At 38.3% G+C, this 58454-nt stretch overlaps 1 protein-coding gene across 1 annotated transcript; it reads left to right on the top strand.

Moving 5' to 3' along the window:
• Window positions 1-2710: 2710 nt before the first annotated feature.
• SPOPL (speckle type BTB/POZ protein like) lies at window positions 2711-39448 on the top strand. Its single transcript, XM_062579029.1, has 11 exons — window positions 2711-2982; window positions 17705-17839; window positions 18023-18144; window positions 18406-18557; window positions 23175-23302; window positions 27970-28147; window positions 28241-28296; window positions 30016-30138; window positions 32681-32823; window positions 32911-32964; window positions 35181-39448. The coding sequence occupies exons 2-11, from the start codon at window positions 17762-17764 to the stop codon at window positions 35323-35325; spliced, it is 1179 nt and encodes a 392-aa protein (XP_062435013.1). The 5' UTR covers window positions 2711-2982; window positions 17705-17761; the 3' UTR covers window positions 35326-39448.
• Window positions 39449-58454: the final 19006 nt, after the last annotated feature.

The following is a 58454-nucleotide window of genomic DNA, read 5'->3' as shown; positions in this document are numbered from 1 at the left end:
GTGTGTGTGTGTGTGTGTGATGCTGCCTTTCACCAAAAAGATCTCAAACAGGTTTATTATGAATCTGTAATTGTGATACACATTTTTGCCTTTGAAATGCAGTTCCTTGTTGGGTGGAGAATGATTTCCACTTATAACTTCATCTTGCAAATCACTTAAATGCATGTCTTTATATGCAACTACTCCCCTTAAGTCTGCTCATATGCCTAATACTGAAAAGAATTTATTCTGAATGCTCTGAGAGTTAACATCATTACTACAGAAGCTGCATTCAGATAGCATACATCACACCATATAAGGTAAAGTGAGGAAAACTGGTCAATACCCTAAAACACATCCTCTCTTTCAAATAGTAGCATAGATAATCTGATGGTTAACATAGGGCAAACAGGATTTTTATTTCTAAAAGTTTATCTAAGGGTGAAAGTCCCCAACAGTCTGAAACTTGATCACCCACGATTATGCCCGGTCTGCCTGCCCAGACTGGAGCACTTTAAATCTCCTTTTATAAGTGTATGTTAATATTCTTTCCTATTTCTAGGAGCATATCTTCAATAAAATTATTCTATAAAGAAACCACTAAGAATTATTAGGCATGGCAATTTAAAAAGTCCATCCTCAAGAGGGGATCCAACTTGACTGTAACAGAGGAGGATGAGGACTTCACAGCAAAGGGTGGTACCAGCGCTGTACAGTGGAAGCTCTGCTTTTTCCCAGTGGAAGCTGTGAGGAAAAAGTCTGGAGCACTAGTTTTCATCTTTTTGGCTTTAATCTCATGTCAGAAAGTAAAGTAACACAGCTACTTTCTATGAAAAGCTTTGAAAAATATAAATAGGAGTAGAAAAAAATATGTTTCTACCAGAAAGTAGTATATTTTGTACATGCATATTCCTGTGGCCTGCTGCCTGGCTTGAGAAAGTGTGATCTAGGGCACTGACCCTGGATTCAGGAAACTTTGGTTGTCTTGTTTCTGGCAGAATCTTTGTTCTGTAACTGCAGTTAATCATTTCACCCTGTCTTTGTTTTTCTCTACCATTTTCTGTCTTGTCTAATTTGATTATTAACTCACAGCAGTGTTTGTCTCTTATGTGTTGTAAAATGTCTAGCATTGAAGGCCACTTATCTCAATTGACCTGCTAAGTGCTACTATAATGCAAATACTACCGATGTATCTTGACTTGACAGTATTTCACCTTTATGGGACACAAGAGGCTGGTATTATATGGTGCACTTTAATTTAGCTCTGAGAGGAGAAACAAACTCAGGACATGAAAATAGAAATCTGAAGGTGAATAGCAAAGGATAGGACTGGGCAGGAAAATAAACACAACTTCTATTAAAACCAACTGGATACTGCAGTGGAAAGTGCTAGCTGTTTTACCCGACAACTATTTATATGCCCTTCAGGCTGCATTTGCCCATATCTCAAGAATATTATATATCTGAGAGGGAGTTAAAACTTTTTAGTTGAAGAGATGCACACATTGCTGGCAACCAAAAACCTCTGAGCAATAACCTTACCTTTTGCTAACAAGTATTTAGGAGTTCTTCACAAACTGCTATTATTGACCTGGCCTTGCTGTCATTCTCTAGAATGGGATATAAAGGAGATGGCAGTTAGTTACTAAATGCTAAGTTTAACTTATGCCACTGCTTTTACTGTGTGCTAAATTGATCAATCTGAACCTTAAGATTCCTACTACACATTCTTCAGTTACAACTAGGAATGCACTCCTGATTTCTATTGGGGGAGATTTAGTTTTGTCTTGTGAGAGTGGAAAATTTTACTTCCTATTGGTAGTAACTTCTCCAGGCATTGAACTCTTCAGCTCACAGTATCAAGAATCCTGACAGCCTGTGTTCTACCAATGTCTCACAGAACTGACAAAGCTATGCTGTGTTTTCCTCTAAGTGGTGGGTTATATGAAAAGTAACAGCCAAATTCTCCTTCAAGTAAGCCTTAGCGGTGGCTCTAAAGCTTTCTTCCTACAACCACTGGCATGAAAAAAACCCAAACAGAAAATGCTGGGCCATCCAAAAGCTAAGTAGACAGGTTCCTGAAATAGTTCTGAGTGAACCAAGAAGCAGCATAGACCTGCCAGTGCAGTTTTTTCCCGGCAGGATGAATTATCCAAAGAAACATGCATCACTAATGGGGTCACACTGATTTTGGGACCTTTGCTAACTTACGTATCTTTACATAGCACAATGCTTTGTGTATTCGGGACACTAGCGCTCGTTCTCACGGGAGGTAACTAAGGCGTCAAGAGTCTTAATTCTCTCCACAGCTGGTATTTTCCTTAAAGCCCTGGGCCTCAGAAAAAATACACGTTGTTGAAGTTTTATATACAACCCTCTGTGAGTAAGTCTGCAGTACTGCAAACTCGTATTGCTCCAAATGGCGGTGGGGAGAAAGGGGTCGACGGTCCACAGCCAGGCCAGACCAGCGCTCTGGCTGCCGCCTCACCCCCTCAGTAGCCCTCGGGCCCCGCGACGACGCTCTGACTGCGGGGCCCCCGCGCAGACACACACACACACGCCCGCCACCCTCCCCGCCCCCACCAACGGCCGCCGCGCGCCCCGCCCCGCCCCACCAACGGCCGCCGCGCGCCCCGCCCCGCCCCGCCCCGCCCCGCCCCCGCCAACGGCCGCCGCGCGCCGCGGGGAGGGCGGGGCCGCGCGCCAGGGCCCGGATGGAAGCGGCGCTGCGCGGCGGCGCGTGAGCCCTGCGTGCCCGGAAGTGCGGCGGCAGGAGCGGCGGGGAGCGGGTCGGTACGGGAGCCGGCAGGTGCCGTGCTGCGGGGGAGGGGCGGCAGGGGCTCTCGGCGCGGGCGGCGATGCGGCTCCGCCACGGCCCGGCCTCGCCGCTTCCGCTTGCCGCTGGGCACCGGTGACCGCCGCGCCGCGCCTCGCCTCGCCTCGCCTCCCTTCCGCCCCGGCGCTATGAGCCCCGCCGCGCCGCCCAGCCAGCGCCGCGCTCCGGTACGTACCGCCCGCAGCGCCGAGGCCGCGGGCCGCGCGCGGCGGCCGGGGAGGGCCGCGCGGGGAGCGGGGAGGCCTTTGTGCGCGCCCTGCCGCGGCGGCCCGGCCTGCCCCGCGCCGCCCTCCGCGGGGCGCCCGCTGCGCCGGCCTGCGCGGCCGCCGGGGCGGGGCGGGCGGGGGGGGCTGCTGGGCCGCGCCCGGCGCTGCGGGCGGGGAAGGACGGGCCGCTGTTACCGGCTCCCGCGAGGCCCCGGCGGCCGCGGTCCTCGGCCGAGCTGCTGCCCTCGCGCTGGCAGAGCCGGCGCCGTGTGGCCGGGTGTGTTTCCCTGCGTGTAGTCTGCACCTTGAGCAGCTCGTAGCGAGCGCGCCAGCGCAGGCCCCGGCGGGCGCGCTTGGCGCTGTAAGGCTGGGACAGACGCTAACGCGCGCTCTAGAAACATTTATTTTGCTTTATGCCCTTGTTCTGGTTCTCCGCTGTGATGTGGTAACTTCCACTAACAAGTTAACCTAACGAAAAGCTGGTTTTGGCTTCCTTTTGGGGGGTTGTGGAAGACTGGTGAAACTGTATGAATAATATTTACAAGATCGTGCTTGATTCATCTGTACAGTACTCACCATTTTATACGTGGTGAGGAAGTGAAGTTGACTAACACTGGTTTTCACCTGATGATGTCATTTACTGAACTTCCCTGTGGTCTAGTCAAATTTGCATCATCTTAAGACCGTTTAAGACTAATCATAGCTGAGAAGGAACAGATAGAAGCAAAAATGAAACCAAAAAAATATGCACCATTTTTGACTTAATGGTTCTTTGACTGCAACGTACTAAAGAATATGTGTTTACTTAAACATGCAGCTTTGTTCAAATAGTATTTTAAAAATTCTTAACATCATTTTAAAAAGGCCATCTTCACAAAGTAAACAAGATTGTTTCTAGCCTTCTGTCATGAAGCACAATATGTGAGAATCAAATCATTCCTTATTCTTCTTGCCAGTTAACTGCTGTTAACTTAGCAGTCACAGTCAAAACTAGAAGTGTTTTACCTTATTTACAGAAGTAAATAGTTCCTTAGGGATGTGTAACTAGGACAAAGACAGATATTTGTGAGAGATTTCCAGTGTGCTTCTGCTGCATAGTATTTTTTCCCCTCTGTGTAAGTGGATATTTGCTTGAGAAAGGGAAAAGCATTTTTAAACAATACGCCTTTTGTATAGAGAGTCACAAACATGGCAGCATTTGGTACAACACCAGAAGCTGCTTCTAACTCTCTTTGGAAACCTGAGATTGGTAATATCCAGAAATATCCTTGGTGTTATATTGCCTTTAAACAGCTTTCTGCCAGACTTCAGTAGTTTGCATTTTTTTTCCCCCATCTTAAACACTATTAGATTTTAACTGTCAGTACACAGTGATTGGAGTTTTTGGGCACTTGGTTGAAGTCACATCTTAAAAACTGCTTCTCCCTGTCTCTCTCTTGCTCACTTCCTCTGTGGGTGTTTTCTTTTTTTTTAACACACTTTCTCTGCTAATTTTCGTGCCTTTACAGGCATCCAAAAATGAGTATGTAGGAGAGAGAATGACAGCAGTTGTTACTAACAGCACAAATTAAAGTGGAAAAGAAATAGCTGAGGGCAGGGCAGTAATAGATACTGTAGTTAAAACATTTTTGCATAGATCTCATTGGTTTCCTTTTCTACTGATTTTTTTTTCTTGTTTTTCCTGTCTGCATATGTGTTTTTTTCCAGTTTCACACACTGTCTCCTCATGTCTCTAATTTACAACCATTCACTTTTTTCCTCTTTACATCTTATGCTGCTTTAGGAAGCATTATAGTTAAAAGTTCGTCTTGTTGCACTTGTTTCTGAAATCTGGGATGCCCTTATAAGTGGGCTTCCGTGTATCTTGAGTTACAAAATTACACCCCTCATACTGTTTTTCTTCCTCTACCAGTGAGAAGGAGGTTTTTTTGTTTCATAGCATTCTGTGACAGGCTTATGTGTTCGTTATAGGCATTTTTCTTTCTTTTTGTCCACAAGTCTGCAGCATGTTGCCCATCTTTTCTGTTTGTTTGACAAAATGTCCTTAAGAATAAGGAAATCTAAATCAGGTCGTTAGGCTAACTAAAAGCAAAAACCTTACACTTGTAATAATAAAATCCTCTGATCTTCGAAATGTGGTGCCCTAAATCAAAACGTGAATGCTGTGGAAAGTGTCAGTGTCCCATCATAAGTGTCCTAGACGCTGCATCTGTAGGATAAAAGAGAAGGCCCTTGCCTCAGTGGCTGTGTGCTGACCTAATGCAGTGAGCTCTTAGCTAGCCCTCTCCAGCAGGGTTTCCTGTCTTGACTCGTCGTTCCCTTTTTCCCCCCTGCAAAATACCTGCATATGCATCTGCATACTCACAGCAGATTTCTTTATTGCTTTTTTTGAGAAAATTACAAGTTTATCTCCTTATGGCACCTTGTTTGTATTTCTGCTTGTCCCATCCATTTTGAAAGGACTAGTATTAGAACTGTCACTCCAAATGAGAGCAGGAAATCACTGCTTTAGTTTGTACTTAGGAGAGAATTGTTGTAACTATGTAAGGACTAGAGATGTTTTCCCTAATGGAAATTTAGATTCTGTTGTAGTTCTTACTGAGAGAAGATGGACACTTGCCATAGTTCAGTGGGTTTCTTAAGTAATGTATATACTACGTTACTGGAGTTTGTATTACATTGCATAAATGTTTGATTTTTTTGAGTAATGTTCTAGCTGTTCCTGACTTGTGTGGTGTCTGATCCCTCGGGGCTGAACATTGGCAGGAATATATTCACTATTGGAATAACCTTCAATAACAAAGCCTCAGCTTTCATCATCCCATTTTACCTGCGTTTGATACCTGATTTGATGTGTTTTTTGGTAACCTAGTTTAAAAATATTTTTTGTCAGCTATAAAGGTGTTCTAAATGTTCTTTATACATGGGTTTGCAAAGTGACTCCTTTTACCTATCAGTGTTCTTTTGATCAGTGTTTGCATATAACATTTAGGAAATGTTGTGGGAAGTGAGATACTCCTACTGATTCAGAAACTCATTGGCATGGAGCAATATCACACCTACAAATTCACTGAATTAGATTACTTTTTGATGACTGCCACAGAGGAGAAGAAAAAGATATGGAACATCACACAGATGTTACCACGCTTCACAGTTTGAGAAATTTACCTTTGTTTTAGTGAATAAAACTAGTTTATTTTCCATGGTATTTATTCAGAGGTTAAAGGCAGGCTAAGTGGTTTTAAGTGAGCTTCATGTAAAGTTGAATGGTGGGTGAGTAGGAGGGGATTTCTGTGAGTTGATAGGGAGTTTTGTTTTGGTTTTTTTTTTGTTTGTTTGTTTGTTTTGTTTTTTTACTTATTGTTCTCTTTCTTGATTTCATTGCTAAATATAGAGAATGAAGAGGATGGATTTTGTGAACGCTTTCAAGATGGCACTTTACATTCTTTTTGCAAATGTTTAGTACAAATATATTTTAGATCTCTGCACACTTGGCTGATCAGCATTAGTTAAAGCTCCAGTTTGATTTATATTTCTGCTGTATGATTGCTTTAGAATAGACAGTTGTTTAGCCTTTAATTAGTGGTACTATATCAGTTGAATGCTGAACAGTCAGTGTCAGTCCCATCCACTTTCATTCACGTGACATTTGATCTTTGCATTTTTTTTGCAACTTAACTTCCTAAGTAGGTTCAAGGTGAATTATCGTTTGACATGTAATTTAACTTCTTTATAGGAAGAAAATGTAATTGTATTCCAGGGAGAATGCAACAGAGTACTTCCTGGCATAGGCAGCATTCTTAGGGTAAATGTCTCCAGCAGCTGGGAAACTTGCAAAGTTCATTGGTGGGGAACCCCTTGTTGTTTTACCTGCCTCTCTTGTGCCATGGAGACGATCACTGATGAAACTTGGGGGCCATGCTTTTTCTTTTCCTTCTTCCTGACTGTTTCTTTAATGTTTAGCCCTTCTGTAAGCAATACCTGAGTAACAGAAAGACATTCTTTGGTAGCAGCTTTTTAAATGATAAAACAGATGAATTCTTTGGTGACTGAGTTTATTTGCAGAATCTCTTGTTATAGAAACTCTTAAGGATAAAATCAGTAGAACTGTTTTGTGATGAATTTAGTGAACAAATGTGTACTACAATTTCCTTCTATATTTTGCTCCATTTTAGAAGTTGTAGTAATATTTACCTCCTTTTTATGAGCGTAATATGTGCTGGTCACATTGACATTTAAATATCAAGTTGAATAACTACTCTTGTAACAGAGGCCAAGATACAACTGTTTCAACTAATAATGTCATATCTGCGATACATATGAAGTTAATTGCAGTATTTATTTGCATACAATTAGACTTGTACCTATCTTTCAGGTATTTTTTCATGCATTTGGAAAGTTCTACATATTCTTTGTATGAACTTTCTTAAAAAGACTTAATCATAATACTGTAGTTCTGGAAATGTTATTCTAGAAACCAAATTGTCTGAAATATGTAGGTAGCTGCTTTTGGTAATTGTTGGTTAATGTAATATACTACTGAATTGACTACATAAGTTGATGCAACCTTGTTAAGTCTGCCACTGTATTTGTCATATGATTCCAAAGGAATAGAATGGATGGAATTTAGTTTTGATTCTTTTTTAATCTCCCTGCAAAGCTATTGAAGTAGATTGTTGCGTATGTGCAAACAAACTTCTAAAGTTTAAAAACGATAGTGGAAGGATGATTGCATTGTGATGTATATCATACAGTTTATAAGAAACTCAAAATATGCAGTTGTATTTTAGAAAAGTGTCAAAGATATACTGCGAACATAGTTGACCTGAGGAAAAAAGAACAAATTTTGTGATAAACAAACAAAAAAACAAATTTTGAGGATTTGGGGTTATACTACTAAATTTCATGACAAGCTTGTGCTTCTCTTGATTCCTGTATTGCTTATGGTGAAAGGTGCTGCATTCTCAAATTCTTCTCTAAAGTGCACTACTTTCTTAAAAACAAAACAAAACAAAAAAAAAATAGGCATGATACAAATAGGTGTAGGGTGAAAGCTACATAGGCAATAGTATGCTCAAATTTTTGAGAGTGGCAAACTTTGTCTCTGGAGTTAGATGCTATAATTGGTTATATTAATAAGTTTATCAGGCAGGATAGACTTTTATTCTGTAGTCCTTAATTCTGGGTATTGTTTTACAGGCCACGGTAACATTTCTAATTTAACAAAAGTCATGTTTAGAAATTTGACATATGTTCCCAACAGTTGTGAGATTCCATTCACTGAGTGGTAAAAGAAAAAGATGTATCAAAGTTGCTTCATGTGTATTTTCTCTAGTTTGCTGATAAATTACAATATCTAAGCCTTCACAGAGATTTTTGGACTCCTATGCAAAGGAACTGGTTCATCGCTTAGTTTTAGCTCTCTTAATTTCCTAATATTAAATTACATTATTCTTTTTCTTTTTTCTTTTTTTTTTTTCCTTCTTGTAAACAATTTCCTGTAACTGCACTGCAGGCATTATACTGCTCAACGTGTAATGAGACTGCCTCCTTGGGGTGGTTCAGTGTGGTTATGTCTGATGTGGACATTGCTTTTTGCAAGCATAATCCATTGAACTGCTACAGTGGGTGGAGCATCTGAGGCAGACTTGGAGCTGCTTCCAGTCTGCTTTGCTGGACATCACTGAAGATGAAACCAAATCTGTTTACTTGCCATAGCCAGTGGAAGGCTTTGTAGGGCCACCTGTTCCAGAGCAAGAAGAAACCAAGGAGGAATATTTGGCTAATTCACACTTAGAAGTTCTTGACTCTTGTTTGTGTGATCTTCAGTCTGTGCAGCGTGCTTTCTGGAAATGTAACTTTGGATAGTAAGACAGCTGGCTGCAGTACTAGCTTGCAATGTTGTGTTTTATGGAAGATGTTACCAGCAAGAGCCTCTCAAAGGCTGCTGAAGAAGCTTACAAAAAATGTGCAAGTTTGGCCTGATACAACTTACTCTTTTATCAGCCCTGTTGTTCTTGCCAAACTGGAAGTCTGCATAGCCATGCCCAGGTTAGCCAGGCTGCCACTGATCGGCGTGTGGTTCCATCGGAAATGAAAGCCATAGTTTTTTTTTTTTTTTTTTTTTTTTTTTTTTAACAATTAAACAAACTAATTTTTAACAAATAAGCTTGGCAAGGGGAAGAACGTGAATCCTTCTATCGGTCACTTCAGTCCATTGTTTTAAAAGGTTATAGCTTCTGTGTTCACTTTCTTTGTCTGTCTATAAAGAGAAAAGAGATACTTTGAAAATTTCTTCTGTCTTGAGCAAATATGACTTTGGGCTATAGGGAGGAAATGTATCAGGAACCTGCAAAGGATTGAATTATTTTTCTAGCAGAAGATAGGTCCTAAACAGGTTATTTTGGGATTGTTGTTAAATCCAAAAGTATAAACAAATCAGGTAATATCTGGATATTCTTAAAATAGCAGAATAGGAAGGAGACTTTACATTGTCTTTGAAATTCAGAAACTGGTCTCTATAGAGTAAGAATTTCTAGGATTTTTTTCCCCTTTCTTAACCCTTTGTATATTTGGACCTATTTAGTCACAGTCTGAGACTGAGGTGCCAAGTTCTGCATATCTTAATGGTTTTAACCAGGTATTTCTATTGTCATCTTTCAGAACTTCCTGCTTAGTATTCATGTATAGCATTCATCTATAGCAAGTAAACATGCAGCTCTACCTTTTGACCTACCTGTCTTTCCCATGATGTCTAATCAGCTTGTCAGCAATAGAATTTAATATCTAGTCTTTTAATTTAGTTTCAAGAGTGTTTGGTTGTGATGGCATCAAGTATAGTTTGATTCCCTGACACAACTGACTTTTGTCATTTGAAAGCTTTGTGTTGGTTTCTTTCTTTAGTTTCCTAGCATATAAATATAAGTTGTTTTATTTTGCACAGTGTAATATTCTTTGTGATCTCTTTGGTAAGAGGCATGAAATAGGTCTTAGATAAAGTGTACCTCTTACAGAACCTTTCATGAAAATGCAGCTGTGTGCAAAAACTTGTCTACTGTTTGCTGTGATAGGTAACAAAGAAAAAAAATAATGATAAACCACCCCTTGTCTGATGAGTATAAGCTTTTGGCTGCTGAAACTAGTTGTTACCATTTAAGTGTGAGTTTTCCAGGTAATAACAATTACTTGGAAAAGCTAGTTGGCAAAGGTTAGTGAGAAAAATATTATGCTATTGTTGTGCTCCGTAACTTGTCTGTAGAAAACCAAAACACCTGTTCAGAGTCCCATGCTTTTCACAAATCCTATGAACCAAAATAAAGACCCGCTCTAAAACACAGCTTACTGTAAACCTGCTGAAGATGGGCATTTATTGGAAATTTTTTTTAACTCAACCTTCTGTGAGTTGAGTATTTCTTTTATGTGCAAAAGAGAAAGTCAAGGTTAGCATTTCAGATTTGGTGAACTCTTGGTTGTGTGTAACTTTAAGTACCCGAAGAATATTTTTCTTCATTTAAGTTTCACATGCCAGTGGTTTGTTTGAGCAAGAGTGATGGAGTGAGGCTAAGGAGAGCGAAAGATCATTTTGGCTGTATACCAGGAAAAAAAAAATCCACCAGCAATAGATTATTAGAATAGAAAAGCTTCCCAAGAGGAATAGTGGCAGAAATACCTATCTTTTGGGCCCCATAAAACTAGACTGGGCAATGAAATCGAAATATGTTATAAGAAATAATCTTGAATTACATCTCCGGGGAAACGGATGAGATGACTCCTGCAGGGACTGGCTTAGATTATCGAATAAGGAGCTCTCTCTGTTTCCTATGCTACCGAACAATAATGCAAGGCTATTGCTGAGCGGGGGGTTATTAATAAGCTTGGCTATTGTACACTAGACAGTTAGTGCTCTGCTAGGCACTGGATTTTCCTTCGGCTGAGATAAGTCTTTGAAAAATAAAGTGGAATTTTAAGATGGGGAAAGAAAATTCAGAGGAAGGCCTAAAAATTACAAGTATTCAGTTTTACAGTTTTTACAACTAGTGTATGATTATCCAGTCCTAGTCTGCAATAAGGTAAACTGTACTTGGCTAATTTTGAGCTGCTAGCTGCAGCATTAGCAGTTACAGCTACAACACCATCTTCCCTGGAAGTTATGCATTTTGTAATTGCTCGGTTTTGTCTTGCTGGAGTTCTGTTAGAATTACCTTGAGGATGCTCATGTGAACTGTGGTGTGTTAGTTGCAGCTATTTTAAGATACTTCTGACTCCAGCCGTCTGTCCTGTCTCTTTGCTGGGGTTTAGTGCTGCTGGAGCAGGGATGGCGGGGGCATGTATGTGCAGCTCCACAGCTGTCACGGTCCAGTCCAGCATACTAGTTTTCTCACTGGAGAACTGTTGGGAAGGTTATGAATTGGCTTGCAGTGCGGATGGTGGTGTGTGTTTTGTGTCTGCTTATGATTGCTGTTGCTACTGTGACTCAGCTGATAATACGGCTGTTACAGTGCTTCTCTGTACACATGTATAGATGGTGTTTACATATTTATACACAGTGTCTGTACATATACGTTATATATACATGTGCTGTGCTATGTTATAGTAGCTCTATGGCTAGAGAAAAGGACACAACTGTCTTTGCTTTTAACCCTGCCATACCTGTCTATTGGGCCAAACCCTTTTGTCTTTATAAGCTGGTGTTACTTAGGACTGTGATTCAGCTGCAGCATTGTTGCAAAAGTAGCTCAGTCTTGGGCCTTAAAACACCTCTCGCATCATACTTGCTATTTTGGTTTGAGGAACACTCGCTTGTTTCCTCTGTCTTCAGCTCCATATCTGTGCTGTGTCTCTCCAAAGAACTGATAGACTATGATCCTTAAAGCAAGTCAGTATTTTCCCCAACAATTTGCCTCCCCAGTAAATTTTAAAAAATTGTTTGGATAACAAACCCTGATAAAAGTTTATATCCGCTGATGGTGGTTTAATTAGAGAAAATGAAATCAATACCACTATGTAGCTGGAACATGTTTATTTTGAATGGGGTTTTGGAAGCTGCTTGTATTATATGGAATGCTTCTTTACTTTAGATTAGAAAAAGCAAAGTTTTTGCCTGTACCAATAGACACTTTTTTATTTTCTAAATTATATATTTACTAGGAATAAAAAGTTGGAGGAACAGGGTTTTATTCACCAATTAACTTTTAGAAAGTAATATTTGAATTTCAGCCAAAGATGAAAGAGTGATATTTCAAAAAGTGCTAATTTATAGAAGTTGTTTATTTCTTGAAATGTTCAGTCCTGTTACAGGAAACTGTGTTACCAGTCAAAAAGAATATACAAAGTGTATGTGTGATTTGTTGATATGGTCATTTTATTAGACTTTCCTTTAGAGACTAACTGTTAAATCATATTATTATCAGTCACTCTTAGACAGTAAATTACTCTAATTTTTACATTAGTTGTTAAACATTTAAATGATTTGCCCTTGGTTAGGGAAGTTTTGTGTTTCATGCAGGTGCAGGCTCCATAGCTTCTGTCTGAGGCTTTGAGGAAACTGGACCCTAATGCTTTGAAAGTGTGGTTTGACATTACTGTTAAATGTTTCTTTATTAATCAGTTATGGGTAGGACTTGAGAATGAACTTACACCATGAACAATCTGCTCATGTTCAGTTACATCACGTGTTGAGATGTGCAAGTCGTGTGGTTAAAATACAGCCAGCCTGCGAGGGAGTCACTTTCATCCTGGAGGCCCAAACCCTTGGAAGAAGCAGGGGCAGAGAGGAGAGTTCAGGAACTAATTACCCAGTTCGCAGTGTGTGTCCCTTCTGCTTTTGAGGGAGCAGGAAGGAGCCATTTATTTGCTTGGTGACTTCATCTGTGGGTTAGGCCCTGGCAGACTGCATGTGTCTTTTGAGGGTGTGCTGGATAGGTATGTTGTAGAAGGGAACTTAGCTGGCTGGTACCGTTACTAATTTGGTAACAGTGATACTGTACTGAAATGCAGAGATAAACCATTGTTGTGGTCCTTAGCATGCACATTAGACTATTGCTCTGATAAAATAAAAATTAGGATATAGTTGTGTTGAGTTTCTATTCATAGAGATAAGAGCTGGCAGAAACTCAGTGTAACACTTAACAGTTCTTCAAATAGATTTTGAAGTTTTTTGAGGATTTATTACTGAGGTGGTGGAAAATTCCTCTTTAGTGTATTTACGTTTATGTGGTATTTCATTAATGTGTGTTACCTTTTTTGGTGAAAATACTCCTAAAATAATTCTAATATTAGGTATAAGAGTGAGAATATTTTTAGTATAAATGTGTTCTTATATAAATCTAAGAGATTACAAAGTAAGGTTATTTGCTTTAAGGCTATTTACAATAATGTTAATACATGTATAATTTATGGATATAACTTCTTGGAAAGGAAAGAGGGTTATATTTGTTTCTCTGAAGAAATTTGTGTTGAAGTGGTGTATAAAGTGACTTGAATCTGAAAACCTCTCCTCAAGTATTAGGAAAATGGAGATCCAGTGCATTTTTTAAATGAAATTTAGGGTGAATACATTTTATAGAACATAATCCATGCTTTTGTTAGACTCCATCTGCAGATAATTCAAGATCATTAACTTCAAATATCTTGATGTTTAATATGAGAAGTATTTCTTTGAATAGGAAAGTACTTCAGTCTTTGAAAACGAATTGTGTTTTGGGAAATTGTTTTTTTTATTTTACCTTGGCTTACTTGATTACTGCTGCTCTGCCAGTACTGTTCAGCTTCATGTAGATCTGATTTAACAGACTGACTCTTTTTGGCATATGTACTAGAAAGATTAACTGCTGTTGCCAGTATCTTCCTTGAGACCGGTAGTGGAAGTGGTAAACCCATCATATTTAGGATTTGGGAGTATAAAATATGTGAGCCTTTCTGTTTTTTCCCCCTTCTGAGGTAGAATAACAAAAACAAATGCTCAGAAAGGAGATAGAATTATCACTTACTGCTTCATGGCATTCAATATGATGTATCAATTTACTTAAAATGAAACAAAACCCAGAACACCCCACACAAACCATAAACATACATGTACTATTGAATTAGGGATATCCTAATATCTGAAATCCAAGGCAAGCATTGTTAGTAACTGCTGCTGCTACTTGCCCTATCTTTGGATTGTAACTTTCAGCTGCTCTTTTGAGGAACAAATTTAATGTCTAAGTCCTGTTTACAGTTTCAACAGCAATTGCTCTGTTTATCTCTATACCTTGTTTGTTTGGCAGCCCAGAAGTGGAGACCTCAGCAGTGTGTGAGGAGCTATGTGGCATGCTGTTTTTCAAAATACTCCGCTGACTTACGTTTTATAAAGCCAGAAGCTGCTTTTGTCCTCATCCGTTAAAACTTGTCTTAGTGTTCCCCGTGAGTGTAAACGTATGTTTCCTCTGATGGTCAGAGACTTTGTACTTCTAACTGAGGAAGACTTGTCTGGCAAATTGGCCCATAGCCTGTTTTCTTAAGCCAAGTCCACAGAGGCAGGACTCTGCCTGAAAACTCATGTCCTGGCTCCTCCGATGCCTTGTTTCTGATAGCGTGCAGAGGAATAAGTGCAGGTACTAGCATGAAAATTGTCCTTCTTGGAGCAAGTTATTTCATCCTTCAGATAGCAGGCCTGGCTTCCTGCACTTTATTGATTTAATTCCACCAAGTCGTTCTCTGACTGGTTCTGTGAACTGCAACTCCAGCTGTTCCCAACCATTTGATCTAACAGGCTGCAGTGAGAGTTTGGTACTTGAAAACCTTTTTGTCTGAGCTGAGGACAGTGGCTAATCAAAGATTCATAAGCAGAGTCTTCAAAGGAGTATTTCATCTTTTCCCCGAAGTATAGTATGTAGAACAAAGGGTGAGCACACACATGCATCTTCTCACCTGCACTTTAATTTTTCCTTGCTTATTCTACTTTGCTCTGGTGTCCATCCCTAGCTGCGAGAAGTGGTTAAGGCACCCAGTGACCTACATACTGTGCTTATGGGTCTGGGTGTCAGGCTTGACTAAAAATCCTTCCCTTCCTCAAGTCTCCGTGTACTTTTGGATAGTATCTTTGAAGTTCAGGCATTCTCTTCCGTGTTGTAGCTTTCGTAAGTGTTCTCCACTATTGCCATCCCCAAATCCTGATTAAGTGGACTAAGTAAAGCAAAGGGAAGGTAAGCAGTATTTCTAAAGTGTTTCCCTAATTTTCTTGACAGTCTTTTGATGTATCTTAGTGTCTTATGTTCTGTTTGTCCATTATCCATTTTTCAGTTTATTATTGGCTTCTTTTTTACTTTTCAGTATGCCTGGATGTGTAATAATAACAAAATGTTCCTCAGCTCAAGCTTCCAATATGATATCAAACTGTTCAGAATTCTTCTTTTCTCAACCTAAAAATCTGATTGGCTTAGTAAATCCATGCCAAAGAAAAGTGAGATACTAATCTGTTTTTCAGAAATTATTGGGAACTTAGGAAAGTTAGTTCCCTGCTCCTGTAATGAGAAACTTTACAAAAAGCGGAAACTGTTCAGAGTGGCTTGGAAAGTGTTCTTACAACCATGGCTTCTGGCAGATCGTGTAATAAATGATAAAGACCCCGTGGCAGGTTGAAGCATTCTGAAGTACAGATACCTTTCTGTAACATGCAATGTGCTCTGGGTGACCGTGCTTGAGCAGGGGGGTTGGACTAGATGATCTCCAGAGGTCCCTTCCAACCTCAACCATCCTGTGATTGTGTGATAAGCTGTAGGTAGAACAGGTGCAGACACAAGGCAACTGGAAGTCATTACTGACCATAAAATAAGTAAGTGACAGTTAACCACCTTTGCTTAGATATAAATTCTCAGTTTATTATGCTGATTTAGTTGTGAGACAGGAGGGGGCAGATCACTATCTGTAGCTGACATGCGGTCACTGGACACTTTCTAAAGAGAATACTGTCGAGCAGTTAATTTCAGCCTTCCTCAATTTAGAGACCCCTTCAGAGTAAATGACTCGGATCTGCAGCTCCTTCAGGAGCACTAGACTGCTGGGAATGCACTGATACAAGGGACTGAAAGAATTGAGGAAGGAACAGATTAAAAATGAGGTGATCCTGTGCATCTCAAGGAAGTGACAAGAAGAAATATAGCACATCCTTTACTCTGTTTTTAGAATTGGAGAGAAGTAAACAGGTTAAGTAGGCTGAGGTAAGCTGTTCACTCTCAGATTATGGTTCTGTAGAAAATACGTCTTATAATAGGGTTATAGCTTCAGCTGTTACCACTGAATATGTGCTTCCAGAAATCATAGTAAGATAAGTATGAATTTTTGCATTATGAAAGAAGGATGTTCACATTTATTGTTCACTGGATTTTTACTCCTAGTGGTTTTGTGCAAGGATTTGAAACAAAGTAATACAGTTTGTGCAATACATACAATTCATTTAAAAAGAATAATGTAAAAAAGCATATAAAATAATATCTTAAGTTTATTATGATTTTGTTGCCAGTTATCTGTTGAAAATACTAATTAAGTTCTGAAGATTTCTATACAGAGGCATAAATTGTATCAGCAAGGAAAGTTTGATAGGTAGTTGAAATGTATTTCTGATTACATTTGAATGTTTCTTTTTTTTCCTCTTTTTTTTTGTTTTTTTTTGCTATCCAGTCTTGTCATAGGAGATCTATTAGAGATTTGACTGTATAGCATCTAGTCCCTCATCTGATATAAAAGCTGAGATTTAGAAATGATTCAGTGATGCCTATGTCAGCTGCCTTTAACATGCAAAGGCTAATTTGTATTCCAGGTGAATGAGAAAAGGTACCAGAAAGGCAGGAGGAGACGCATCCTCTGAGGGTCATAGTGATTCTCAGAGTTTTTTTCAGTAGGGTTAATAAACTTTTTAAAGTTGTAACTGAATTGCATGCTTACAGTGTGTTCTCATCAGTGTTTACATAAAACTTTGCTTGTAAGTGTATTGCCTGTCCCTAAAGGAAGAGTCCCAGCATGATTAGAGTAATTGGTGCAATCATTGCTTTCTGTAATACAATTAATGTTGTTTTATCACAAACAAAAATACCTATATATTGAACTCCAGTATTTGAGGAAGATCATGGTCTTCTGATCTTGCTTTAGTGAGAGCAGGATATGTTTAAATAAACTTTCTGTACTGAGGGGGGAGAGAGACAACAGTGAAAAATGTATGATGAAAATACTGTTTTATTTATAAAGCTTAATTTCTTGTCCTCCCACTAGAAGTCTCCAAATTATTTGAACATTTTCTCCCAGAAGGCTAGATGTTCTTTCAGAACCAAATTACATCTCTATGGACAACTAACATGTTACTACTAATATCTTAGTCTCACAAGGTCCTAGGTACCCTTGAAAACAAAGAAAAAGATCTTTAAAAAGTTATAATGTGACTAGAGTGATAATGGTAATTAACAAAGGAAGCCATTGATGTTACTGAATAATGCGTAGGCATTTGCTTTTATGAAGTATTACGTGAGGATTCAGCTTGTCATTTGGGTACAAGTGGTTATTAATGACATCCAGCTTGTCTAAACAATCCTCCTTTCAACTTTAGTATTCCAGTGCATTGTTTAGTAAAGAGAAATCTGGATATCATATTATGGTTTTTTTCCTGTGCTTAAAGAGAGTGACCAAAAAAAATGTATGAATTATTTTTTAGGAAAATTACTGAAGTTTGGATTGCTATCTTGATACTATAAACCTGCAATAAGTGGCAATGTCCAGGGTCCCCACCCCACCTCCTCCTGGAGAGATGTCCAGTGGACCTGTGGCTGAAAGCTGGTGTTACACACAGGTAATTTGCATGAATTCTTGTGGCTTTGTTTTCTTGTCAAAGTAATAAAAAAAAAAAAAAAAGAGAGAGAAAAGAAAGAAATCCTGCAACGCTTTCAGTTGGGCTGACCGTCAGCTAGTTCTTATAGTTAATGCTTGGCAAGTAAGTTGAACTTTATTGAAGTTTTCTACATCTCTTGTTCAGGTTAAAGTAGTAAAATTTTCGTACATGTGGACCATTAATAACTTCAGTTTTTGCCGAGAAGAAATGGGTGAAGTTTTAAAGAGTTCTACCTTTTCGTCAGGGCCAAATGACAAAATGAAGTGGTAAGGTCTTTTTTTTGCTTTTGTTGTATTGGGGGGTGTCTTTTTTTGCCTCAGAGTTGTGAAGTTAAGTCATGAATAAATATTAAAATTTGAGGATATTTCTTGAAGTTTTATTATAGATACTGGGTGTTTCTAGTTTTATAGTTTCAGCAGTCACAGGGGAACATTCGTTTTGGTAGCTTGTGTCATTATATCTTATAAAAATGTCACAATTTATTCTGTGTGCAATCTTAAAATGTATGATTTCTTCACTTCTTCCAGGTGTCTGAGAGTGAACCCAAAGGGACTAGACGATGAAAGCAAAGACTACCTGTCGTTGTATTTGCTTTTAGTCAGTTGTCCAAAAAGTGAAGTCAGAGCAAAATTCAAATTTTCCCTGCTGAATGCTAAAAGAGAAGAAACAAAAGCAATGGGTAAGGGAAACTTGAAAATAGTATAGTGCATGCAGTTTTGAAAGAATAACCCAAAGAAAACTAGTGTTGAAATTTTGTTCAAGTGAAAACAAAATTTAACACTGAGGCAAGCTTTAAAGCATCTGTTTTAAGGATCCTTCTAGAAACTTGATTTAAATAATTTTATCCATGTTTCACATGTTTCTGACCATTGAGCTATGTTAATTCTATCTGAAACAGTATAAATTATTGTGGCATTACTAACTATTGTCACTCCAGATTCTTGTCACCTGGCTTTTCTAGCAGATTATTTTTGTTCCCTGTTGGTAACTACAGTTGAAGGAAGTGTTTGATTTCCATAGTTAATCAGGTTAAACATGTATGTTTTATGTAGACACTCCTTTACAATGTTTTGGTCTATTTAATTTGATTTGCACTGTAATCAATTTAAAAACATGAACCATGTATCCAAGGAATTACATTGAAATAATTGGTGATTCAATTTAATTGCCGTCTTGATTTGGAAAAAGCAAGGCTCTTATTTTCAAACTTGTAAGCACAGCCTTGATTAGAAACATTTTTAGGGAAGGCTGAATTTCCCAAGAAAATGTATGATTCACAGCTGGAATTCTTTTAATACTAAATATTTTGAGGACCTTTTGAATTAAACAGACTATGTAAGTGCTAATTCTAATCATTCAGATGACATATAACAACAGATGTCTGATTTTTCCAAACATATGTATGGGTAGAGTAACTTCTTATGCAGGATGCCCTTCAGCCAGATATGAGCGATCAGAAAGACTCGGGCTGAGTAAGTTAGCATTTTACTTTTAATAAAACCATACTTGAGGGGGCATAACTTTCCTCTATGAGCCTCAGAAATAAACATATAAATCCCTAGTTGCCTTTCAGGTGTTTATGCATTTGTGAATAATAATTTTTAAGAAGATGCTCATTTCCCAAAGCACAGTCACATCATTACGTGAAGTTAGAAAAACACAAGTAGATTCTGTTGGATATTAAGTAGTAGGTGAACAGAGAAGCACTTTTTAGTCTGCTTGCCAAAGTGCAAGGTAACATGTAATGCTAAACTCTGGCATCTCCAGTCTGATCTGAGAATCTGATTTACCTCAACAATTTAGTGCTGGTCTTTGAGTTTGTGCTGTTAGTTCTGTACATGAAGAATCTGTCTACTTTTCTTCCTTCCTTTTTTGGACTTGCAGATCTTGCAGGATCTGCTCTGTTACAAGTTCAGAATCTGTTGGAAAATCTGTAGTTCTCTAGTACCTGTGCCTAAAGTCTTCTGAGGAGTTTTTTCCGTTTTCTGGAGTAACGTAATTTTTTTAGTCTCTAAGTTTTCTCTTCTCTCTCTTGAGTACTAGGCCTCAATATTTTGGTTCAAGATGATCCTTCCTTGCTATATAACTAGGCCCTCCGGTAGTCTTTAAAGCAAATCCTCAAAACATAGTGCAAATCTAAATATCATAAGGTTTTTAATAGATGGATGGACATTTGGAAGAGAAGTAAATGCATATACTTATTTTACTTTGTATCCATCTTCTTACACCAGTGGAGTTGGCTCCTTCATTCCTTATAAGCCTCCTAATCTGGAGCTTACATGAATAAAACTATTCCTTTATGTATTTGATGGATTGTTGATTTTGGTTTGAGACAATATTCCTGTCCAGTATTGTACTGGTGTATGCAATTCAATTTAAGTGTGATATGCAGTCAGTGCATGTTTTGAGGTAATTGTAGAATCACAGAATGATTCGGGTGATCCTGAACTCCACCAGCTCATGGTTGCTGTAGCCAAGGGTGCACCCAGCCTTCACATCCCTGACCTGTTCTTTTTTTTTTTTTTTTTTTTTTTTTTTGCAAGTATGAGGTCCAGTAGAACATCTCCCCTCATAGGCTTCTCGGTCACCTTCAGGAAGTTATCATCAGTTCTCTCCGGAAGTCTCCCAAATTGTTTGTGCACTGCTGTATTGTCTCTCCAGCAAATATCAGGATGGTTAAAGATTCCCATGAGAACTAGGGTCTCTGAACGTCTGAGGCATCGTCCAGTTGTTTGAAGAAGGCCTCGTTCACTTTTTCCTGATGAGACAGTCTGTAGCAGATGCCCACTGCAACGATGTCAGTGTTGGCCTACCCTCTAATCCTGACCCATAAACTCTCAGCTGGCTCATCTCATGCAGGCATAACAAAGGAGGAGGCTCTTTGTTCTTCATGCTGTGCACATTAGGGTGAAGGCACATCCAGTCATGCTGATTTCCCAGGAAGGATCTGAGAGCTTTCCCCATAATACTGTTCTGAATGAAGGATACATCTGATGTTGAAGGGATTTTGAGAATGCAATGATTATTTGCTAATTGGTACTTCAAATGCTGTTTAGCACCTTCTGGTTTTTTTGCAAAAAATCCTGTGAACAGATATTGTTCAGTTTTTGCAATAGCAACTGTCCTGTATTTGGTACTAGAGGATGTATAAACACTTTTCAATTTTGGGACTTTACCAACAGGAATGTTTCTTGAACTTCCCAGCCATTTACTGTCTGACCTGGGAGGTGGTCTATTTTTATTTATACCTTATAATGATGCCTAACTACAGGTGTCCTTTGTTAACTGACAATTCATGCATAGACTACTGCTTCAAATGAAGGAGCTGTATATAGAATAAGTAAAGAATTGAAATTTTTACTTTATTAGGAAACAAGAAAAATGTATTTACAGCTCTGTGCTGCTCCATTTCTGTAGTTTTGTATAGTTACAAATTGCTACTGTTCATGTAATTTCAGAGGGCTAACACTGATAGTAACATGCAAGTCTGTAGAATTAAGAATTAGGCTGAATCTAGAGAGGAAAGTTTTGAATGTCTTTTGAATATGAGTTTGAGGCTTCATTTTTTTGCAATTTCTCTGCATTTGTTGCAAGTTTTTAACAAGTTGGCCAAAAATGGGAAAACAATCCAGATTAAAAAAAAAAAAATCTTTAAAAATGGCTGGCATTGTTTTTCTTTCTCAATATTAAGATTTAAGAATGTAAATAGTATTCTGTTATTGTTCTGTCACCCTTCAAAGCCTACGTTGCTGTTCAGTTGGCCTCTACTTCTGTACTCTGCTTTGGTAGCTTGTTTGTTGTTTGGAGGGGTGTGTGTGTGTGGTGTGGGCTTTGTTGTTGTTGTTTTTTAAAAAAATATATGAATAAGATGTCTTAAGGTGACAGGGATAGAGAGACCTCCTGCACTGTCAGTTCCTGACTTGTTCTTCATTGTATTCATAAAATGTAATCAAAACCAGTAGGACATATTTTGCTTCATCTATTTTTGGTGGGAAAACTGTGCTGAATTTTATTTCTTCAGCTATTGGAAGTGAAAACCATCTATTTTATACAATGCTGTGTTACATGTTAAAGACTATTTCAGTGATGCTACCAGGTTAACTATCAAGGGGGGAAATTGGACTTTGTTGATACTTTTTATTCTAGAACTTTTAGAAGGAATGCTTTTCAAAACAATTCTACCATGAAAAATATTTTACTTTATACTAAACTCTTGACTTAAACTTTCAGTTTCTCTCAGGAGGCTAAAATCCATAAAACAAAATTGTCACATTTTTTAACATGCTTTTTTGGAATTAAAGAAGAGCCCTGACTTGGAGGGCTCTTATTTTTTCTGAGGCTCTGATACTATATTTAAGAGGTTATCTGGAGACTGGAGCAAGAATACTTTTTTCCCATGTTTTTGTTAAAAATATGCAATTCTCTTTCCTGTGATTTAGTTTGTGGAACAAGTGACCAAATTGTAGTGGACATGCCATGTAAAATAACTTCTATACATTGGCTTACATAAAATTTAATGTGCAACTTTTTGGAATAGAGTTTGAACAGTGATTGATTACTGATTTCATCCTATTAGCTCTTTAAAAGAGAGCTACCTTGAGCCCTTGTTTTCACCATGACCTTGGGAATCCTTTTGAGGGCTATTAACTTTAGAATGGGAAAAATAGTTGTGTGGTCATAGCAAATCTGGTAAATATCAAAAGTATTACAACAAAGGGCTAAAAAACCAACTAAAGTATATCTATGACCAAAGCAATAGTTTTTTAGTTGAAACGATGTATTTCTGTTTTACCTTTTTAATGCTCTTTCTGTATTTGAAAATAATTTCAGCCTGTGAAACAGGACTTTCCATTTCAGGAAGGAGTCAAAACCGAATATTACAACAACTGCAGAAATCTTTTCAGAAAGTGCATGTGATGAGAAATTCATTGTAACGGTACTTTCCTGTGAAGAGTTTCTGTTTTGACACATTAACATTTTTAAACGTTTATTGACAAATTTTTCTCGTGCTGAATTGTGCCTAAGATAACATCTAAGCAGATGACATGGTTGAATTGCAAACTGTGCTCTATTAAGATCTACTGAGTCTGTTATAAAACAACACTGTTACAACATAAACTTACAGTGTGGTCAGCGGTGAGTTTCCTAAAAATGTGAAACACACAATCTAAATATATAAAATTGATTCAGTAGTGAATTAACACTTAGGCTTTCTTAGTACAGATTCTTTAGATGTTATCATTTGCTAATGTTTTTTATTTAACTTCCTTTGTATATAATCTTTTTTTTTAATCAGAAAGCCAAAGAGCATACAGATTTGTGCAAGGCAAAGACTGGGGTTTTAAAAAATTTATCCGAAGAGATTTTTTACTAGATGAAGCTAATGGTCTTTTACCAGATGACAAGCTTACGTTATTTTGTGAGGTGAGTATGGGCTTTAAGTGGTAAGCTTTTAAATAAAATATTTTCTGGTCTAATACAGATGTTTATGTTACTTGAAAACACTAATATGTGATAAAAGTTGTTTTCTGTAAGCCATAAATATACTAACATACAGATTTACTTGTTGTCTGCTTATACTTTGTTTCCTTTATTGATACATGTACATGGAAGTGCAAAAAGTCTGAATTTATCATTTGTAAACTGTTAGGTTTCTCTGTGAATCAGCTAGCATTACATTAGAATTACCTGTAGTTATTTATGCCAAAATTGGTTGATACAAATACCATTTTACTGAGGTTGCTTGTGTTTAAAGAAGTTTCATTTGGAAGCATAAGATTATTCCATAAGCAAAAGGAAGTTGTTTGTATGTTGGTTTGCTTTGTGGAAAAAATAATTGTCAGGAAGAATCAATAGTACTGTACTATAACTTAGGGGTTTAAACAAAATTTTCAGGTAAATTTAACAGTTTAATTTGTGCACCTGTCCTAATTTTGTAACTCACTAAGATTTTGGTTGTGAATTTTACCTCTAAACCTGTTATTTATAGGCATATATTTAAGCAAACCTCTTTTAATGGCATTATATTTGAGAGCTCTTTTTCCATAGTGATTATTACACTTTGTTTCCTGAACAAATGCAAGTTTTCCATAGAAGGACGGTTAATACTGAGAACTAATATTGAGAATTATATGCATAAATTTCACTTCATGGAGAATTATGGGTCACTTTTTAAATAAGTTTTGTTGGCAGATGAATTGTCATATTAAAATCAGTAAAACGCTTACTGTATATTAAAAATGGAAACCAGAGGAAGGTGCAGTATGAGTACAGTGTATGTTAAGTATACATTGGCAGGTTATCACTGCTGCCATGGAGTGATTAGTGGCTTAGGAGGATGATAGGTGCTGTAACTGCTAGTAAGTTTCCTTTGATCTGTATTTACAGGAAATGTGCAAAGTTGTCTTGGCAAGATTACAACTTAATTATATGTCATTATGCTGTGTAGGAAGAATAATTGAAATGTGGCCTCTGAGACTAGATGGTGCAAATGTATAGTGCATCTATTTTCACTTGGACACGTTCCAGTAGCTGCATGATAAAATTGTTTTGAATACAATTATTTGGGTGATAAAATTAGATGTAACAAGTATTTTATGGTTCTGTGAAGATACTCGTAAGTATTTTCTTTTTTTTGAATTTACCCCCTTTTGAATAGATTGATTATAAATAGCCCTTCAAAATATTGTTTGGTTTTGGAAATGTGTTGCTTTATGTATTATTAAAGATAAAGTTTGTGCAAATTTGAGCATATACTGATTTTTCCCACAGGGAAATATTGTTGTTTAAATTAGTGCTAATCATTGAGCAAATTTTTTTCCCTAAAAAATTTATTGATGTTTTAAATGTGAGTGGCTTATGTAAAGTGTTTGAGCTACCTTGACTATAAATGTTGAAGGAAGCACAGCATTTAGTTGTGCATGTCAGAATAACTTCTGGCTTGGTTCAAACTAAAAAGGATTGGAGATCCAAATCTTTTTGTTTTTTAGACTCATTTATTCTGATGTGCTCTTCTAGCTATTAAGCTGTCATTAGAAATAACAGATCTTGTTTGGAGGATCTGTTTCTGCAGGCATCTGAAGTTTTTGTCCTTTTTAAATTCAACTGTGAGCACTAATTTCCGTGATTGTCTTAGTCTAGACTGACTTACAACTTTTTAAAACGGTGTTAAATGTGGCTTGAAAGAACTTTAGCACATACAGCAAACATTTAGGAAAGATCACTTGAGTACCCGCTGTGTTGGTGAGTCACCTTCTACCCTTTGGGCTGCAGAAAAATTATTTATTCTTCCTTAGCAGTATATTCAAAGATGGTTTTTCTGCATTGCAGATTGTTCTTAAGGTAAATTCGATGTGATCTTGGATTGGAAGTTGAAGGATTAGGTTAAATACTTTGCAAAGTCTAGTGTTACCACTAACAAGAGACCTATTGATTAAACGCAGTTTCATAATTTTATGTTTTTTAAGCAAACTGATCTCTGGTCCCAGTTCTCAGTTGGCATATAGTCTTAAAATACCAAAATCTTGCAAATGTTTACATCTGCTAACAGAATTGCAAATTCTTTGTAGAGACTTTTTTTTCGTACTAAATGCTTTTGCAGGTCTCAGTTAACTTATGTTGAGTGAGCAATCTAGAGTATCACACCATCTTTTACTATTGTAGTACCACAGACTGAAAAACAAGGTGATGATGGTATCAGTGTTAATTATCATTTAACACACTAAGCTGTTAGTCATAGCTTCTGCGTCCTTACATACCCTTGTGCAGGAGGGTAAGCAAGGTAAACAGGATCTGTTCCCCTGAAGTATGCGTGCAGTGCAAAACTGTGTGCAAGATAGCTTCCTAAGAAAGAAAGTAAATCGGACCTCGTGGAGTACCTGGAAGTCCTAGCTAGATTGCTACTCCTTTTTAAGCTAAGTTGTTTACTACTGGTTTTAACCTCTCTTTGTCATCCTGCAATATACTAAAGAAATACTCACATTCTTGTGAGTGATTTTATGAACACTACTCTGGGGTGCCTAAAGTAAGGATTTGGTATTAGATGTTGAAAAAAGTGACCGTTTTATAATTGTCAGCATAAGGAGAGTTTTTCAGTAGCTCTGCGGGATTAACTTTATTGGATTTCAGCCTGATTTAAATAAATGATTCATTTAATTAAGAGATGATTGAAATTGATTTTAAACATCCCATCTGGACAAGTGAGATATGAAAAATCAGATCCCTGCAAGTATTTGTGGTTAGGCTCTTTAAAAGTTGTTGTTACCTGGGCAGCTGTCTGATAAGACAATACTCAGCTGTAGGAGACATGAATTAAAATTTTACTCAGGTTACATCTTAACAGGATGGCTCAAAGCAAACTTTTCTGGATTTTACAACCATCGATATTTGTTAGAAATCTCTCTAAAATAGTAAAAGCTTGAGATAAAAGCCTGAGATCAGCTTACGTAAATATAAGGGATATGTAAGTTACTTTCCTAGGCACTGTCTATAGTTAACAAAAAGAGGATCCTGTACAGACAACTTAGAGAAAGAGCTTAACTTTAAGTGAAGTTTCTGGAGAAGCAAAACTCTCCATCGACAGCAGAATAGATCCAGGAAGGCTGATGTGGCTAAGCTAAAGCTCCTTTTATGTGTATTCCCTAAAATCACTCTGCTTAAGTGAAAACTGTGCAATTGAGTACACAGTAGCCCTATATAGGTCTTTGAGTGTAGTAAATATATAGACCTAATGTGAAAGTGAAATTTTGCAGTGCGTTGCAGTAGGTTTTGTTGTCTTTTCTTTTAAAAGATGGGAGAGTGTAATGGAATTCTCATAATCACAAGGTGGTGCGGGATGAAATGGAATTAGTCAATGATTCAAATTTCCAAACTGTTGTCTTAATTGGATCATCATCCTCTTCTGATCTGGTGTTTGGTTGCACTTCCCTGACTTTCTGTGAAGCTTAGCCCTGCTATTTTTGTTTTATGCCAACTTCTATGGCTGTGGAAATCAAACAAGACTGTCTCAACAGTTCTGGTATTTTCTCCTAATATAATCCTAATTCATGTGTTTGGGAGATGCAGTAGTCAAGATCTTGTAGTTCTTCAGGAAGCTTTTATTCTCAGGCCTGTGCTATCAGACCACAAAAATAAAACCTGCGGAGTTATTCTGTTTCCCCTACAGACTAATTAAAAGAATGTGTACTGATATCTGAAAAAAGCAAGTAAGAATGCTACTCTCCTGTTGACTGACTTTTATTATACGAAAGAATTGAATGTGAGGATTAATGGCAATATGTTCATTTCAGCTATATGTCACTCAGTTATCTTAAAACTAGTTTTTATAAAATTACATCTGGTGAACATGCGTTTCATTAAGAAATGCAAGTCATTGGAGTATAAAACGTAATAGATAAGTAATTTTAATAAAGATGGGCTTTTATCTTAGTTGGAAGAAGTTGTGATTTCTGCTTTGTCTGGACGAAGTAAAATGGAATGATGAAGGAGCAATGTTGCTTACGCTTAGATTGCGTTGTTGCATTGGAGTTTAAATATGATCTTGCTCTAAAGTAAGGTAGTAAAGCAACTATTCAAAATGTAGATCAATTTCATAAAACTATTTTTTGTTTTTTTATGGTTCTGATGATCTGTTTAGAATTTTATTTCATATATGTTTTACTTAAGCATGTGAAGAGTGTTGAACTGTGTGTTTATCTGTGAAATAGCATTAACTTAAGGATCCTGTTGGTATCTGAGCAACCATATCTGTCCTTGGTTTACTTACTTGGGCTTTTTTGTCATGTGGCATGTAGTACTGTGCTGTTCGTTTTTGTTTGAGTTGGATAAATAAGCGATGTTTGACACACTTAAGTAAAACTTTATTTGCTCTATGTTATTTAAGGAATATTCTCTTGTTTTTATATATTAAAAAAAATACAGACACGTAATTCTGCTTTTTCAATCCACTGGTTTAAGGTTCTGGCCTAATGCCTGAAATGCCTGTGTTTTTGCTTTGCTTAAGAATTGTTGAACTTCTAGCCATAGGTGCTATAATTTAATTATTTATTGGCATTCAGTTATGAAGGAGTTGTCTTGCTGTGATTTTCTGTTAGGTAAGCGTGGTCCAAGACTCAGTAAATATATCAGGACAGTCTAATACAAACACTTTGAAGGTACCTGAATGTCGACTAGCAGAAGATTTAGGGAATCTCTGGGAAACAACAAGATTTACAGATTGCAGTTTTTATGTAGGAGGACAAGAATTCAAAGCTCATAAATCTGTCCTTGCAGGTACTTTCTACTTTTGTATTGTTATTTTTTGTTATTAAAATTGCTAAAAGCTTATAATTTGATTATATATAATATTTCCTTCTCTTGCTGCAGCACGTTCTCCAGTTTTTAATGCAATGTTTGAACATGAAATGGAGGAAAGCAAAAAGGTGAGCCTTACTGAAAACTTAACATGTAAATATTCACACAGTGTGAGAAAGAAGAGCTACAGAAAACCCAATATGTTGTAAATTGGTAAAGGTAAGTACTGTCTCATGGTGAATGAGAGGAGGTACTACTCCTTGAACTCTCCCTGTGTGGGAGTTTACTTATGGAGAAAGAACAGATTCTGGGAAAGATTCTGGAGGATTTGTGAGAGCCTGTTATTTCACGTAAGCTTTTTTTTTTTTTTTTAATGCCCTAGATAAGTTATGTTAATATGCTGGATCAGCAGCATTAGTAGTTAACAATCTGTCCCTTTTTGCTTTAGTTTAACCCACTGCATAAGCCAAGTAATTCTATGTAAGTGTTACTTGCTTAATTTTAATATAAGCTTTATAAGGCAGCTAGGATGCAAATAAGAAAACTGTGTGTGAATTATAACTGTAATTAAGCACTGAAGTGAAGCACTCCTTTTCATTCATGGTTTTTGCAAACACTTGATCTGTAGAAGTGTTTTGGATGGATAGTTATTTAATCAGCCCAGAGAGCTGCTTTTCCTTTTACACACTGGATATCTCCCACAGTGCTGTTTGTCTTTCATGATAAATAACATCTAAAATCAGTTACAGACAGAATCTATGACTGTAATTGAAAGGCAAGGGACTGGTCAGCTCACAAAGGATTTTAATAGATGTTCATTGCTTGAAGTCTTGCAGGTTGCGGTGATGCCACTTGTATGAATGAATTTGTCAGATGAGTGTGGGGCTGCAAAACGCCAATTTTTTTTCAGAGTTGGAATTTTTTCTCTCTGCACTTCCTTCATCTGAAAACTTTCCTAGGCAGAATTGGAATATTGGAAGCATTTACTTGGGATTTCTGGAGTTAAAGAAACCCAGGCATGTCCATTTTTCCTGAGCAGCTTCACCTACTCAGTTAAAGGTCACAACACTTTCAGAAATGCTGATGGCTTTCATGTTAGCCATAAATCTGCAGTGCAGTCTTACTCCTAAATACTGTGCTTGCTTCAGTGCATAGGAAAACAGAGCATGTATGTCTGTGTGCTGGGTAGCTTGTGATTTTTGTTATTTTAATATATTTTTTTTGTGTCCTCTCCAAAATCTACTTCCTTCTTCGTTGTATTTTACGTTGTCTCCTACTGCATTACTTGTTTGTCAGGATACTCTTAGGGCATGGGTTCAAACATGCAAGACAACAGTTTTATTGGGAAGGCCTTCAGATATGTGACACTGTTGAGATATGTTTCTTTGCATTCTGGATTTCAAGAATAAAACATAATGCTGTGTAGACTCAACCTAAATTGAGCCAAGTTATGTCTCGCTTTGTTCTGTCTAATGTTCTGACCACTAATATTCTAAGTATGCCACTGTCAGGTTGGAGGTTCAGCAATATTTTTAAGTATTCCTGAATGCCTGCTTCTCTAATGTATAGAGTCCATGCCATCAATTCCACATAGAGCCAGACATTTCTAGAAAAAAATGTGCAGGTTGTTGTTGCCTAAGCTTTTTTTCAGCTAATTACTACCTGACTTTGGATTACTGAGTTTGATTTACTTTCTGCTTAATACTATTGAATGTTGGCTTAAATTCGTAAAGGTTCTGTCTGAAGGATTGCAAATCGAAAGTACTATGCATGCAAATGTTATTCAGTATTTTCACTTTAAAATTATAGCTAAATTACAGAGGTTTTTGGTGATTCTTCTTTACCAGAATCGTGTAGAAATAAATGATGTTGACCCTGAAGTTTTTAAAGAAATGATGAGATTCATTTACACAGGAAAAGCACCAAACCTTGAAAAAATGGCTGACAGCTTGTTGGCAGCTGCAGACAAAGTAAGTAATTAGCTCCTAAATTCTCAAAATTGCTGTTTGTTTATGGAACATTCTTCTAACAAATCTTTGCAAGATTGGTGTATATTTTGATTTCTTTAAAAAGAAAAACAGGACTCATCTGAATTGCAGAATGATGGGAAAGGATAGATGCTTTTTAGCAGTAAAAGGCTTAAAAAGCTTTCTGTCAATCTTTTTTAACTAGAAATATTTCAGCTCTTAATTATATTTACTATCAAAAATTTTGGCGGGGAAATTGGTACCACTAATATAATTTAAAGTCAATCTTCTATGTCTCCTACATCTTTATGTTGAAGAGGATTAATACAAATGTTCAAATAACTGTCTTCCCTAAAGTACTGCTACTTAATAACTTTTTTGTCTTCCCTACAAACAGAATAGTTCTAATCTTTTATTTCTTCTGTATTGAGATCTTGTCTACTCTTTAAATTGTTGCTCTAAATACTTTTCTTACTGTAATTTTTGAGATGAAGGGGCTTCATCAAGGTGAGATGATTCCCATTCTTACCATAACTAGTTTTCTAACATTTTCTTTAAACTTGACCCAGTGCCATGTTCTATCTTCACTGCTTTATGACTTGAAATGAAATTTTAGTTGACCATCTTCAGAGATCACTTAGTTGTCCTTTCTTGAGGATGTGTAAGTAGTTTAGAACCTAGAGAATGGTGTGTGTGTGTGTGTGTAATCTTAAACTTTTCTGCTCTGTTTTTTGTCACATAGCCTCATGTTGTAGTTTTTTTAAAAAAAAAAAAAAAAAAAAACCTTAAATATTTTGCTTGCTTCTGAAATTTTATTTCACAGAAGCTATGTCACTTTGTACATTTCTACTCTCACCTTGCTTTGTACTTTAGGCCATTGCCAAATCAGCCCATAAGAATACTGTTGTTGCAGCTTAGGTGTTACCCTCCACAGCTCTCCATTACTTTCTTTTTCTTTTTTATTTTATTTATTATTATTTTATTTTTTTTTTTTTTTGCTTTCTGTGCAGCTGCCAGTTTATTTTTCCAATATCTAAAGTAGCTTAAGAAGACTCTACTGAAGGGAGGCTAAGAATCTCTAGCTGAGAGTATGGCAATTTCTTAAACTACCTTAGCAATTTCTAAATTGATTGAGCAAATATATCCCTAAAATCATGATGTAAGTCTCAGCAGCTAATTTCAAGAAATGATTAAATAGTTTAATGGTGTGGGGTGTTTTTTTTTTTTTTTTTTTTTTTTTTTTTTTTTTTCTTTTAATCTCCTGAGCTGTCTTTGTCCTCGCTTTGGTGGCTTACTAGTGTTACTCTTTTCACACTTCATTGCCAGCATCTCATCTTCCAAAGCTGATTATATTTCGACAATTTTCAGCACACTCAAGTGGGAAGAAGATATAATGTTGTTTTATTAATTCTGGCTTTTATTTAGTTGTAATTGATAAACACGGAGAGTAATGTGAAGCATGTGATTATCTGCAGTAGCAGGGAATAAAGATAGTGAGGCAGGAGATCCCTATAGCTTATTGTAACAATTAAGAGCTGCTAGAAACTTTCTGCTGTTCCTTCTGAATGTGAAATAATTATCTAAAAAGGACTATTCTGCATATTACCAAAGGAATTACACTGTATTACTTGGTAGGCACAAATTTAATGGATGTTTATATACTCTAAATGGAAGTATCCTGATGTGGTGTAATGATAAAATGGAAGTAAAAATGCATAGTTCTAGAACATAGGTGTTAGCCCAAGAATTTAACTTTTTTCTGTGGTGTTTCTTTGTATGGAACAGTTGCTAATACAAATGTATGAAGGACAACTTGAATATATGAAAATATATATATATGCATGCCATTTATGCTTCCAGAATTCTTTTCAGACTTAAACTGTCTGAAGGTTGTTAAATTAAGTGGAATTGAAAAGATCATAGTAGAAATGCATATAGCTGAATGAAACCTGTTCAGTGTAGGATATCTTAAAAAAAAAAGCGCTGTTTATTCATGCGAAGTATAATATCATGAGAATATAATCATTTTACATCTTTTTTTTTGGTAGACTGTGTCAAGATATGGGAGAAACTAAATCAGGGATGGGAAGGATAACTTAGAACAAGTCAGTTTCAAACAGATTAAGAAATGTTGCCTTGATAGTGTCATGAAACTTTCTATTGTGTAACTTCTTGCTCTTCACTTTAAGTTATCAATCCATCTGATTGTGGCTTTGACTAAAGTGTCTGTGCCTTTTCTTAGCTTTCCTTGAGTTTGGTAAGGAAGGAGAAGTAAAAGTGTCCAAATGAGTTATTTTTATTTTATTAAAAGTTCTCTCAGTAACACAGTCTATCAGTTTGTCTAACTTAATCCACATTTTATCATCTGAGGATTCTTAGATGCAATGTATTATATTTTGAATTACCTGTTTGGAAGCACAGTGATCCTAAGCTTGAGAAGCAATGGGCATTTTCATGACTGGAATTGCTTTTTATACTGTCTATAGAAATAACAATAGAAAGAATAAGTTTGAAGAATGATTAGTGTAGTTTTTTCTTTTGGCAGTATGCACTGGAACGGCTGAAGGTCATGTGTGAGGAAGCACTCTGTAGTAGCCTCTCGGTAGAAAATGTTGCTGACATTCTTATCCTCGCAGATTTGCACAGCGCTGAACAGTTAAAAGCACAAGCAATAGATTTTATTAACAGGCAAGTAGTATCTATGAGATGGTGAATACATTTGATGTCTATTCTTTGCATACCTTCTCAATATTTGCACAATTCTCTCCGTTACAGGTGCAGTGTTCTTAGACAACTTGGGTGTAAAGATGGGAAAAACTGGAATAGCAAGTAAGTTTCCCTATTTCACTGCATTATGTACAAACACTGACAAGTAGATTATAGATCTTAAGAAGTGTTACTGTTTCCAGAGTATTGAGGTGAGTCACTGATTGTGAGTAAAGTAGGATTTAGTAGATGCTTCCCCAGTTTTGATTGTGAATTTACCTTTAGATGAAATGAGGAGTTATCTGCCCTCTGGTGTGAGACAGTGGTAGCTAGTTTTGTTCCTCACTGGAGGACGTACCAGTGCTGTGAGGATGTGGCAGCAGACTTTATAAGGGAAAGTATTCTCTTCACTAATCAGGTTTGTGCTTGGAGAAGTGGCAGCTCAGGTGTGGTTTCAAGACTTGCTTAGATCAATCTGCACCTGCAGTATTGCCGAAGAGAGCAGGGCAGTTGCTCTTTTCAGCTGTGGGGGCATGCTTGTGTACCTTCCCACATGCTAGCCCTGGCACTCTTGTGGCCACACAGCTAGTCAGTCAGGTCCCTCTGATCTGGCTGACTGTGTAAGTGCTAATACCCATACTAGAAATAGGTTTAGAGTATGTGGCTGAAACTGTAGCCTGAGGGCAGAGCTGCCCATCTTGACTGTAGCATAAACTAAGAACAACTTGCGTGAATTATGCAGTAGGAGACAGACAATGCTAGTCTGAAACATGGTAAAAGGGTGGCAGAGTATTTGCTTCTTGCCATCAGAATCTCCAGAAAAGTTAATCTGTTTTATACTAGGTGCTTTAAGATATACCAGATATATCTGGTACTTTTTCTAAACACTTTGAGGTCTTGACAGACCTAATTAATGAGTATACATTGAAAAGGAAGAGTGGTGGCAGAGAAATAGTAAAACAGCAGTTAAGAAGGGTAATAAAGTGAGAGAGAGTACATAGCAGTGTAGACTAGTTGATGCATTGTGTTCCAAATGATTTGGAACTTACTGAGTTGACTTCTGTCTTGGATAATTGGAAATAAAGATGCTGGTCATCTTTATTTCTCTGATTTATTATAGGTGCTTTAGCTGAAACAATTTGAGAGGACCTGGCTTAATTCTGGCAACAAGGGAGTCAGAACTTTGGAGCTGTTTCTCAAGGGACTTACCTTTACTGACTTGTATCATAAAATTAAAGGCTTCTCTTAGAAATCTGGGAAAGGTTTTTGAGAGATCATATAGTTTAGGGGTCAACTGCTAGCTTGTAAGCTTGACTGTGCTCCTGAAACAGTACGACCTTCATGAAAGTCTGAAAATACAGGGCAATTTGAGATCAGTGCATAAACTGTTGGTTCCAAACAAATATATCCTCATTGTCAATATGGTGTGCATCCCACAGTGTAATATTCTTGTGCACAGTGAATTTTGTGCTTTTATTCTGTATTATTCCAGAAAAAGTAAACACACACACACACACACAGAGAGAGAGAGAGAGAGAGAGAGAGAGAGAGAGAGAGAGAGAGAGAGAGAGAGAGAGTAAATGCATCATTTTGACCTCCTGGATGTGGTACTCACTGAAATCTGTTGTTGCTTCTGTATCAATTAAAATTTTAATGGTTCACATCCAAAAAAGCCATTGACAGCCATTCTGAATATAGTTCGTGATCTTGTACTGAAGCAAGATCTAATATCCTCAAATTGTCCTTCACTGATATTCCTTATACTGCAAGGTCTCAGAGAAGGTTATGCAGTATGCATGGCTAATCTGCCTTCATAACTCTTCCTAGTATACAAATTAAAATGTTTTTCGTGCAGATTCAGCAGATTTATGTTGTCATCCATCCTTTTCCCTCGGATTGAGCATGTTCTTTATAACAAAATCTGTGCATGCACATTGTCATGTCTTGCTTTATTTTTCTCTTGACTACAGTAACCCCTGTTTTCTTCCAATTTTCTTGTAGTCGTGTTTTCTAGTCTCCTCTTTCCATTCTTATTTTTCTTGAGCAATTTCAAGGTGGTAGTCTTACGCAGTGCCAAGAATTGAACTCCATTCTGCAGCTGAGATCTTGCTTGTATGAAGAAGAAAAGTGTGTTATGTCCTATGTGTGGTGATATTAATATATTCAAAATGAAATTTGCAACTTTTTCCCAATGGCATCATGTTACTGGCATTTAGAAAGCTTGCTGTCTTATGCTGTTCAGCTGCTGTTCTGCAGTCATCCTGCCTTGCCTGCTCTTTTCCACTTTGTGCATTTGATTTATGAAGTTGTGTGACTATTCTTAATACTTCTGTTTTCAGCCAAGCAACAGACATAATGGAAACAGCAGGCTGGAAGTCCATGATCCACTCTCACCCTCACTTAGTAGCAGAGGCCTTTCGTGCACTAGCATCTGCACAGTGTCCACAGTTTGGCATTCCACGCAAACGGCTAAAACAGTCATGAAATCTTCCATGAACTTTAGAGAAAGTGAATTGACTCTACTCCTCCATGTCCAGAGGTGTTTTCACAACCATAACAAGAATTTTTGTTATCCTTGTCCACAGAACAGAAGCTGAAAAAGCCTATTGTTTGCTTTTCAGATGGATAATTTATGGTTTAATCCTCAGCTTTAAATTAGACTGATTAATTCACTGAAAGGCCTTAAATTATCTTCAATGACTCTAGTCCATATAGTCTAATGTATCTTGATTTTTTTTCTTTTTTTAATTATTTTTTTAATGTGCCTTGTCTTTTTGACTAGGCTCTGCAGGATTGCACTAGCTCCATAATGCAGTAAAGTTGATAACTGAAGATTAATTTTTGAAAGGGATCTTCCATTATTTTCAAAAAAAAAAAAAAAAAAAAAAAAAAAAAAAGACTTATAGTTTGGTCCTGTGCTAACTGGAAGGTTTTAACTAGCCTCTCAATGAAGGCACTTGAACTGGAGGCACATAATGTTTCCTAGACAAGTGCTAAATATAGGGAGAGCCTGTTTACCTTCAGAGAATGCCTACAGGCTATTTATGGCAATATACTGCTTTGAACATATTTATTTTTCATTGTGGGGCAAATATGCAATGGTTTGGCCCAGAAGTGTATTTTCATTACAGTTTGTAATGCTTATTTTGTGTGTGTCAAAGCTGTCCAAATGGTAAAAAGAAACACAGAATAAACCTCTTGCTTGTGTTTCTTTATGGTCCATCACTAGTTTACATTTAATGCAGAACTGAACAAGAAGTGAAGTGTTCAATGTGAAGACATAGTAGTATTGTAGATGGAAAAAAAATATATCCCACATGTATGGTTACATGGAAAAGTAAAGGATGCATAGAATGACCAAATGTAAATTGAAGAAATGGGCCAAATGGATTCTGAATATGCACTTTTAATGTGTAACTTTTGTATGTTGTGTGGTACATATATATTTTGCTTTTGATGAATTAATGAGGTACAGGTAATTGTGGCTTAACTTTTTTAGATACATTTTAAGATACCCACAGCCACATGGGATTTAGTTTTGTTATAACAAAATGGAAAGGCATGTCTTTTAAGACTCAGCTGAAGGTGACTATTGCAAGCTTTCATATTTAAGTAACTGAATATTTTCTTTATTTGAAAAAGACACGTGAATGGTAAAAACTTTGGAAGAAGGATTTTTCTCATCTTGATGTGTACAGCTTCCATTCACATCTAAGGAAGTTACCTACATGTCAAGAGGAGTATTTCCCCGAAATGTCAGATGATATTTGCAAGCAGAGACTTGCTCAATCTTGCATTTCAGTTATTGTACTAGCATTGTGGATGGTATTGAAATTCTGCATAATGTGAAAAGGATGAAACATTTGTAAACTGCTTGTCATGGGCCAGTTCTTTATTATATGAATCTTAGCTTTAATACCAACATCCTCAGTGTTTGATAGCTTTGTTTACGTTTGGGAGGAAAAGTCTGCAGTAGTGCACACTCTAAATGTTTCCTGAGTTATTACATTGAGTTTACTGTAATGGTGATAATATGCTATGTTTGTTCTTTGGGAAGACTTGGGTTTAACAGTGGGGAATGGGAGGAGATCTCACTTAATTTATGAAACATACTTGGATAAAGATTTTAGTTTGCCTATTTTAAAAAAAAGTTATACGGAAGGAGGGAGGAGGAATCTCAGATTGTTTACTATCTTGAAACCTCTCCCCATCCTCATTTCATTAAGATTCATCAGAATTACTCCTAAAGGCATTTTTAGAGGAAAGAGAATATAGTTTTATACCTTGGCATGTAGTCATCCATTAGCAAAGGCAAATTGGAAAAAATGCCCACTCCAATTTCTAAGAATAAAATAACCTCTAAATGCATTTTCTTCTTATGTTCTAACTAAATCTTTATGGATAAAGTGTAAAATCGGAAACTTTAATAGTACATAAGGCATCAAATTATATATTTAGAGATTTATCCTTTTATCAATTTTTAAATATTTATCTAAAATTAGGTCTCATAAACATTCTTCATAATAAGACATAAAGGTAATTGTTCCCTCCAAAATAGTGATGTTTTTGCTGCACTGTGTAATGCATTAGGACTATATATCCTCATACCCATCACTGTTAAAACACACAGCGCTAACCTATGAAGTGACTTGAATATTTAATACTGTAATAATTGTCCAGTTCAGCTTGTTCTAAAGTAACAACATACAGTAATCTAATGGAAAGCTTAAGGATGTTATGAAGACTTTTTTTTTAATAGAAGCTTAAATAGCACACTTTGTACCAAAAAATGTCAAACACTGTGCTGTAATATTATCTACATTGTAGAGTGTCCACTTTTCAAGTCAAGCAGTGTATACCATACATTACACTAACAGAAAATAATGATAATTGATCTGTTTAGGTTTAGTTTTATTTATTATGTATATTTTAAAGTTTTGTCAGCTCTTAAGAAAAAGGTAAAACAGTTGCTGTATTCTTAAGTGAGTGCACTAATTATTCGCCTCTTTATTCTTTAATTAACTACATGCAGTGTTCTCACTGGAATGAGGTAGCTGGTAATAACCCTCTCTTTCAGATTCAGTGGCTTGTTTTTATTCCCTGCATCTCAAGAGCTTGCCCTTCAAATCTCAGTTGTCAGTTTTAAGTGCAGCAGATACGAAACTGATACAATGGACATTTTTTTTCAGGCGGAAATCTTAGGGGGGGCTTCTTAGCTTATATAACGATCAGGAATATAACTTATGAAGGTGCCATATTTTTGGCTTGCCAACACTACTCCCTCAGATACATGTGAACCACTGCTTCCACACTCTTCTGGGGAGAACCCTGCATGTGTTCTGTGTGTGCGTGTGTGTGTATGACTGTGCAGTGTTTTTGTTAAGAATGGCTTTCTAAAAATAAGGACTCAGTTTGCTGTTAAAAGCTGTTACTTTTATGTATTTTTTTTCTCCGCTTGCACCTCTCCTAAGGAGATGTTTTAGGTGGAAGATACTTCAAGAAATAATCCTTATTTACTAGTCCATTTACTGCATGCAGAAGTATGAACACATTGTGCCTTTTTTAGGATACTATTGCAATGAAAGGAAGATTTAAGAGAATACAAGATCTTTTTAAAAGGTATTTTTAAAGGTGAAGAATGCTGTTTGATACACAGTTGAAGCAGAAAAGTTACGGAGTATTGATTTGAGCTCTGTCATATGTTGATTCTTTCTTTCTTCCTAAATTCAGTTTCACTGAGGTAGAAACTACAAAATGAAATGTGGAAAAACTTCACGGATACAAATTGCATAATGGTATCTTTTTTGAAAAATGTGGAAATATTTGTTGTTAAAAGCTGAGTGTATGTCAAAATGTGCTAATCATGAACAGAAAGTTAGCTGTGTAAGTTACTTAAGTACTGATGCTTTTCTAAATATCATTTAGTGTAAAATTGACTTCTACACAAAGTGTCAATAGAAATGCTATGTGGAGATTGTTCCTTTTAAATCTTTATTGAAAGGTTTATCTTTGGGAGGAAAAAAGCTTTGTGCAGTATTTGAAATTGTTTTATAAAAAGACAGTGGATTGCAAAAGTGAAATATTGCTGCCCAAACTAATGTTAAACTTTGCCAGATTTTTACAGTTGGTTGAAATTCCTAATCTTAATTGATTTTTTTTTTCTGTTTTGATAATTGACAAATGGAATGTTGTTAACTGTTCTCTATTTGGTATTGCTAGCATATTTAGGAGAGAGCTTAGCTTGTTAGCTAGCAAGACACTGACTTGATCTCCTAACTTGGCTTCTGCTCACAGTAAATGGACTGCATTTGTAAAGGGAATTCACATTTTAAGTGTTTTGCAATGAACTTAATCATATTTGTAACCTGGTTTTTGAAGGCTTAAAATAAATGAGTCCTGTTTTAGAAATTAAACCAGTGAAATGATTTAGACCTGTTTTGGGGTGGAAATGATTAAGAGAATTCAGATGTGTAAACAGTTGTATCAAACCATCCAGCCTTTTTTTATCAGCTGATGTTAATGGTGAAATACTTTTTGTACCTTGTTGCTGAAAATATTTTTGCATTTCAGCACATCAAGTTACAATAAAGTTGTTACTTATGCAGAATGTGTCTGTGGCTTGTATATTTTTCCTTCTGTTTGAAATAGCTTTGCTCCTCTCTTTTGAGGAAGAGATATTTTAGCAGCACTGTGTATCAGCCAAATGTAAAATATACTGCTGTCCTTTTGGAAATCTTGTTGGGTAGGATCATATTGCAGTCCTGCTCTTATCTCCACTTAGTTATTTTTCCATTTTTATGCTTTTAAGTAAAGAGCTGTGAGTAGCTTAGGACCTCTCTACCTGGGAAATGACTGCTTACATGGACTGTGTAGGAAGGAGAGTTGGTTCTGCGGTAACGAAGGCTTTATCCACGAGTCTCGTGGTTTCCAAGAGGTTTTTTCTTCCCTGCCTTGGAACTGTCCTTTTTTCCTGTCACTGACTGCAGGTTGATAATGCACCCGTACAATGTCAGCTCCCACTTGATATGGGGGAATTGCTATCTGAGAGTAATCTGTATGGGTAGCTGAGGTAAGTTAATATGTTTATAGATATTTTGCAAAAATGTATAGAACTGTTCGTATGCTGCTCTATTTGAATTTGGAAGCAGACACTTCAGGAAACAGAACTCCAGAAAAGGATAATGTCAGGGTAAGTTGTTTTGGGGGGATGGGGCTGGAGTGGCTCAGGCTGTTAGAGCAGACCCAAATGCCCACCTTATCATACCTAGTGTACTGCTAGAATAGGGCACACCTGTAATTATGCCTAAGGTGGCTTGGGTAACAAGCACTTTACAGCAGCACAGCTGCTCTTACCAGCACTGTCTTGGGTGTTTCAGCACAGAATTTCACCATTTTTATGTGTAGGTACACACAAAATTCTCTGCATTTTCCCAAAATACATTCCCAAACAGTTACTCCACAATGATTCAGCTTAATTAGTTCAAGTTCCTCATGGAGCTCATGTCAACAACTGCATATGGTATCTTTACTTGTAAACTTGATTGGTTAGCATAGTGAATGGTTTTGTTTTATTTATGCTAGTCCCGATTCCTGAAATGAGCCCCAACTTTTATGTAAAGGGAATATTAAACTTAAGTCTTTTTTTTTTTTTCTTAAAAGGCTGTATTTTTGTCCTTAGTCTTTCTGAAGTCATGAATTCATAAGTAAAAAAATGTGATATGTGTTGAGCTCCTACCTAAATGACTTTTAATTTATCAAGATTTCAGTAAGGTAAGTTATGTTCTATGCAGAAGAATATAACCTTTAATACTGGAATTTTTCTATATTTTAGATGGCTTCTATTGCAAGTACTGTTTAAGTGAGAGTATTACACAATTATATTCCACTGAATTTTGTCATGTTTATTAAGTAAATTGTACTAAAAATACAGTATATAGTAAATAATTTACTTATTTCAGTGTATACTTAAATATATGCACTAAGTAAATACAACCATTTGCATTATACATAAATTACTTTGCACTTTATATTGTGGTTGTATGGTAATAGAGATACTATTAATTGCTGTTAAAATTGTGGCATTTTTAACTGTTCATCATTCTCCAAACTTCCGAGTAATTTACACGTCCTGCCTAGAGTATTGTATTCGTATTGAATTGTCTGTTTTGAAGATTTACTCTTTGTCCTCTCAGAGGAAACTGGAAGAAACAAGTGCAGCAGTTGAATGAAGCAGTTTAGACCTATGATGCAAAAGACTTCCTTTCTCCACTACAACCACTGCCTCTAAACAAAAAAAACCTCCCCCAAAACCACCACCACCACCACCCAGAAAAAAAAAAAAAAAAAAAAAAAAAAAAACCCTCAGCTGTGAGAGTTCATGGGTGCTCTTGATTAGAGATGGCTTTTCAGTGGTTGTCAAATAAGTTGTCTTTGAAACAGTATATGAAATTCATGCTTAAGGAAAAAATTAGGTTACTCACAAATCAAGTATAAATGGCAGAAATGGGTTTGTGATTTGAGATTGGCGGGGGAATAATTTTGCAGCATTTGCTTGACCTTTTCTTCCAAAGTAACTTACCCAGATTTGCTTTGAGTTCTCAGTGTAGTTTGAAGGAGATTACCCTAATAGCAGTAGCTACGTGCGGTGATCTTCTAAAGGTAGAGAGGATTTGTTTTCCCTTGAAAATATTTCTTGACACTAATATTTTTGTCTTGCATTCTTAGTAGACTGTGGAGCATAACAGTGTTTTTATACAGGTACTGTATTTCAATCAAGGGCATGTATATAATAAGTGAAAATCTGTGCTTTCACAAACTTATGCATGTTTCATGTGTTGGCAGTGATACTCAAGTAGAAAATAAATTATGCTATATCAAACTCAGCATCACTGATCAGAATGGAGGGAATTTATGCCGCATTCTAAGCAGTTCTAGTTTTTGGCTTCCCACATCTCTCACTGCATAGATAGCTATTTCTGTTAATAAAGATAAATTTTGAAGCATATGCAAAAAATTCTAGTAGTTTGACTTTTGTGAAGCATGGAAGGTTTAAATCCTATATTTTGACCTTATCGCCAAGTAAATCATTTAAATGTTTCAATCTGAAGTTGGTAACTTTCTATAACCTTTAATTTTATGTATTATGTACACATAATTTTCTAACCTAACTAGGTTAAGTTTATCAAGCCTTGATATTCTAAAGTTGCCTGCTACTGAAGTAGGCAGCTATAGTATCTGCTGGTTGTGGTTGGCAAGGACTTTCTAGATTTTTTTATACTGTCCCCAAATTAAGAGCTGTAATGCTCTCCACAGAGCCCACACAATATGTGTTTTTATAGTTTTCATGGGGTTTTTTGTTTTTGAATACTATTTTTGCATCTTGTCCCTGTTATATCTTGTAGATGTGTTTATTCCTGAAAGGAAATCCCAGAACAACAAATACATGGACATAAAAATGTCTTTGCTTCTTTTTGCCTGCAGCTGACTGGGATGTGGGGAAGCATGCCCAGAATATGGTCACTAAGGCTAGCTGATGGCTGCTGGAAAGGGCAGCTGGAGTTGACCAATGCTGTTTGATTTAGCAGTTTTGATTTTGATCACAGATGTAACAAAGTCTTTTTATCTATAAGATGGCTTCTAAGCTGTCTCTTTGCTGTTAATTTGTTAACACTGGAATGTCCTTAGCTGTTAAGGAAACAATACCTAGAACTGTTGCTTACTTGCTGGCTTTTCTGGGTAAGGTGAACTTATGAAAGGTAGATACAGAACAACACAGATGTTTTTCTGAATGTACCTTTCTCTTCAAATGTCTTGGGTTTTTTCCACGAATGTGTGCTGGCATCTTTCAAATAATATAAATTACCTCATTTATTCAAGTCTCAAATGCTTTATAATAGACTTTCAGCAAGTTTAGTTCTCTTGGTTAAAGAAGGGAGATGCAGCTTTTATTTTCTGTTTTAAATAGAAAATAATCATGTCAGATCTGGTTAATTTCAGAGCAGAGTATAAGAAGGGTTAAACTGTATGTTAGGAAAATATGAAGTGTTTTACCAGTAATGCTAGAATAGCAAACATTTATGTTTGACAAGCTGACAGACCAGAGAATTGAAACTTAATGAATCTTAATGCTTTCTGTCATGTACTTCAATTTTCCTAAATTATTTCTTCAATTAGTTCTAATCTTTGTGAAGGAGTGACTAATGATAATTAATACATTCTTAAAATTTGCATATTCAGGCTTCAGTCTTTCTAAAAAATGTAGATTTGTGTATGAGGGCAAGCCAGGTTGGTTTGGGTTTTCTTTGGGTGGTTGTATTTCAGATTTTCAGTTGTATGTTGTTCGTTGACAGGGAGAGTGGATTAGAATGAGTTTAATAGGCATTTTCCATAAGAAATAAATTAGACGTGTGAGTGTATATGTGTATACATATATATATACACACTATATATATATATATAGAGAGAGAGAGAGAGAGTATAAATCCTGATGTAGGACTTTTGCTGTTCTTCGGAGACTTTTTTTAGGACCTCTGTATGCATCCTTGATGTTATAATTCAGTCTTGTCCTACTCTTAACTTGCACATGGAGAGAGTTACTCAAATATATTGTGTGAATTTTGTGTTTAAAATTGATGTTCTGAGATTCTGAAAGCTGTTGCTTTTTCTGTATCTTGTCTGCCTAAGAGCCCAAGTTTTCCACGCTGCTCTGCAAGGTATCTAACCTTTGACTGCAAAGAACAGTTTTGGTTTCTGCATAATAAGTCTTGCCTCTTCTGATGCCATTGCAAAGGAAAGAACTGAACTCAAAAAAAGTATTTTTTCCAGTAATGAGAAAAAGAATAGCAGGATAAAAATTCATAGTAGAATGTCAGGAAATAAAGATTCAATTTCAAGAAATAGAGCTTAATATTTGGCAAAACAACTGAAACGGATTTTGTGCAAAGGAGATGCTTTAAAGATACTAAAGAGCAAAATATCTACAGGCTCTAATGAGCATGACCAAATTATGGAAAGTAAGGTATTGTGCTACAGCCTGAGAAGTGATACTATGTGTTTATATGCAGCTTTTGATATTGGCAAGATTGCTGTTTGGTTCCAGATCATTTCATCACCAGAATTTTATGCATCTAGGAAATACAGGGACAGACAAGGCAAAGATCCAAGAGGTAAAAATGACTATGCATCTTCTGCAGAATGTTTTCCCTCTTTCACAGAATAGATGGCTTAAACACAAGTTGTAAGAAGATGATAGTAATTAAATGAAATATGTTGGGACAGACCTTTGATGTGTCTTAGGGAGTGAAGTGCTAGATACAGTGTTAACTTGAATTTGCAGTTTGGTATCCAATGTGTTCAGCTTTTTCACTGTTTCTGCAGTTTCCTATTTTTCGTTTAAATGGCAAAGGAAGTCATTACAGCAGTAAAGAACCTGCAACACAGCTCTACAGAAAGAAAACCAATGGCTGGTAACATTAGATCCTGTTCCTGGGGCTGGTTCTACCCTGTTATCAGAAGCTGAAGCTAAAGCTGCCCTATCTCGCAAGAAAGCGGCCTCTACTCCACAGCTTTCCTGCCTCTAGCCTGGGTACAGGGACCTTTGTTAGGTCAATTGGCAGTTGGTAAAACCTCTAAAAGCTGGGGGTATACTAAGGCTGGGTCCTGCCTGTAACTGCCTCTGGACTCCAAAACTAATGAGACTTCTCTGCTGCTGACTGAGATGACCATAAACATTGACAAAATTGCAGGAATCAATCGATCAGAGGCCTGTGAGCTTGCAAGAACTGTAAAGAGCCTGCATGCCTGAAATTAGCGTCTCTTTGGATGGCTACAAAAAATCTTACTTAGATGTATACTTAATTAAAGAAATGGAGTGCTTGCAATCTCACCTTGCTTAGGGTTTTCCAAAAATCGTAGTTGGGCAGAGCTGATTCGTGTGGGTGGTGGGGGATGAATCTTAGACAGTATTTTTGTGGCTTGAATTTTAATAGATCTTTCTTTATGTGAATTTCTCTATTTAGAATTCCATACTGATATGGAAGTGGTTTTCTTTATGATAGCCTCTAATGCCAATAGTTGTATTTAAAATGCATTTGGGTAACGTATTCTTTAGTACTGAATAGTATAATTGACGTGAGAATTGAAAGCATAGTTCCAGGTGAGTTACCTATATAGTAAGTAGCTTAATATTACTCTTCCACAATAATGTCCATTCCTTGCTAGCTACTAGATGATATTCTAAGCAGTTAGAAAAAGAAATGAAGAGGTAAGGAGTGTAAGTATCTTATGACTTATTTCTGCTAAGACAAGGTCTCAGTTTAATGTCAAGGAATGGTAAAGGTCTAGTTATGAAATTTCCTATCAAATAATCTGCTGTTGAAGATACTCCATTTGGTATAAAACCAAGTGCATTTCTAAATTGATTATTTTTGATTTACAAAAAACAAGACCATCTCTGCTCTATATCTGTTTAAGTTGGTTATCTTCCTACTCTGCTTGTGGAATGCAAGCTAAGCGTGTACTGAGCCCTCTGAATAAAAATGTTTTAGAGGAAGGTGGTGGTCCACTGAGAATAACAGTCTTTATTTGTGTTTTAACATAAATTACAAGGATGGAAAAACTTTCTTGATGAGAATATTTTTCTTCTCATTTTATCCTTTGAATCAGCCCAGTTTCTTGGGTTTATTTTTAAAAACATTCAGTATTACTGAGATCACACCAGTAATAAAAACAAGTTGCTTGTTTAGTTGTATGTAGAGATTTCTATCTGTGAACCATTGATACTGCTGGCATAATTTTGTAATCTTTATTTGGCTCTCATAAGGCTAAACTTTGTTTCGGTGACAGAACTGCCTTCTATTCCTGCAGATAAACAGGATTTAAACATCTGTAATGGAAATGCCATTTTCCCCAGAGCTGCCTGCTGCCTGGATAGGGCTGCAGCTTCCCTGCTCCTTTGCTGAAGTTCAGTTTTCTCACATGATTGTCAAAGCTCTTTAGTTAGTTTAAGCTAAAATGGCTAAGCAGGGGTGAAGTGAAGGACACTTGTTTTCTGTCCACACCAGTGCTCTTCAGCAGGGCAGTAAGAATTAGCAGTGGGGCAGTAAAAAATGTCTTGGAGCACAGATCACTATAGCTGTTTTCATGCAGAGCATGCATCTTGTCTGTAGACTTCAGCCTTCCTGTCAGTACTTCACTAGTAGAAACACTTTGTTTTTTCTAGCCAGTTCTCTAAATGCATAATATAAGCACGCTTCAGCATGCAACGTAATTGGATTTTGTAGCTGAACTTGCTACTGGTTTGATCACTAGCTCCATGCATTTAGAATTAGTTTCCCTGAAATACTGCATGCATATATTAAAAAAGGATCTGTCTGAGATTTGTTTTGAGGTTGTTCGTGCTTAGCTCTCGTGTACGAGTGGAGAAATAGGTAGAATGTGTTCTGCAAGTCAGGAAGAGAAGAGTATAGTTATGGATTTGTTCTTGCTGGTTTGTGGAATTTTTCTTGTATGTCTTAACAAGTATTAAAAACAGAGGAGATGTCACATTATTGATAAGCAAGAATGTGCAGAGGTGATGCGTGCTTGTATTTCCAGAAGTTTGAGTTGGAAGGAACATGACGTGACATTTGTTTCCCATTTCAGGTCAGATATTCCTCCCTCCCACTTGTGCCTTGCAAAATTCTTTCCCCCCTCCCTGCTGCCACTCTCCTGGGTAACAGCAGCAATGGGAGAAGACAGAGGAGTGACACTAGGAAATCAGTTCTGGCTCTGTTACGAGCACAGTGGTCTATAGCCTGTTTCTGTCTTGGCGTAAGGCAGAAATTCTCTGCATTTAGAGTTCTGAAGGAAGGATTCACAGTGGAAGAGTAACTTCTGGTGCTTGCCCAGGAACTATGTTTCAAAACGATGCTTTTCCTTTTGGAGCCTGTAATGGGATTTGAGCAAAAACAGGTGTGAGAGCCTGCATGTTAAAAATAACGTTTGTCAAGCTGGTTGAGAAACAGTTTTCAATTGGTTAAACAGTTTTCCTGTTTTTCTTTAGATATACTGCTGCATTAGCATGCTCGACATGAATTTTATTGTCTAACTAGCTTTCAGAAGTAACGAACTTACAGAATCTGTTCATTAAATTTGGCTTCACTTAGAAATCGTTAAAGAAACAACCACTTTTTCCATATTACTATTTTTTTTAAGTGATTGAAAATGTCCTTAGAAGTGAGGAAAATTCTGAAAAATCAATCAGCTGGAGAGGATTATGTTTAATAAAAAAAAAAAGTGAGTATGTGCAAAGCAAATTAAAACAGCTTTTAAAGCAGATCTTAAAACTTCCCACTTAGAGCTGTCAGTACCTGTTCATTGTTCATAACACTCATTAAAGCTTTGTTAGGCATTTCATGCAAATCTCTGAAGAGTACGTGAATAGTGATTTGAGGCATATCACACTTCAGGGTTATACTAGTTTTTAAGATGATTAAAGCTGGTCAAACTTCCAATGAATGATAATTTTGAATATGTACAACACTTCGGAAAATCCAGTTGCTTTCAGTAGGTTTTGCAAGCTGTAGCCCCTTGTCTTCTGAAAATGATAGATTATATGTAACTAAGCACATGTATAAAAGTATGCACATTGGATGTCTTAAAACTGCAGATACTGCTGTGCTGCCTAAAGTGCCTACATGTTTCCTGCAGACTTTTGAAATCTACTGCAATTAAAATGATGAAATATTTCCAGTTTTGCAGATTGGTGGAGCACTGACTGTGTGAAGTGTTTCATATCCTTTGAGAAAAGTACAGACAGTCCTGAAATATTTAATGTGTGTATTGTATTGTTTGTAAACTGACCACGGAACTGAAACAATCCTACATATTATAAGAACTAGCTAACCTCACCTGCAAGCTTCCCTATTCACAATGTTTGTTTGAAATACAGCTAGTCTTGGGAAGATCATAGCAATTTAACAGTGGAGGCATTGCTGTGCAGCCATGTAATGTCAGGGCTAAAGAGGAGTAATATAGATTTGAAACTTTGCCCATTAAGATCGCATCATTGTACAAGTCAAAACATTGGAATACAATCCCACTAGTAGTAACAGAATTGCCATGGGACCTCTATTTGCCACCCACCTTCTATTATCTATCTGTTACCTGCTGTCTTTTATCAAAAGGGTAGTATTTGCTATGACAGTGGGTTTTTCCATTTCTGGAAATGGGCTCAGTATTGCCTCCAGGCAGTCTTGTAGTTCAGAAAATTCTTTCACAGAACACTTTCTGGATCTTTCCAAGCACTTCATTTAACATCTGGGAATATAAGCAATACATCTTCAACTTCTTTCTGTAAAGAGTATCTTAGCCTGTTTTGATGCCCTTTGTAGTTGTAACAGTACGTTTACCACTCGTGTGCTACCACTGCTGTGGGTAAGGAACACCTTGCTAAGGATGTAGAAAGGTGTGCACTTCGAATTACGTCTACTGAAAGATCTTTCTAAAGGTCTGACTAAATGACTGGAAGTATCTTTTTGATACTATCACTGTTGTCCTTCGTCCATTTACTCTTTTGTAGAACATCTCCAAGTCATTAGGAGTGACTTAGTATTCTGTGATCATCTGAAGATCCATTTTCTGTAGAGGAGTCTATGCTTTTATAGGGAATGATCTTAAAACTGTTGTTTACTAAAGTTTTAAATTGCTGAAATAAGTCACTGCTGGTTCAGTTTGCTGAGTTATCACTGTGTAAATAAGCTGTGAGAATCGGTGAGTAAAGGCAGGTATGATGACGGTACAATTTTTTTCCTGAGAATGTTAGTTTAGTAGAATATTTCCGTTATTACAAAATGCATTAACCAAATACACGTGCTTATTTTGAGCTTCAATATTATCCTTCCACATCCTGTGGTAGATTAAAATGTCATATTATCCATATTTCATAGTCCTCTAGAAGCCCCAGGGAAGGTACACATTTCCAGTGTTACCTATGTCCCACCAATAATACAACCCTCTGGAAAGAAGTCTGTACAAGCCATGCAGCAAGATGTCAAATTAATTGTACTAAAATAATGAGTTAATATCGAATGCTAATTAAATATTGATGAAAATCATACTTTCAGTTATCTTCATTATGGTGCAATGTTTTGTGTAGGCATGGAATGCTTGGAATATGGACATATAATTAGTCTTGTCATGTAAAAACTGCTAGTTATTTCTCTTCTCTAAAACTCATTTTAAATGCACTCAAGGTCCACGTACAGCATCTTTATAATGTCATAGTTTATTAAATGGCGTTCTTATGTTCACCCCCCCCTTTTTTTTGTCCTCTTCCATTTCAAAACCACGAGAGGCAATTGTCCTTAACATGATGTAAAGGCTACGGTAAATACAGGTACTGTTGCTGTTAGCCCCTAGTTAACTGTGGTCTGCCTCTGTGCCTTTTCTCCCCGTTCATACACTACCATTTGGTAATTCTGGGACGAAGCTTGATGTGACTTTCAGTGAGGATCTGTGAACTTTTTTGAGAATTGAAAAGACATTCACTCAGAAGTGATCAGTTCTGTCTTGCTGACAGGAGGGTTTCAGCATTTATCCTAATTCACACTGTTCTCAGTCTCTCATTCTCCTTCACAAGGTTTTCTTGGTTGTGCTGAGATGGAAACTGCAGGAGCTTGCAGCAGGTATCTTGCTGCAGTTAGGCTGCAAGAGCAGGGCCCACCGCAGCACCTCGAGGTCAAAGAGGACTGCAGCCATAGGTAGCATAGCAGAAAAACAAATCTGAAAGAATGGAGAAGTTCAGGAATTACAGCAAGAAGCTGAGCTGAAGCACGGGGAGGACCAACAGGTAAGATGTGAACCAGGACATTACGCTATCAGGAGAATGGGAAGGGCAGGGCCCTCTCCTCTCTACGTGTGGTTTAGCATTAGGGAAAAGCTATTAAGTCTAAGAAATTGGAGAACAGTGTCTGGGGAAGGACTTCATTGCTCAAAATCAAAGGTCCAGGACTATGTGTTACTGGGAATTTACTGCCTTGAAACTCTTAAGAGACTCAGCTGGAGGACAAGAGTCCTAAGAACAGTCCTACCAGAATATTGTTTCATATGAATTTGCCTTTTGGGAAAATGGGCAACCTTGCAACAAAATCCACAAATAAAACACATTTAGTAGCTTGCAAGCTCATCACTCAAGTTTCCTTAGCCCTTGTAGAAAAATGAATTCTGAGGCCAGAAGTCCTCCTGCTGTTGCAGAACCTCCTTTTAGAAAGCAAAGATTTCTTTTTAGTATATACAGAGCATACCCTGAGGTGAAAATGAATTGCTTCTGCAGATGATGTAGAATGGAAAAGCTTGTACAGGACAATTTGAGTGGGCCTTCTTTTCCAGGGTGAAATGGAGAAGAGGTCTACTTGCCATCTTTGAATAAGGCAGTGCTAAATTTGTGCTAGTTTGAAAGTTGAGTTGTTTTAATGCTATTCTATTTTCTCTTTTCTATTATTAACAATCTTTGCAGCAGGTGAATGCTAAGGATGCTTACAGCAAAGGCTGCGTGATATACTAGCGTCCATCTCAGCCTTCGTCTGGTGGATGAGCAGAAAAATCCCAGACTCCAGAAGCATGGCGTGTCACTTCCAGGAGCACTGAAATCGTAAGAGCGGAGGCAGGCAGGCATCATATAAGAAAGGAGGATGCAGAGTTCCTTATTGTGGAAGGTTTAGCCTTAGTGTCCAAGTATAAATTGTTCTTAAAAGATAACTGATTATATTATTAACTGAGGAATATACATGAATCCAGTGAGAGGCATTCTAAAATTACCAACAGTGAAGCATGGCAGAGCAAAAGGAGTACTTCGGCTGAAGAACAGGCAATACCCACTAGAGCAGAACTGCGGTGCCAGCTGCTGAGAGGGTAATTCAATGCTCATAATGATTTTCAGCTTCACTCTAAAGCTTCACTTTGGATATATCCCTTGTCTAAAGTACTAAGTTTCCCCAGACTATAAGAATAGAATCACTCCACATTCTAAACATGTGAAATTAATGACTGAATATTATGCTAAGAGCCATTTAATTAAAAACATTCATTAATAATACAGTTGGAGAGTGTATGTGTGTTATGTAATTAAAGATAGTACATCAGTAAATGATACTATGCAAAACCAATTCAAAAAATGCAAATGAGGTGGTGTAACTTAGGAACTTAATTCAAGTGGGACTAAAAGTCAGTGTGAAATAAGCTCAGATTTTCCTGGAAGTGTCAATTAATCTGCTTCTGGCAACACAATTCAATACTTGTGTTTTAAATAATGGGCTCTGCTTGTTTTAAAGATGTGTTATATACCAAAAATGTTTTCCCACTCCTTTGGCCAAATGAAATGACGGCTGTCCCGTATGTCTTGACGCACTGGTGAGCTCGGGTGGCCTGATCAGTGTGGACTGCCCTGCACGCTGTTCATCTGTGGTGCTGCTTTTACCCTGAGCAGTCACGTCGTGCTAGGCTGTGGCAAAACACAGCGGATCTAATATTTATAGTATATTTGCATTAAAAACAGGAAGATAAAGTGAAAGAGAGGGCATTCCCTGAGGACAGAGCAATCACCCCGGTACGGCGTTGCCTCTAGGAAGCTCAGGTGAGCAGCCACCTTGTTTCCTCAGAGCACTTTGGCTAATCCAAATCTTTAATGATTGAAGTCACAAATGCTACAGTTAAATATATCTGACATAAGACTACTTAATTCTAAACCACTTCTCAAGTACTATATTAAATAGACTTGCTTAACATCTTAAATGTAGCATCTTGAAATATTTTAATCCTTTAGTTTACCTCCTATAAGAAATCTGCACTAAGTACTCAGCAGTGGAATCCCAGGTTAGCAGTGTCAGTCTGCTCAGCATCACCTGCCGCTGCTGCACGTGCTTCAGAAACGCCAAGAATAAGAAGAGTTGTTAGAAGAGTGCAGGTACGATCGATTTAATGTAGAACAGAAGCTCCTCATGCTTCGGTTCTCATGCTGTGCCGAAAAATGTATTCGTGTTCTCAAATGTTTAAGTTAAAAACAGCTTGAAAATCTTTTGAGAACCTTGACTTCTTTTTTTCCCGACAGACTTCAAGAAAATAATGGCCGCTATTATGCAGCTCGCTACAGCGGGTAATGGTGCTGGTGCCACGTGCCCCGGGGAGATCCGCGGAGCTTGACCCTCCTCCGGCGCTAGGAGCGCTCGGGCCGCTCGCAGCCCGTGGCGGGAGCAGTGCTGGCCCACGGGCTCCTCCAGTGGGGTCCCCTGGTCTGCGCTGCCACCTGGCTCCCCAGGCCCTCGCCGCAGAGGAGGTGCGGGCATGACTTTTCAGAGGAGCTGAGTGTGGCTTGCGCTTCATCAAGGTCTCTGTGAGTGGACAGAAGGGAGTGTGCAGTCGCTGTCCACCGATCAGAAACCCGTAACTGGGATGCTTATCTGAGAGAGGGCGTGCTGCGTTCAGGGACCCGACTTTCAGGGCTAAGTAAGCATTTATCACTCGGTAATGCTCAGCAATGAGGTGAACTTACGGGGGTCACGGCAATACGGGAAGCCTACCACGACCTTCCTGACTCCCAGCTGGAAGGAAGGGAGAGTTATCTACTTTGAGCTTGCCTGAGATTGAGCTGAAAGGCAGGCCTGCAGGCGCCCCAAAATGCTTCAAGCTAAACAGACGCACCTATAGAGGACGCCTGAAATGCACCCTAAATCAGACCTCTACAACCTGCACCCCCTCCCCGATGTAGCTTTCCTCTTTTGTAGCACATATTTTGGAAGCTGGCAGCAACAGCTTTATGGGATCTCCAGAACAAAGATAGCAAGTCTGTCTTTTCTTCTTCTTCTTCCCTGGGAAGAAACATCAGCTGTAGCAGATAATACAAATCTGACAGATCTAATCAAACAACCTGGTAACTTCATGTGCTTTTTTTTTTTTGGCCATTTTTAATTCTAGGTCTAACTCAAATAACCTCACCGTACCACCTCATATTTCACTGTGCTCTTTCTTGCAGTTTGGAACCAATTCTAATATATCACCTTTCAGGAAGATCACCAGCTTATTTGGAGCTGTTAAGATAAGGTAGCCAAAGCCTAATTGACTGCATAATGAAGAAAGAGCCACATACTGCACTGCCTGGGAACGAGGCAAGAGAACAGAGAAACTGGATTTGCATCAGAGGTGGCTAAAATGTAAAGCTGCCAAGGCCAGGTGCACGGAACGACGCCTGAAACATGATGAGACACTAGTCTCAGATCAGGCTGATAATAAATGTTCCCCATTTCCCCAGAGAGCTGCAGCAAGGCAGTGGAATAACAGAGGACGTTTCGGAAGCAGATGCCGAAGAGCTGCTTTCGGTTACCGCTGCAGCGGGGCTGAGCCTGGCGGCTCCCGGGGAGCTGCGCCCTGCCGTGTCCTGCTCGGGGCGAGAGCCCCCACTGCTGCCCGTTGCTCAGCGGGGAGCTGAAAGCAATCGCAGGCTGCCCAGGACCGTGTATGGGTGGGGGCTGAATCCCCCAGATCTCAAGAATTAATTTTTTTTTGCCCTTCCACCGGGTGCCGTTGCACGGTTGAGAGCAGAGGAGGAGGCGTGAACGTGGTGAGGCGGCATAAGCGAGAGGGGCACTCGCCTACCCCCAAACGGCTTTAAACAAAATGATTCTTTGGCATGGCCTCAGGAGGGGCAAAGGCTCCAGTATGACAAATAGCGATGCAGTGTTGTCCCTCAGACGGCGTCCCCGGCTCCGACGGGCGCTTCCAGTCCCCGGTCGTCCCGCTTGCTGCCTCTGCATCCCAGCAGCTAGGCTGCCCGGAGCGGGTTAGGGGTGCAACCCGCTGAACCCAAATAGCGTGCGACTCTTTGATTGCTCCTCGTTGGAAACTCGCTTTTATTTGTCTTTTGCTTTACTGCTACTTATGATTATCACAAAACCCTAGGACCTTCAATAAACATTTTCAGTAAGATGAAGGAAATATTGAGTTAAAGAAAATCCTTTGGTTATGTCTTTGAGAGTCAGAACAGAGAAAAAAATCCACTAGGTCAAGATCAGTGTAGGAAGTGTTGTTGATCTGACCCACTTGGCTGCTTCATCATTGCTGGATAGGAAGGTGCTGATATCCTTTAAAAGCCTCATTTTAGAGTCCTGCTAATGTTAATGTAGGTAGATTTGTTTTTGGTTTTGTTTTTTCCTGAGTAAACTGTTTTCCCATGAACTGAATTGTTTTTTAATTGAGCTACAGCTGGTGCTAGATTTGTGCTGAGTTAGAGACTGAGTTATGTGTTTGGAAAAGCGTTTTCTGTTGGGTTTTTTTTGCCTTTAAAAGTTAGTTTAGATTCCTGAGGTTCTTGCTTCAGAGTACCAACAGCTAGAGACCTGTTTCTTACAAGAAAAAAAAAAAGGTATTTTAGTCTAGAAAGTTGTGCAGCCTAGTAGGTAGCAGCAGTCTCTACAGGAAGATGTTGCTGCGTCAGGTTGTTGGCAACAACCAGTAGAGTATGTTTGGTCTGGTACAGCATCTCCGAACACAGATTCGAACAGCGTTTGCAGACTTGTGTTGGGAGACCGCCAAAGCGCGGTGCGGGTTGGCTGAAGTGGGGTATTCTGCAAAAGTTCCCCTCTGACCAAAACCGAGGGACCGGCCCTTGGAAAAGGGGCAAATGTGGTACAGGTAATACTCTCTATAATTCACTCCTAGTTGCTAATATGTTAGAAGTGCCACTTCATTTTATAGCTCTAGAGTGCGGGAAGTACGCTCCTCCTGGCGACCGCGGGTCAGAAGCGTCCCTAAGGGACAGAGCTGGGGACGGTATCGTCTAGCTGTTCACACGAGGCATCCTACGGCTAAAAACCCTGGTTGACTGATGTGCGTTTCAGTGAGCTGCTCGGTGAACGTGGCTTGTTATTGTCTTTCTAACTTTGCATGTTTGAATACGGACAGTGGAAATTTTGAATCATTATTATACTATAAATAAAACATTATTCAGATCATGCTGGTCAACAGAGCATAAAATAAATAGCAAATTCTAACGTCCTTGAATTACACACAATCAAAAAAAAAAAAAAAAAAAGACACAGGATGATTTGCACTGCATGCCTTCATCTCGTTGCTGCAAGAGCTCTTCCAGCGGCATCAGAAATGTTTGGAAACTTGGGGTTTTTCTTAGCTTTAACTAGCCAATTTCCCCCTAAAAAGAAGAGCGCACACACATAACAACCCACCACGGTCACAGCAAACGATGCACATTTTGATTATTATTATTTTTTTTCCTGTCTTGTTCACTGCTGTCGTCCTGAGGGTCGTGTCTCAACGTAACAGCCAGGGAGCTCGTGTGCGTACGCCGGGGCGAGAAGAGAGCCCCGAGTCCCAGCGCAATATAGCCGGTGCCGCAATGATTGAGAGGCGGCGGGATCGGGCCGCCACTCGCGTTCGCGAGCAGAAGCATCTCGGGATCCAACGAAGAAATTCTCGGGGCGGGGGGAGGGGGGGGAAGAGGAAAGAAAAAAAAATACAAAACTGAACAAAGTAACTTCCATGTTCAGCATTTTCTTTTTTAGTCTTATCAACTTGAATGTCCCCCGTTCCCGCGACCCTGAGCTCCGTACCGGCTGAAGGAAAAACAAGCCGATGTTTACGTGTATGTGGAGAATTATCTTCACTGATTTTTTTTAACACATTTGTATCCAGGTGTTGGAGACCAATAGCAAGCATATTTAGTAAGGATTTTAAATGCATATTTGCAATGATATACATTCATGCAAGATTTGTTGAGATTTGCATTGAATTAAAATACATTACACTTTCTCTTCCTTCTTTTTAGTTAAATGAAAGATGCTTGCTGCAGTCACCATTAGCACCAGTAGTTATTCCGTACCTGGGACACTTTCTAAAGATGGTGTTGTGTTCTCCACTTTCTATGCAGAATTATTTTAAGATGCTTGAAATATCTGTATTCTTATTTTAAAAATCTCTGAATAAGTCACAAGAGGAACAAATAACTGAAGTTTGAAACTTGTCTAAAAGTAACTAAAAACCTCTTCCTGTATGATAGGTGGCTATTAGGTATGGCATGTTCTGTGCAAAATCGGATCAAATTTAACTCCATTTACATGGGTAGTGCGAAACTTGATTCAAGAATTAAGTCTTTGTTAGCTTTATAGGGGTGTATTTTGCTCACTTTGCTAGATTTAAATAACTTCTCTTTTGGTTGTGACTAGAATAATATTATAAGCGTCGTTGTTGTTATTTTCTCTCAACTGATGTGAAAAAAACGTACTGTAATGTTTTAGGCTGATTTTCAAAGTAGTGTGATTGGAAAAACTTAGTGGTTCACGGTAAATTTTCTGGCTTGAGTGATCTTGATACGACGGCAGCCTCGCTCCCCCCGTGCCGTGGGAGGGCCGTGAAGGAGCACGGCTGCCGGGTTGTTTCCTCGCCCTAACCCCGAGGAGGAGGATGGGGCTGTCGGGATCTTTCTCATCGCGTTTGGAAAACTGTTCAGGTGCTGCTGACGAAGGACAGGAGCAGGCCAGAGTTTGGCGAGGGGGCTTTTCTCCCCGGGAAAATCTTTGAATTAGTTTAAAGCAAACACTAAGGCGCCTTCAAAGGTGCCGTTCTCCCGTACAGAGGGGTGTCCAAGCGGTGAAGCGTCTTTTCCAGACTCTCAGCCCGAAGCAATGGCCGAGAGAAGCAGGTGTCTCGGTTTATCCCCCGAGACCATTAATTCTGGGCAATTTTGTAGCTGCTTTTCTCCCCCCCAGGCTGCTGTCGGGCTCGGCCCTCTGCCCGGCCGCAGTTCCAGGGCAGCGGTGCTGCGCTCCGCGTCGTCTCCGGGCGCTGCGAGGCCGGACCCTCCTTCCTGCCGCCTTTCGGGAGGCTGCGGCTTGCGCAGAACGGTCCAGTGATCGCTGGCGACGGAGGAAGACGAGTGGGTTTGGTCGCCGTCACCGGGACCGAAGCCTCCTCCTTCCAGACAAACGTTCCTACGCGGCCAAACACCTCTCGGAAGAGGGAAGCGGCTCGTCTCTCTAGTCAAGTTTCTCTGCGCTTTTGTCTAAGTTGCAGGTGGGTGCAAGAAATTATAATGCTTTTATGTCTTTTTTCTTTTTTCATTTTTTTTTTTTAAAAGACACTTTCCCTAGTCAGGGTTCTCCGAGGCTTTTCTCCGATGAAGCCCTGTCCCTGGTATTGTTCTTGCTGTTGTCAGAGATTGTCACTGCCAACGTGGAGGCAACGAAGGGCTCCGGGGAGCTCTCCTTGCTCGCACAGCTACTCCGGAGCCTCGGCAATCTTACCTCCGCGAGCACACGTTCCTTCCCTCTGTGATGCAGCCCCTTCTCCGGAGAGGCTGAGAAGGTTGTTTGCCCAGGCTAAAGAAGAAAAATGCAAAACCAGTTCCCCTGTACATGCATGCACGCACCATCGTGGTTTAAGATGTTACGGAAATATCATTACACACTGTTTGGCATGAGACACATCCCAGAGCAGAGCAAAATTTTCTCTTGAGCGCTCTGCCTGGGGATGTCGTGTTGCTCTGCAGTTTGAAGGTTCAGGGGAAGAAAAGCTCCTTGGGGGGATTTGCAGGGGAGATGAAACAACTGTTCCTAATGCTCTGTTGAAGGACAGGCCTCAAGTAGGTTGCAGCTGGGTCCCTGGGTGAGGCAACCAAAATGACTGTGGTTAACCCCTTCCTCCAACTGCGGCTCCGGTGCTGCGGCACTATCGTGAGAGCTTCACTTGAAAAGCTTGTGAGCTGTTTTACGTGAAAAGCCACAGGTTGGCCACTTTTCTTCCAGGTGTTTGAGGAATTCAGCTGTTCACAGCTATTCAAGTGCTTGTCAGCTGATGCTAAATAGTGAACAAAATCCTGAGTTTTCAGTTGAGAGAAGAATCTTAAAACGCTATTGAATCTAATACACTTGAGCCTGGAGTACAGTTCGTGGTGGTGCATGCTTAAACAGCACCACAAGGATGACTAAAGAGCTGGAGCACCTCTCATGGGAGGAAAGGCTGAGAGTGCTGGGAGCGTTTGGCCTGGAGGAGAGCAGGCTTAGGGAGATCTTACCAATATGTACAAATAGCTGATGGGAAAGCGTGAAGAGGATGGGGCCAGACTCTTCTCAGTGGTGCTCAGTGACAGGACGAGAGGTGATGGGCACAACCTGAAACGCAGGAAACTCCCTTTGAATGCTAAAAAAATGCTTCTTCACTGCGAGGGTGGTAGAGCAGTGGCACAGGCTGCCCAGAGAGGCTGTGGAGTCTCCATCCTTGGACGTACTCAAACCCCAGCTGGCACGGCCCTGGACGCCCTGCTCTAGCTGACCCTGCCGGAGCAGGAGCTCGGACCAGATGATCTCCAGAGACACCTGCAAACTCCAACTAGTTTGTGATTCTGTGAGGTAAGAACAAATTCCAGTTGGGAAAAACATCCAGTGATGTGTTGTAATGTCTTAGTTATTTATATACGAAAAGCAAAGTAATATTTTAAAAAAATTAAATATACCACAAGCAAGTGACAGATTTAGCAAACTCTCTTTATTTACATAAAAATATGCGTACACGCATTCTGCATGTGTACACATATTTAGGTGTATATACATACATGATTTCCACATACTCTAAGT

The sequence above is a fragment of the Rhea pennata genome, chromosome 6 (assembly GCF_028389875.1).
Source record: "Rhea pennata isolate bPtePen1 chromosome 6, bPtePen1.pri, whole genome shotgun sequence".
In the NCBI taxonomy this organism is placed as follows: domain Eukaryota; kingdom Metazoa; phylum Chordata; class Aves; order Rheiformes; family Rheidae; genus Rhea; species Rhea pennata.
This window is presented reverse-complemented; position numbering and strand designations above follow the sequence as displayed.

Bases quoted from the DNA above. Each gene is read 5' to 3' on its own strand.
- SPOPL (XM_062579029.1), top strand. From the start codon at position 17,762: ATGTCCAGGGTCCCCACCCCACCTCCTCCTGGAGAGATGTCCAGTGGA. The intron at 17,840-18,022 runs GTAATTTGCATG...TCTCTTGTTCAG, and splicing joins AAAGCTGGTGTTACACACAG to GTTAAAGTAGTAAAATTTTC. The intron at 18,145-18,405 runs GTAAGGTCTTTT...CACTTCTTCCAG, and splicing joins CCAAATGACAAAATGAAGTG to GTGTCTGAGAGTGAACCCAA.